General features: G+C 38.2%; 4 protein-coding genes across 7 annotated transcripts in view; all 4 read left to right on the top strand.

Moving 5' to 3' along the window:
- The window catches only part of LOC106964006 (C-type lectin domain family 18 member C-like), a 13,837-nt gene extending 12,715 nt beyond the window's left edge, over window positions 1–1,122 (top strand). Inside the window, 1 exon segment of the mRNA XM_015059218.1 lies at window positions 1–1,122. This exon segment is cut by the window's left edge and continues 270 nt beyond it. The gene's annotated coding sequence lies outside the window, so the exon portion shown is untranslated.
- Window positions 1,123–19,088: 17,966 nt separating this feature from the next.
- On the top strand, window positions 19,089–62,633 carry LOC106964008 (heterogeneous nuclear ribonucleoprotein C-like). 2 transcript variants are annotated; one of them, XM_015059224.1, is made up of 7 exons: window positions 19,089–19,173; window positions 26,649–26,724; window positions 53,213–53,263; window positions 57,554–57,729; window positions 58,479–58,592; window positions 60,669–60,802; window positions 61,094–62,633. In XM_015059224.1, exons 2-7 carry the CDS (start codon window positions 26,651–26,653, stop codon window positions 61,130–61,132), a joined length of 588 nt encoding a protein of 195 aa, XP_014914710.1. In that variant the 5' UTR covers window positions 19,089–19,173; window positions 26,649–26,650; the 3' UTR covers window positions 61,133–62,633. The 2 variants fall into 2 exon arrangements, with proteins under 2 accessions (XP_014914710.1, XP_014914709.1); XM_015059223.1 differs by lacking the exon at window positions 19,089–19,173 and adding an exon at window positions 20,493–20,691.
- A 1,088-nt stretch (window positions 62,634–63,721) lies between these two features.
- Window positions 63,722–66,509, top strand: LOC106964009 (5-hydroxyisourate hydrolase-like). Its single transcript, XM_015059225.1, has 4 exons — window positions 63,722–63,884; window positions 64,485–64,618; window positions 64,845–64,980; window positions 65,511–66,509. Exons 2-4 carry the CDS (start codon window positions 64,494–64,496, stop codon window positions 65,598–65,600), a joined length of 351 nt encoding a protein of 116 aa, XP_014914711.1. The 5' UTR covers window positions 63,722–63,884; window positions 64,485–64,493; the 3' UTR covers window positions 65,601–66,509.
- A 226-nt stretch (window positions 66,510–66,735) lies between these two features.
- Window positions 66,736–70,772, top strand: LOC106964007 (uncharacterized). 3 transcript variants are annotated; one of them, XM_015059222.1, is made up of 5 exons: window positions 66,736–67,075; window positions 67,307–67,339; window positions 69,678–70,032; window positions 70,137–70,303; window positions 70,428–70,772. In XM_015059222.1, exons 1-5 carry the CDS (start codon window positions 67,019–67,021, stop codon window positions 70,509–70,511), a joined length of 696 nt encoding a protein of 231 aa, XP_014914708.1. In that variant the 5' UTR covers window positions 66,736–67,018; the 3' UTR covers window positions 70,512–70,772. The 3 variants fall into 3 exon arrangements, with proteins under 3 accessions (XP_014914708.1, XP_014914706.1, XP_014914705.1); XM_015059220.1 differs by having other exon boundaries at window positions 66,743–67,075; window positions 67,307–67,341; window positions 69,683–70,032; window positions 70,134–70,303; XM_015059219.1 differs by having other exon boundaries at window positions 66,744–67,075; window positions 70,134–70,303.
- The last annotated feature ends 1,071 nt before the right edge of the window (window positions 70,773–71,843 follow it).

Below are 71,843 nucleotides of genomic sequence, written 5' to 3'. Positions count from 1 at the left end.
TTTTTGTGAATTGACAAAAGAAAATGTTGAGGAATATCAGTAAAGTAGTACTGAGTTTTAGCTCTGAATGCAAAAAGGGACAGTGAGTTTATAAACTAAGTCATTTCTACTTAAACCGCAGGCACATATTCATGGTGGTCTTCAACGGAACAATGAATTGTCCTCTCATATTTCTCCCCCAAACTCAGCATTGTTCTGCATTTGTGGCATCAGCTGCACTGAGGCCAAAACCCAGCAGGCTGAAACTGAGCCGTTTGCCTAAAGGGCAACATTTGGTGCTAGGAAATTACAACATCTTTTATGTAACTGATATTGACTGGACATTTTATACCCTTCTTAAAAATTATGAAAAGATTACTTTGATATTCAAGTTTATAGTCAGATCTACAACTCCCAAGCTACAAATCATAAATGACTATTACTAGCCGGAAAACCTCAGCGGAAGCTTAAAAACATGTTTTACTTTAGCTGGTTGGCTCTTTTTCTTTCAGGCGTAACACAGACTGGCCTTTTAAATTTCAGCTGTCATTCGCTTGGCCTGCTGTGCTCCTCCGTGTCCATGCAGTACCTTGTGTCTCTGGTAATCACTGAGGGTTAGGAGTAAAATGTTAATCTTCTGTGTCCAAAAAAAAAAAAAAGAAAAAACAACAAAATCCTCAGTGTGATAGTGACTACACATTTAAACCTGCTTTTCAGTTCAAATCAATCGCACTCAGTGCTTACCATCAAGAACCCCCCCAAGCGATCAATACATGTCGTTTTCACAAAGACTCCCACTGTTTGGACACACATACCACTTACATTGATCGAGAAGAATGAGATGGTGGCAGATGTTTAGTGTTGTCCATTTACGGCTGTCTTTGCTAAGTTCTGGTGTGTCATCTGGTATCGATCCGTTAAAGCTGAATCTGCTCTGAATGCAGTCAGTGTTGCTAAGACACCAGCTTTTTACAAACGGCTTTTTGGGGACCCAACTATGTCTCACTTCTTTGTGGTACAAAATTAGCACATCGTGGTCAAAACGTTGCTTGAGGGTTGCGTTTTGTCAAGAGGGCTTACTCTTTTAGTTGAACTTTTTTATTAATTATGCTAACCGCAAGAGTTTATTCTTCCCCAGTCAAAGATTTCAGCAGCTATTTTCTCTAACTAAAAACAAAAAAAAAAACTGAAGCAATTTAGAAAAAAATGCTCTACTTTGTTAATTGCTTATAAAATGATAAGTGGATATCATGCCTGAGGCAAAGTCTGAACAGTGTTCCTCCAGAGGAAGTGTGTGCTTGGCATCCTTTTTTTTGCCCCATTATGTGCATGACAAGAATTTAACGCTTCATGTCTCATTAGCAGCTTCTTCTCTCGCATCTTTTTACTGGAGTTGAAGAACAACTGAGGAACTGGCACAGACTCAGACAACTCCACACACTCATCTTCCATATTTCTGTTCAGTCTCTTTCTCAGCATGGTGGATGTGTTGCATGTACGATGCGTTCATGGGTCGTGTGTGTATTTGTGCATTTTGCAGATCCAGAGCAGATTGCACGGTGGGAGGAAGCCAGGTGACCTGGATGCTTTCGGTTGGCTTCACTGCTGCTGCTGCATGAATTACTGTTTTATTGTGAGTGGATAAGTGTGGATTAGATCTATTGTGTAAATACTGTGCATAATTGAATGTTTTATGAAGCATTTGCTCTTGTTTTGTAAAGTCCACTTTTTTGCTGTGACAACTTGAATTTCTACTTCAATACTAAGTGATAAAAGATTATCTTATCGTACTAATTAGAAAAGTCGCTGTTTATTTGCTTTTTGCAGTTTCAAAATGGGCCTCTTCTCTTTTTTGCTAAAACTTCTCATTTACTCTGCCCCCCCTGATGGGTTAGTCTTCCTGCTTTTTGATTGTACTCTTGCTCCAACAAACTTGTAGCAAATGGTTGGATTACCTGCTCAGCGTGCCATTAAGTTCTGCAAAGGCCTGTTTATGACCCTTACATAATTAAAGGTAGAAACCTGAAAAACATAAAATTTGTAAAAGTGGTAACATTAAAGTGAACAATTATTGAGATTTTATTAGCCTACTTCATGCTGTCAGACAGGCCCTACATAAAGGACTTCTTGATTCTGCAGGATGAATCGGTTTCTAACATTTTAAGCTGATGTGAGTGTTATAACATTGCCTAATGTGTAACTCCCCCTGCCACCCTTCCTCCATGAAATTGTAATGAGGGTTAGGGGGTTAGGGGTGCCGGTGGGATTGTTTGCCCAGGGTGCCTAACAAGCTAGGACCACCTCTGTCTGCAGGTCAGGTCAGGTCAGGTCAGGTATTACTCAAGTGTGCCTGAAAATTGAACCAAAAATGTGATTAGCTGGTAGTTAATTTATGAGTCAACATAAAGGCAATTTAATTTTTCGGTTCATGCAAATATATTATTTCTACTAATAAATAAATGTAATTCTTTGTCTGTCTAGTTGTCGTCTGATATTAAAACTTAGATTTAAGATTTAAGCATTTCTACAAAAAAAAAACAAAAAAAACAGCAAGAACCAGAGGAAACCTGGCTGGCTTTTGCATGGCAGTGAATGAGTCACAAAAATGCTTAACATATACTTCATAGAAATAGCTTGGAGTGCCATTAATACAGATTGTCTTGATTTGTAAATAAAACCATTTCTTTTCATGAGATTTCTTTTCTTCCCACTTCAGCAAAAACCACTGCTACTGGGTTTCGATTTTTTCTAGGAGACATTATTTATGTGCAATGAAAGAGAACTTTAATTTAAGTGTGTAAGCAAAAAGTCCTGCCTCTGTAAGCATCTTTCCAATTATCACGCAGCACTCACAGTAACAATCCAAGCCTGTTTGCATGTACAAGCAGACTGACACAGATGTCCTCTCTGTCTAATCGAACTACAGCTTCCCACTGAGCTTCTGGTCATGGAGTTCTCAGTAAACCAAGGTTTCAACATCTTATTTCCAAACTCATGGAAAACAGGGTCCAAGTTAAAGGTTTCACCTCCACATGAATGTGAGGTGGAAAATCACGCTGGACAGAGAAAGAGATGTCAGAATGACAGATGGTGCCTCATACGAAGAAACGTGTAAAAGGCTGAAAAAAGGCCATCAGACACAGTGGTGAAATGATGCAAATGAAAAACAGCAACAAGCTCACAGGTTTAAACTCTCCTAATTACGCTTGTGCTCCACTGAGTTTCAATTTCCTCAAATTTCTGTCTCTGAAAGTGTGCGTTATCTCTGATTGATGCGTCACACAAAAACATACAACCAATGTGAAATAACTCACGGTGCATTCTTGTCCCTCATTCTTCCAACAACGTAAACGGCGATTCGACAAGGACATCTCCAGAGCTGCGGGTATTAGAGTGAGGCAGAATAAGCTTGACCTCACACTGTGTCATTAAATGAGATGTGCTGTGTAATAAACTTTTTCTTTCTTTTTTTTTTCTGCTGATGTGTTAGTTCTTGGCTGTCTACAAAGATTGCGAGTGCAGAATGTTTAAGAGTCTGCCTGAGAGTGTACAGTGAATGAGCGAGTATTTGCCTCGTATGATTTGCTCGCTCGGTTTCCTGCTGCTCTCATGGTGCCCCCCGATAAGCCGGCGCTGCAGCAGAGGGTTTCAGAATGGCGCTGGTGGCAGTGGAATTAGCTTCCATTGTCATGATAATGACAGTGATACTCTTGGCCCTTCCAACTCAGTCCAGCTATTGTATGGAAACAGGAATGCAATTTCTCCTTCAGCGGCAGCCGACAATCCTCTGCGAGAGTGAAAGGTCTCTAAATGACTCTCCATTCATGCAAGGCTGAGGGGCCAGCAGCCAATTAAAGTGGGAGCAGGCGAACAGTGCCATCCTGAAGACCTGAAACTCTCTCTAAGCACACAGACAGAGCAACACACATGCACACACACACACAATTTGTTGTATTTTTGCTTCTTCAAACAACATCTAATCCTGTAAACTAGTTTTTCTTCCTCTTGCAGACCTGATTTTTACAGGGCCACCGGCAGTGTGCACTAAATAACTTAACCAGCAGTCATACAGCTTTAGGAGCACAAGTTGCCAATTTAAAAATGCTTTAATATGCGAGTAGGGGGAACTAGGTCCGGGGAAAGCCAAAAATATTTTTTCAATTCAATACATCATGGTTGCATTTTTTGGAGGCATTTAGGGAATTAGACAGTCTCCTCTGGGTATTTATCTGCCGGCTGAAGCAGAGTCCCGACAGCGGGTGAAAGGTCCACAGAGTGTTTGCTCGGTTGAGCTGTGAGTAAACTGAACATGTGCTGCCCAGCTAAGTGACCCACAAGTTTAAAAAAAGACATTCGACCAAATTAATTTGCTTTAAAAAGTGTTACTGCCAAAAAAAATCTCTACAAAGGGCAACAGTGCTCTTTAATGACACGTTTACCTCGAGCAGGGTTTATGTGAGGTCTTGGACGGTCATACTAAGCCTTAAATGTAATAATCCTATTGGCCTGAAAAAGTCTTAAATATGCCCCGGTTTTAATATCAGTCCTCAAAATACATGTAGCTACAAGATGGTGTGTGTCTCTATGTGAATATTTGACATAAATCTGTTAATTACTGAGAAATTTGAATATCTTTAAACAATAAAGATAAAAAAGGTCGGTGAAACGTAAAATCAAAAAGGGAAAGATAGGGAAATATGCATCACATGTGCATACGTCCCTGAGTTTTTACAGTCAAGCATCTTTTGCTTGATTTTAAACGTGAAAATTAATTGCGAACTACAGGGTCTGAACATAACCAAACATAAACATATTTTTTTTTCTTTGTGGGTTTTTCTTAATATTTGCTGTGGAACTGTTCAGCTTTTATCTAATATTGCACGATTCCCATGATTTTTGTAACATTACGATACATATTTTCCACAAAAGCAGCTAATTTGACCATGAAAATCTAAATTCAGTTCTATGAACAAGAGTTTCCACCTGAGATTAAATCAGGGTTTTGATCAAAACAACGCAATCTCAACGTATGTTATTATTAAGATGTTAACTTTAACACGGTGTTATTTGAGATAAAATAAGCAGGTTTCTTTTTCACATTTTTAGTGTCCTTTCCACAAATAGGAAAATAGAGCAGTAGATCTCAAGTCCTGTCCCTCAGAAATCTTCAATTCACACGTGATATTATAAAACCGGGGTTTAGATGAAAGTCCTCATCTATCTGCAATCAGCCTCCAATTATCGCTCTTTACATCTGAATGAGGAGCTCCAGCTGTACTGTGGGGATCTGATGATACAAGCGGAGGAGTAACCGTTTATTTTTATAAGAAGGGGTAAATAACAGACAGAATTACCGAGTGGGTTTCTAATCATCTTTACAAATCAAGGAGGGACCGCACTCAGCACTCATCTCATGTCTTTATTCAGCGACTGTTTACCAGAAGTGGAACAGAGCGTTCACATTTCCTATTTATTCGCTTTCTGCCCCAGCTTTTGCATTTCTTTTTCACTGCAGTACTGAAAGTAAATAACACAAGGACTTTCTATTATGAGAGCAAGATTTAATAAAGATTCTGAATTCTATCAAAAATGTTTTTTGTTTTGCTTTTAATTAAGTCTTCTCTAAATGCTTTTTAGATTTAGAAAACAAAAATCATAAGGACAAAAGCATCCACTTGTTTACAGAAAACATGAAAAATATGCATCAAAGCAGTTTAATCTCAATGTAGTCAAAGGACTGCAATGACTACGCTCATCCTCAACCACTGTTAAACAATTATTCACCCTTCTTTTATCTACACCATCCCCCCCACCCTCTCTCTCTTTTCCTCCCTCTTATTTTCTATTTTCAGAGCAGTCAGTGTTGAGCTTCCCACAGCATTTGGATGCAAGATGAACTTTGATAAGAGTTAATGAGAATACAGCATTGTGCAGGCAAATAATGGCTCGGGCTGCACTTGAGAGCCTCCTCACTAGGAAATGGACTGCAAAGAGCCACAGCCAGCCACTCCTCAAGGTTCAGCAGAGGAAAAGGAGAGAGGAAGGAGTCAGAAAGGTGCAGAGAAAGTCATGCATGTTTGAGGCATGGAGGCGCAGGGTGCAGATATAATGACTGATAATTACTGTATTTACACAACCAAGCTTTTACACCGCAGGGAAAAAAAACAAAAAACTCTGCACCCCGCACTTACTGTATGTCCTTGTAAATCCTGCGGTTTTAATGGAATGTGAATTGTACACACGTCAAAAAATAAGCGTGTATATAAGGAATAGTACATTTCTTGTGTAAAAGAAAAATCTATGTGAGATGTTAATATTATGTGGTTTTCTTACTGCTTTCGATTTAGATCAGTGCTGACTGACATGACTGTCAGTCAGCACTGATGGAAGAAAAATTCTCTGTCTTTTTGACCTTATTGTTTTTGTAAACCAGCACACTCTCATAGCACAGAAGGGACATTTTTCCTAGTTCCCCTTAGTGGTGCAGCGCACACAGATTTGACCTTTCAAAAGCTCTTTTAGATTCAGTCAGAAAACAAACTAAGTTCCACTCATTGTTTTTTCTTAGTAATGTTTTAATGCTCTTTGTAAATGCCTTCAACAAGTGAGCATCTCCTAAGACGAGACAAACGTATACTAATTTCCTCGGGGTTAAATCAATTTTGAGATCCAGAAAGTCATAATAAGCAGTACGTTTCAATGTTGCTTGGTAAAACTTTAAATGTAAATTGCTCTTTTCTTCAATGAAATGGTTAAATGCTTGAAAAGTGAAAGCAGCTCCAGTGATGAGACAGGCTGGGGGTGGAGTTGTTTGCATTTCACACTTTGCTACACCTCACCGAGTGATGTGTGGAACCAGCCGACATCCAGAACCCCAGACCCATTAGAGGCCATTACTGACTGCCAATCTCAGAACGACCTCCTGAACTCCGAGTTTCTATAAACTTTTGTCCAAACTAACACTGACAGCAAGCTGAGTTGGACTTTTCAGTCTATGACTGATAAACATTTAGCAGTTCAAACTATTGTTCATTGAGAAAAAAAAATAGGCATGTCAATCATTTTAATAGAAATGATATTTCTGAAACATCGCTCCTTCCAGTCAAATAATTGTGATATATAAATCCAGAAAAAACTTCATCATTTGTCAGATTTAATTTAGAATACAATAAAATAGAAATGAAACAGCAATATCAGAAATCCAGGTGTACCAGCAGCATAACAAAGATAAGTTAAAATACAGAAAGTTAAAGTATATATAAACCTATCGTGTCCTGCACTGCGGCTGCTGGATGGTAATACAGTGAAAGCGTAATGCTCCACTCGTGAAAGTAAATCTGTTCAGCTTCTCTTTGGCATTCAGACAACAATTCTGACTGCTACACTGCTGGACAGGACACGATAAAGAAAAATAAAACCAGAACAAGAAAAATTCTGCAAATAGCAGCAGGGATTTGTTTGCTGCTGGGAGGAACACTGCAAAAACTAAATCTTACCACGTATTTTTGGTCTAAACTGAAAATTTATCAGTACATTTGAAAAAAGTCAAAACTGACTTACAAGTAACTTTTTAGCAAAAATGATGAGCTTGTTTTAGGTAAATATCATCTTGATATTGGGAAAAAATTAAATTATTTCCACAAGCAGATTATTTCACTTTTAACAGCACATTTTTCCACATTATAAGTGAAATAATCTGTCTTCTCTTTATATTACCAATAGCCATTGTTTTGCAGCTTTAACTGGTTGTAAATAAATGAATTAGGAATAGCCCCTTTTAGAAGAGTTTTATTTTAACCAGTTTTAAAATGTTATTTTGTTGACAAAAAAGCTAAAACTATTCAGCATCAGATCAATTTTGTATAGTTTTCTTCTTAAATCTATTTTATAGGACAGCTCTTTTCTTTGATTGCGTTAATCAAGAAACAAATATGCCTCCATAGAAATTAGTCAGTCAGCCAGTGATTGGGATTCACAAATTCTGCAGTGATTGGCTCTAATCAGTGACTGGCAGTTCAAATACTAAAAAATCAGAAACTTTTTTTCCAGTTTATTACATTGTTACAGGGTAGTGGAAGAAGAAGAATGCCAACAGATTTATAGTTAACTCCTTCTGTGTGAAAATTAGTGACATGAAAAGAATGGGAAAAGAATGGCTATAGGAACTACAGGCAGGCGAAACACCATTGTAGCTCACATGGACGGCCATTGATTCCCTCTAGTTGACCCAACAGCTCAATCCAGTACCTGACAAGACAGTCAGCCCAGTCAAAAGATTTTAGTGCAGGTTTATTCAGAAGGCTGGTTTTCTTCATGTTTAAGCCTTTGGTTTTGCTAAAAGTAGTTTTCTCCAAAACACCAACAATCTTGTGTCAGACAATCCAACATGTAGCAAAATCCATTTAAATTGAAGTTCATGGTTATTTTTGGTCTGTGAAATTGAACGAGTGGTCTTTGGGACCCATCTTGTTTTGAATTTAGTAAAATTAAATTTGGGGGGCAAGGGTGATGTTTTCATGTATGAGAGACAAAGACTAGGATAACCCATATTCAAATTACTGGTGTAGCTTCTTAATAATATCAGACATAGCAACCCTTAGTGCATAAACAGAAGGCAAATTGTCTCCTTGTCTTGCTTCGCATTCAGAAGGCTTGTTTAATTATGAATTTGAGTTGGTAGAGTCAAGTTTTTAAATTGTAGGAAAGCAATCACACTAACAAGCTGTTAATGTCAGTAACAGAGCAATTAATGTCAAATAACCGAGTGAGTCAAAGACTCACGTGACTTTAAGAACCCTATCAGGGATCTTCAACGTCCTAAAAGTGTAATTGTATCGACAGTAACATTCAAGCTAAAGACACATTTTGGATAAGAGATTAAATGTCGACGCTAAATGTTTGTTACATTTAACAATCAATAAATAAATTTAGACATTTGAGTAGGGATTATCTAAAATTGTCAGACTGTAAGACCTAAAAGAAATTTGGGGTTTGGCTGTAAAAGCCACTGGGTTGCAAGAGTGAGTATAGTTTTCTGCACTGTTTAACCTATTGGATCCAGTCCGTTCTCAGTCCTAGCACACACATTCACATTATGAGTGCATCTTTTTTTGCAGTCGGGGAAAATGTTTTCTGCTTTGCATAAAAACAAAGAAAACATTTGCTGTTTTCCATTCCTAAAGCTGTAAATATGTTTTTACGAGGTCATAAATCACAACTGGCTGAGCAGGGTGAAGAGATCATGGTTGAGTGAATTAAATGTATGTGGCATTTCTGAAGCAAGCAAGAAAAAAGTGATTTACTTTAACCTTTGTGTTTTCTTAATGGCTAGTCAGTTTTAGAAGAGAAAGCAATGCCTACTGACCAGAAGGACATGTCTCCAATTATTCTATTTCTGTGTTGGCTTTGTGAAACATGCAGTCTGCAGACTGCTCTCTGCAGAAAACAACACATAAGAACATTTGTAAGAATTGCATCACAAACTAAACATTTCTCCTAATTACTTTTCTAGACTGTCTGCAAATCTCTGTTTCTCTTGTTTAAGCGATTGCTTTGTAGACAATTACATTAATGTTGCTTCAACAGGCAGTCAAACAAACCAAATCTGCTATGAATGAAGCCCTGGGCTACAATGGGATAGTAATGGGAAAAAGAGCGGGAACAGCCGCGCTGGGAAACTAGAGAATAAACTGATCAGAATAAGATAAGACTGAAAATATACCCCAAAATGAAAGCAAAAGATGTTCCTTACAACAGAAATATTGTTGCCAGCAGTGAGTTGGATCCCAGACAGCAAGAGAGTGGGAGAAAAAGAGTCAGAAGACCAGGAGGCAGAAAGGGTGGAACATTATAAGAAGACTCTTGATAAACAAATGTATGGAGGGTTGAGAATGGAGAGCGGCTTCTCAAGGATGTCATATCTTAATTAAAAATGACAGCTTCAATTAAAAATGTAATCATTCTGACTGTTTTCTAATTAAAAGCGAAAAGACTGATTGTATTGACTCATTAACTTCAAAGAGTGGTGCACCCTAACTGAGTGAGGGGTGTATCATTTGTTGAATGGCTCAGTGGATGAGAGGTGCTGAAGAGGATGAAAAGGAGCCGTGCTTTGAGAAAGGATAATCTGCCGGAGCTGCAGCTCAGCATCAGTGGAAAATCGGTTAGATGATGATAATTTGAAGGCAAAGAGGAAATATTCAGAAATGGAGGTTGTTAGGTTTAATACAAGCAGCTCATATCAATGAGGGACAATAATTTATTAATGAATAGTAGCGCTTGTGTCATTACAGTTGCTCTAAACCAAACATGATGCAAACTTTTTTTTTGATTCTTGACAAGTTGCATCATCTGATACATGATATTTGAGTAACATTTCTATGTTTATAGGTCTAAATGCATCAGATTATAAATCTAAATGAGTTCAGCCTAGCTAATATAACAGGCTTACAACAAAGTCACAGAAAGACACTTTAAGAGAACCCAGATTATATTAAGTACAATTTATTATATCATTAGAACAGTGTGATGCAGACATTAAATTGTACAGACATTATTAACATACTTCTAGAAAACAAAAGGCTCTTCTCCAAAACAGAAAAAAAAAATGCATTTTACAAAGTACAAAGTTATGAGTTTATAACCAGCATGTAGTATAATACAGGCAATCTAAAAAAACAAAAGTTTTCTCAGAAATATTGGCTAACGAGGATCTGCCATTGAACTACATTATGATGTTTTCATCATAGATAATCAGCGAGCTAATAATAGTTTTGAAAGGCAAGTAGCTGTACATCTCTTAAAGGTCTACTCATCATCGTAACTGATTACCAAGCAGCACGTGACATGTTACAAGGCAACATAGATAAAACCAAATTAACAAGATATGTCATAGCGCAGAAAAGAGCTGTTTGTGTGGTAATACAAAATGTGAAACATTCACATAATTATGATTCTCTCTGCATTCTTTTTTGTGATATTAGTGGACTGGATGTCAGCAAAATGGCCTGATTTGCACCTTGTGGAAAAACACAGAACAAGTGAGACTTTGATTCTTATGAAAAAAAAAACGCAATCACTCAAAGAAACGGTGCATATGCTGCATTTCTCTTTGTTTCTCTATTTTTGATTCTGCAAACCACAGCACTCTGAACTGCCAACTCTTTATCAGAAATAAAAGGACCACATTGATTCTGCTTTGTTCCTTAACATTCCACCTGGAACAGCAAATATGGCACAAGCCATTTCAAATAATTGTTTTTGTGTACGTTATGTTCCCCTTGCCATTTTCATGGTGTTTACTTTTAGATTGTTGTTCACCTCAGTGTGTCCCAAGGTTGATCCCAGTGTTTGCTTGCGAGCTTTAACTTGCATGATTCAGAATCGGCTTGCAAGAAGAAATCTCATCTTTTCTTCTTCAAACACCAGGCCTTTCTCTTGTGCCCTCCATTTGAGGCCTTTAGTTTGAACTCTGGCAGCTTCGTTGTTTGCTGCTTTTAATATGTAATTATGTTGCAAATGCAAAGTCGAAAACGAAAACTATTTTTCAAACCGGCAGATAAGTGAATGCTATTTCTGCCCTTAGTACCTGCATAATATATTCATAATGTAAACAAAACACCAACGCATGCTTGCACAGACACTCTTATCTTTTAAAGACATTCATGCAGGTTAGCCTCAAAAATCCTAACCTGCAACTTATCTGTAATGACTGTTATACCTACCAAAGACTTCAACTAACCTACTTGGTTCTACTAAATCTAATGAGGAGCTCAGATATGGTATTTTAATGCCTCCAAAGCTTAGGATTGTGATTGCCAATTGTTATAATAACCACTACAAGCACTAAAACAATAGCATCAGAGTTACACACTCCATTTGTAGTGTGTCTAAGCACAAATAAAACCGTGACATAATTACTGTTTTCCCTGACCTGAATTTAATCAACAGAAGGATCATAGCTTGCAAAATGTTGTTAGGTAACCTAATTACAAAGAAATGTAGTGTCAAACATTACCAGGGACCCATTCAAACCTGGCACCAAGATGATCAGACTGGTTTCCTGCAGACAGCAGGAAGCATGTGATTGCACATAAATCAATTGAAGATGCCTGAGGCACTTGTATCTGTATTAGCTTGGCTGTCTAAATGCAGTGCATCCCCAAACAAATTGAAGGATCGCTCACTGACCTGGCGTGACTCGCCGCCAGCAGCAAAAGTACTTGTACGCAATTACATAAATACATTCTGTAAACAGCTTCACCTTTCTTGATAGAAATAAGTCCACAAAAGCGCAACGCAGATGTTGATGTCTGAATAACATGTCAAGTCATTGCGAATGCATCTGAAATTTAAGAAAAATGTGGTAAAGTTCTGTTTGTTGTCCTGCCTATGACATCAAATGTTTTAATGGGCAAAAACCAGGTGTTGTGAGACGGGTCTTTATCAGGCTTGTCTACTTACATCTCAATCGGTCTGGAAAACACCAGATGTACCGTAAATGGAACGTGGTATTTATTTTATTCACAGCAGGACAGCAGAGCATTAAGCATCCAGCCAACACACAGCATAGTCTGAAACCTTTGTAGAGGATTTCAAAAGGTGAAGCCAAACATCGAGTACCACTGGATACCAGGTTTCTAACTTACAGGTAGAAACCCTCTACCTGTAAGTTAGAGGGTTAGACTTAGACAAGCTGCCTTGTCTAAGTTCATAGCAGGCAAATATGACCAAGATCAGATTTTTTGCCCTTAAGTGACTGACATCCAAGTTTTTCATGGAAATCTGAATGGCCCAATTCTAGCCTTCCCCACCCCCAAAACTGAGATTTATACATCATAGTTCTGCACCAGAAAAAGCCAGATATACATTGGACACAAACAATGGTGGAAGCATGAAAATAAAGCGATTTAGTATCGGATGAAGCTAATCAATGGAATTTAATAAATAGAAAGACAGGTTTTGTTTTAGCTTCCTTTATCTTGTTAAGATCTTGTGACAACTATTTTAAAATTGATCCATAAATGGAGGCATCCTTTGTTACTTCCGTAAACAGGGCACTGCTGTGACATCTACATTCTTCTTCTGCGAATGCGGGTCGCTTTGGAGTCGTAAACCATTTATAGAGAAGTCTGATTGCGGTTTAATTAGTACCATGAATGACCATGCAAAAAAATTGTACTTTAGCTAAATATTGTAATTGAGTATCAAGACCTGGAACTGAGTATCAAGACTTGTTAGCACATAGCACAAACATAAACATTTGTGCTATGTTTATGTTCCCCAAGTGTTTCACAAGTTTCACGGGTATGCTATGGTTTCTCACTTGCAGAGGCTGAATATCAGAATGCAACATTTGTCAGCAGTGAGTTGTGAAAAGATCTCTGGGGAATAAACTCTTGCTTTCCAGTGCATTGCATTCTGTGCATAAAGGGAAACATAAGATTCAGATTATGCATCTCTTTACAACTTATGCTAAAAGAATAATTACTGATAAGGAGCAAAAACCAAAGGACCTAATTATATCAAGTTACAAGTCTGTGGTGCCGGAGAAGGAATTAAATAACTTAGACAATCATATGTTTAAACAATCTTTGGGAAACAGAGGCAAGTAACTAAAATCCAGCGATAATTCAAGGAAAAGACAAGGTTAAAAGGGTGGAAGAGCTGGTGAGCCAATTGAAGCAAGATGAAGAGCCAAGCTAACAAAGGCAGAAGGGAAGACAGGACCATAAATACTCAGAGACACAGACGAGACACTGATGGAAACAGTGAAGACAATCATAGGACGAGACCAGCAAGTAAAATCAGATGCAGAGACACAAATCAGTCTAAACTCCAAAATATAACATCATACCACTCCAGTCCCTCAAGGGCGATTCAGTTTAGTGATCTGACGCATTCTCATTGTCTTTTACAGTCAGTTTATGTTGTGGTTTTATTCACCTTTCTGACCAATAATAAGACATTGGTTGATGCTGTGTAACTTGATTACATTAAAACAAGATCAGGGGATTGAAATTATATTCATAATACTGAATACTCCCCCTTGACTTGATTATCTACAAGTGTGCCATTCAAGTGAAATACTGTATAGTATGGATCTTATACATGTATTCAAATTTATGTTAAGTTATAAAAAATAACTTTTATCCACACAAATAATGGTTACAAACAATAAGCAATAAAGAGCCAGCAGGGGATGCTGCATTAGTTTCTCCCTGAAGAACTGCCAACTTAATGTGTTGGACGAGTTTGAGCTTCCCTGTTATTCTGGGGACTCTGGCACATTGTCAGGTCCATTACGGCAAATTGGCTTCAGGGGACGGGTCAGTTGACAATTTCAGTGAATGACAGACAGTTATCATTGACCTGTTGCAGCATGATGTCATTTTAAGTACTAAAGAGGAGCTGGACTTTGTCCCAGTCCAGAGTTGCTTGAGGAGAGAGTAATCAACTGGGTGTGAGGACGCTCACTACCCCACAGCTGAGCACCTCGATGGCGGATGTTTCTTTGTGGCTTGTTGTGAGAAGAGAGGCGATGCGTGGACCTAAAGAGATGTAACAGATGCTAATCTCAGGTTTTATCTTCTAAAATCAAAGAGCACATCTAAAGGAAGAGATCGATCCATCCAAATCAGAGAAAAGCTACTTTCTTTACTTATCTTAACCCAGAACGCTCATAAATTTATGTTTGTGACATTTCTTTTTATTGCAGCACCAATACTTCACCTAAAGGTAACATAGTTACTTGATTGTGCTACAACATGGCACAATGTGCCTGAAAAATAAAATACATAATACCCCACTTTAAATAAATAAATTGTAGCCTCTTTGTTTTTTAGCATTAAGAGACTTTTCAACACAGATACAGGTACACTATTAAGCATCCACCTTTATGCTTATGAAATGATATATGAAATTAAATTGATATTTTGATCAATCAATTTCTTATGAAAATGGTACAAAAAGCCCTCTTCATTTTGGTGCATAGCAGGATCAGTTTGGAGGAACAGTATCCTTCCTGGTACTTAATATTAAAACTTGATATCCGTGGTGTTATTTTCACTGGCTTTTATACTCTCCCTGTGGCATTTTTGTCTTCGGTGTTTTCACGTGTCTCTGTCTGTTCTTATTTCTATCACCCTTTCAGGCTCAAGTATACATGTTTGCATATTTAAGATGGATTTTTTTTCTTGTCACTGATGGGCAGCCAAAAGGCTAGCCCTGACGCGAGAAGATAGGGCTGTGGAGGATGATGAATGGGGCTGTTTGAGAATGCAACGCAGTTCACCCTCACTCGCTGCTTTGTCTGTTTCCATGCAAGATGTAATGAAAGAGCAGGCAATAAAAAAAGTTAACAGAGATTCAGATTCTCAGTTTCTCAGACAATAATTGAATGCTCTGCCTAATTACTCTTTAGAGAATATCCAACAAAAATTGGATTGCCCACTAAAAAGACCTACTGTGCTTTTCATTTTTGTTTGTTTAACACATCACACACATGTGTGTGGACTGCGTCTAAAAGACTCTGGATAGAAAAACAGACACATCCAAAGCTGGGCTCAAACCAGAAGATACTGGCACGTTTAAGTACCACAGAACCAAGATGGACTCTGAGTTCATGATTAGAAATAATCTAGAGACGCACTGATTGGAATTTACTGGCTGCCAATTTCTGTTTTTTTTTTTAGATCCAATTTGGAATTTGGTTCACTTCAAATCTTAAACATACAAAGCAATTTGTGTGATGTTAATATTACAGGTTCCCTGTTACCTGAAAATGGAAAGATCATGAGATTACCCCCACTTGTACATAAAAGCATTAAGTCTTTCTGTGAGCATCAACAGTGACCTCAGTCACAGTAATGTTGATATTAATTTAAACAACAAAGGTTCAACAACATTTTATAAAATAAGATGAAACATTAATCATTTTAAGAAACCACTATAAATAGTTTTATAGAGCCAATACACTAAAAGGTCATTTGAACTAAATCATAAAATCCAGTTGGCCAGCCGAAACGAGAAAGAGAGCAAAAAGCTTTTTTCAATCAAACGTTGTATCCAAAAACAAGTCCGGTGCGACTGTCGGTTAATTGAATAAGCAAATAAATGAGCTCATTGTGGATACCGTCACATTCACAGTGCTCTCTTTGGTTCCTTTGCAACTTTTCATACACGTATACAAACACAAACCCTATTACTGTGACGAGAGCAGGGGCTCTCTAACCTTCTGTCCGATTGAGTTTGCAGGTCCGGCAGAAGAATATAATGAGGTTTTCACTCTGAGAAACTCAAGCTTAAAAAAGCGCAGGAGGGATGGCAGAGGGGCACGTCGGTGGGTGTGACACAGAGAAAGAAGGTGAGCGAAAGAGAAAAGGCACTCAATGATAATGTATGAGCTGTCTGCTGTCCTCCATGGTGGGGGGTGGGGGGCGGAGAGTGCAGTGGTGCATTTAAAAAGAAGATTATCATGTCAGAACACAGTGATACTTCACCAAACACTGATTTTTATTCGTTATAGGTCTTCCCTGCCTGCCTTGATGTTAGCACCCAAAAAGAGAGAACGTCTATTGTAGCTTGTAGCTTCATATGAATTAACATGAGAACAAGAACTGGTCTTTTTATAGCTCTATAAACATCTTTCAGAGATATCCACACCGACTCTTAAAGAGCCTGCAATTGATATTTTTTTCTATAGTTGCTACTATTACTCAAGAACTGTAATTAACATTTCATCATGCAGTTTATTATACTATTACACATCCTGGCAATTTCATATTTAGTGCATTGAGTTATGGCCTATTCCCTCAACAAACCTATCGTGATGGAGCCTCTCAGGGTTCTGTGTCTTGCTCAGAGACACTTAAGTATTTTAGTGGTTGAGAAGCTTGAACTTGCAATTAGGCATGAACCTGCCCTAACACCTAATCTCATTTGCACACAGTGGAAAGACAAAAAGATGGGAGCTTTCAGCAGAGACCCAGTGAAGAAACTAAACCCAGAGCTGCAGTTCCTCCTTAACTTTATGGACCGCTGTAGAGAGTCTCAGCTCATTATTCAGTTATACGTGTTCAAAACTTTACTGTTTTGGCTCTCTCTCACTGCTGTAATAGCATCATTTTACACCTCAGCGGGCAGCTCTGTAACTTACAAAGAGGAAGAGGCTAAAATAACCCACCTTCTCAGCAGAAACATTCAGGAAGAGATGCAAATACTTGGTAAGTATAGTTGTGCACTTTCAAGCTAGAGTCACTTATTTCCCTCAGAAATGGAAAAGACCACAAACATCGATGCTTTACTGTGATATTGATCTTATATAAAAGAAACAAAGGTACAAACAGTTGCTATAGATTTCATTTTGCATCTAGGTTGTTTAAACGAGCAACCACATCTTATATAAAGTAAATTGCATAATAATCTTGGATAACGTATAGACCTAAGTTTAATTTAATTTCTCCTTGGGATCAATAAAGTATTTTTGAATTTGAATTGAATTTGAAAATACCTGATGTACCTGTAAATACATGTAAACCTGATGTGAGATTTATTTACTTCCTCATAGAGATGCTGAATGTTATCAATCAGAATCAATAAGTGAAACTATGAATTAAATCTGTCATTAAATGCTGCTCAGAAAGATTTGGGGTTGACATTGATGGATTAGAAAACTGGGACTGAGAAAGAAACTCAACGTTCATACTTCCGTTTCATCCACTGCTCCACTAAGGTATTATTTAAGTAAAAAAAAAAAAAAAAAAGCAAGCACTTTTTTTTGTTTTCTTCTGAAAACAAAATAATGAAAGCAACATGAGCATTCATTATGCCTAGCAAATTAGGCGTTGATAAAGATGAAAGAAACAGAGAAACCTCCCCCTCTAAGATGACTGCAGTTTGATCATTCAAAACAGTCTAGGAAAGGTAAATTATATATTGGGTATGTAGACAAACATGAAGACGCAAATTATTATGAAGTGGATCAAATTTTATACTTTCAATACTATTACTTTACTAATAAAAAATCTGAAAAGCGTGCTGTGAATTTTTAAAAGTCAGCTCAGGAAGAATTACACTGTCCAAAGACTGTCCATTTTATTATATTCAGATTTCTAATGCCCTGTCAGAAACAAACCATTTTTTCCAAATCTTTCATTGTGTCTGTAATTATACTGGTTTTAAATAGCTCTGAATCAGATACTCTGTTTTATTTACTCCCTTTAGTCTAATATGCCTATAAATAAAACCCAGTCTAACAAACTATCTGCGGAAGTCACGTGGTTAATAAATAAAGCCCACTGACCTGTCATAAAATCTCCTTTTAAATTCAGCTGTTCTATAAAGGCATCTAAAGTTTGTAAGAGAGCATTAGAGAACAAACAGGAACCACAGCAGGCCGGTCAGAAAAGAGTTGTGAAGAAAGTTAAAGCAAGGATAGCCATGTTATAAAATTATCCCAAAGCTTATCCCCAAGCATTTGGGATAATTTTATCCCAAAGCTTGGGATAAAATTCACCAATAAACAGGTGAAGTTGTTTATTCTTCACCTGAAAGTGGAAAGAATAACATGGCTAAAAACTTACCAAGACCCGGATGTCCGCTTAAACTGGCATGTGACCATTTGAAACTGAAATCCAAGTCTCAAGTAGAGAATCTGTGGATGAAACAACTATAAATATGACTCTGACCTTACTGAAGACTTAAAAGAAGAAGCTATAGCGAAATGAAAACCACAAGCTGTAGTTTCACGACCAAAAGTGGACACGGCACAGACAGTGTCCATTCTTAGACAGTATAGGCAAATGCTAAGATCGCCAGGAGTTTGGGGAGCGCCATAAAAACAGAGAAGAAAAGAAAAAACCTTTTATTATTTTTTTAAGTTAACACGTAATAATACAATTTAATAATTTAAAAAAATCTTAACTAATTTATCTGCATAGCAAAAAATATTAAATATTATATCTACAAATAATAATACTCTGCTTAAGTCCCCCCTCCTTCTCTACTAGTTGGTTTGTTCCTGCACTGCACCTCTCCCCACGCGCTGTTCAGGCAGTTGTGCTCTGGGTGGGTGAGTTTTGTAACGCAAGTAACGTCAAAAGTCATCATGTTGAAACGTCCCAAACTCCCTGGTCTGTTGCCAAATGAAGAAAAAATAAAGAAAAGAAGGCGAAGGAAAACGTGGCTGGAGCAGAGGTACTGATCCTAATGTGAGAAAATTACTTGTTGCCTTAGTTGTTTAGAAGAGTGTAGCGTAGCAGCACGGCTAACTAGCCAAACATGGAGCTACTCAATATATAGCCTAGCCAGTGTTTCCTGATGGTTTTCATTCAGCTATCAACTCAAATTCCACATTTTCACAGGCCTAAACAAAGACACATGGTTAAAGTGATGCATTTCGTTTGCATTAAGTTATAACTCTGCCAAAATATTTAAAATGCAAACATCGTCTTTAAAACATACAACTATCTTTCTAGGTTTTTTCAAGTTTTCCTTCTTGCAAAAAAAAATTGGATCCAGAATCAGAAATGCTTTGATGTATGTTATTTATCCTATTACATTTATTTTTAAAATGTAACTGAAAAACTAAATACTGCCAAAAGTACTGTAAATGTAAACTAAAAATCTATTAGAGAATAAGAAATGAAGAATAAAAACAAACTTATTTCTAATTTTGGTGGAAGAAAATGCTCTGATGACACCAAAGCTGAACATTTTGGGCTGCATGCAGCTCTTTATTTAATCATATAACCAGATCACCCTATTTTCTTACATTTTCCACGCTATCTGACGACTCCCATGAAATTCAGCTGCGTCTCACTTCTCTGAGAAGTCGGTTACTGAGGGGTTAACAGTTTAATAATGTAATTGTTTCTGGGTTAAGTGTGGTGTGAAAAGAGGTAATAATCTTTTTTTAGAGTTGACTAAGATTAAGGTTTGGCTTGCAGCCAGCCATTGCCCTGGGTTGGCTGTTTAAAAAAAGCTAATTAAACCTACATGAAAGCCCTTCCTCAGGAGAAATAAAGATTAAACATCCTAAAGAGTAGGACTAGATCAGCACACCTAAAATGAGCATAGACAATGTGATGCATGTTAAAAAAAAAGGGAATCTTGTATAATTATTTTTGAAAAAATAACTGATTAGTGTCTGTTTTGATGAATAGTTCATTGGCTTTTATCTGACATTATGATACTAGAAATAAACCACTTTTTCTGCTAAATTTATAAAGATGTGCTTAGTTAATCCCTAATTTACAAACAAATAAGAACGTTAGATGCTTTTTTAGAGTTTTAACCAGACGCTCCATTGAGATACACACATAGTCACCCATGCGGCTGCAGCGTCCTCTTCGCCAGACTGGAATTACTAAAAACTGAGGTCTTGTTGCAGAGAGGGAACCAGCTGCACCCTCATCCAAACCTCTTCCCTGTTTCTTTTATGGAGCAGCCCAGTGCACCACTGTCCACCCCTGCCACATGATGACATTTGGTACAACCCACTGGAGCTTCTCTGTCTGGTTTGTCACTGACTCGGTAGTACCACAGCAGCCAGCCAAACAGTATCTTGATCACAAACACACGCACAGACACACACACACACCAACAGCTAAAACATAAGAAGAGTTTCGAGACGGAAGCAAAGAAATTGGCTTGTTCCTCCACTCTGCTTTTCCTTGCTTTGCTTCCCTGATATGACCCTGTTCAGTCCAAGATGTGAGTATGCAGTCAGACCTCTTTATCTCTGTGCATGCGTTAGTGAATGTTTGCATGGTGCGGTGTGCTTTTTGAAATTTTCTCTACGTCTCCCTCAGCACTGTAGTCCATTTAGCTTGTAGTTTTTGTTACCCCTGTTATTTCTTCTTAAAATATTTCTGCCTTATGATTATTCTTTTTATTTTTATTATTCTTGTTGCATGTTCAGAACACGCACAGACAGATTAATTTTGGAGAAATCTGCTAGTAAAATATAAAGCCTTGCTTAACTTATTTTGCACTGAGACAGTTGTTTTATGTTCCTTTACTTTACATCATGGGTGAGAAATAGTTGAAGTGTAACTATTTCTAACACTACCAAGGTCAGATCCTGGTCTCAGACTGTGAAGACTTGTGGGATCAAAACCTCTGTCAGCCTAATTTTGTCATGCCCCCACTCTTTAGTGAAGGAACAAACCTGCATTTTTGTCTGTTGTTCTGCTGTAAAGTGAATGTCACCCTTAAAATCAACCCTTAGTAAGATTACTTTCCCCCGGCATGCAGGAGCAGCAGCTCTACTTACTTTGAAGCGAATGCAGACACCACAGTCTTCTCACAAAAGCTGTTTTTTTTGGGGGGGGGTTCAGAAGGTTGAGGCAAGTTCAGTGCAGTCTGACAGACTTAACAGTGAAACAGAGATTCATATTTGGCTGTATCAGATATTTTTCGAGATGAGCGTTGGTGGCATAGCTCAACATTGAACACCTCTGGATATCCTGCACAATATTAATGTTTTTGTTTCTATTTCTCTAAATCTGACAGCTTTTTCCTCCACATGACACATAAACCTTCTTTATCTTTTCTCTATCTTTCTTTTGTCTCAGATGAATGCCACATATTGACATTACTGCCTGTAGATGCACTGCAAAGCCATGAGTATGGAAACTTAATTTTTTATAGCTGGCTCTTGACGCAAAGCCTGATCAGGTCCGTAGCATTGCAAGAGGATATGGAGTAGCTCAAGTCAGCAAGAAGCGTGAATGCTGTGAAACCATGTTTAAATGTAGACAACCAGACTACAGAATAATAGATCGACTTTGCAGCAGTTGCAAACAATAAACAAACTATAGTCTTGCTTCTATAATCTCCAAAACAGCACACTGTATTGTTACAACAACAACAACAACAAAATAACACAATATGTTGATGAACCGATTAAATTAACATATTGGTGGAGTAAAATACATGCAAAAAAGAAAATAAGGGTTTTGCACAATCATTTAAACATATCGTCATCTACATTTAAACATATCAGAGAACACTTTGGACTTCTCTATTTGTAATTACATGTTGTTCGGATCAAGAAAATGAGCAATACTTGGAATCAGATCTTAAAAGTCCATGAAAAAATGCAGAAGAACATGAAAAAACACCAAAATGACAAAAAGTGATTGATTCAAAGAGTGGTTCTGATGGTGAGTCATATGGGTTGGCGTTTCACATGCCAGTAGGACCTTTCTGTAAAGAGTCTGAATGTCCTTCATGTGAATGCTGGGGTTCTCTCCTGGTATCAGGCATACATCTGTTGTCCAGAACCAACGATGTTAGGCTAATTGGCAGCTCCAAGCCATCCTGAGGTGTTAGTGTGTAGGTGTGTGTGCCTGCTTGTTTGTCTTGTGTTTGTTGGCCCAGTAATAGACTGGTGACCTGTCCATAGGGGTACACCGCTTCTTGTTGAGATTCTGCTGGGGGTGTCTTCATCCTCGCCTCAATCCTAAGCACGATTCAGCAGCTCTAGAGAACAGGCAGACAAAAAGTTAAAAGGATCTCAATGGGCATTAACTAAAACCACTTGATAATAAATGTACCAAGTCAACTAATTGACTTGGATGTGGGTTTTTGAAGAGATGTGGATTAAACAGAAGTACTGCTTTTTTAAATATATTTTATTTTCAATTATCTGAGTAGCTGTCATATTCTCAAACATGTGAAATATCTGCTGAAATGACATCAAAGTTGAACTAAATTAAATTGATAGAGAATTTAAGATGGGATTTTAGTTGCTGCTTAAAAATGTCAGAAATAGGAATGAGTGAGTGAAGCTACAAACTTTTTTATCTGACTGGAACATTATCCCTCCTCCAAAAAATGTCCAACTTCAAGTTCCAGATTTCTACATACATTTAGCAGCTTGCTTTAATAATAATTTATGAGAGTGGTGGAGAATTTAGCTGCTTGGTGACTGTCTTTTGGAGAAACTGCTGAGATTTTGAATAAGAAAAATCTCAGCAAAAATGTTTAGATTTTGTTTCCAGTAAGATTAGGTCAGCTTTGACTTTGTGCCTGCATGAGGGATCAGTCTGGCTCCAGGCCTGCCATAAAGCAAAGTGACAGGCTGTAAACTGTAGCAGAGGATTTATAATTCATTATGGCTGATTGAATGTGACCTCTGTGTGTCATTTAATCCAGTTTTATCAACTAAACTTAAACATCAGATTATAGTTATGTCAGTTTTATCTCTGTTTCTAAAATATTATCACCAAAGCATTGCCCTGAAGTTGTTGGTGACCTATTTTACAAAGTTCTTATGACCTGCCATAGTGATCACTACTTCCTGGAGTTTTTACATTTTGACACGTTAAAGCCACAAACTAGTATACTGACAATAGGATATTGAAAGTGGCAATTTTAATACAGAAGGAATGTGTTTTTTAATAAAAACACATTTATGTTGAGCAATAAGCAATTGAGGCTGGAATATTGCTCACCACCAATGTGTACATGAATGAATCAATCGTGCTCCAAAGTGTGAAGTGCTTTGGAGTCTACTGACTTGATAAAACACTATGTAAGCACAAGCCGTTTACCAGTTGGACTTTTGAAGGCAAGTGGTTGAACTCAACTTTATTTCAGGGTATTAGAGGTAAGAGGCTGAAAACATATGCACGGTGTACTTTTTCAGATTTTTATTTGACAAATGTCTTTCCTTTCCCCTCCACTTCATAGTAATCCACTACTGTATAAAAAAATATGCTGAAGTCTGTGGTTGTACTGAAGCAAAGGTGAAAAAGTACAAACACTTTTGATCAGGGCCATGAATAACTATCATCGTCATCAAAAGGAAGATTTTCTTTTGGAACGTTAAATCCAACCATAAAATCCATGTGTAGGATTATAAGGTTTTGATGGAGCTCTAAGGTTGTGCCATTTTTATTATAGAAAGCAATTTTATTGATCTTCCAGACATAAACTATGCGATCAATACATTTCATGATTTATACGTTTTCTGTTTCTTTGTTTACTCTGTTACCCTCAGAATTAAAGGGCCAAAAAAAGTGCATTTTTTTTTCTCTTTTCCTCTCCACTTTGTCAACATGTACTTGGTATGTTTTCTGTAAAAACATCAGTCGATCCCTGCTATCTTCCTTTTAATTCTTCTTTAAATCAACACACACTAGAAATAGTGAGAATTTAGTGTAGACTGTAAGTTCATTAATAAAAACGAGGCAACGCACATAACATCCACTGACAGAATTACATCTTTTGTGCTGTCTCTTTATTTGATTTGCAATAAAAGAGGCAAAGACCATTTAGCTTATTTATCCCTGTGTCACCAACATAAATCTGGGGAAAAACAACTTATATGTGTGTCTGTCTGTCTGTGTGTCTTATATGTGAAGTCTGCTCTGGTGATGCTAATTATGGCATGCAGGATTATGTTTACGAATAGGCACGCTGATTACCACCTGAGGTTTTGCTCCCGTTGAGAGAGACAACTGTTCTCTACAGCATCCTGGTATCTTATCCTGTTTAATGGCTTCATCATGCAGTCAATCACACCGTCTTCACGTTTCTAAGTAAATGCATCATAAAACATCAGAAAGTTTTGTTTTCCAAGCCTGATTTTTGGAGGAAGGTGATTTTCCTGTGCAGGATGAAATACACAGAGTTAAAATATGCAGGTTTATGTTTGTTTTGATTGCTCAGATATTTTGGATTTTTGTCCTCGTGTATTTGACCATATTTCAAATATTTGTTCTTTGAACAGTATTTTTAACTAACCAGAAGGATGTGCTTGAGTGTCTGGTCCTTGAAGAGGACATAGTTTAGCTGTCTGCAGTGGGGGCAAGCTGCCCACCAGCAGAGAAACTGCCGGCTGCAGAGAAGCTCTCCAACAGGTCGCTGTTGGGCCACAAACTGTCGGAGGCAAAGGCGCGTACACATGTCTAATTTTCCTTTCACACATTCAGACCCATACTTAATTAATTGTAGCTCCCAGCCATTTGACAGTCATACTGTGTGAGTGTATGTGCAGCTGGCCCAGTCACACTCCATTCAACACCCATCTGTCCGTGTCAAGCCGGACTCCTTCTTCATTTCCCCCCCCCCTTTGCCTTTCTGCCTTTTTATGCCTCTCTTTGGGCAAATCAACACCCAAAACCACAGTGCAAACACTGAACTGTTGGCAGACACTGTAATCAAGGTGATCTATGATTAATTGTCTGGTGAGAACACATGTAAAGATATGTATGCAGGAAGGATGGTGGAAACAAAGCCGTATGGTGGCTGATGTTTGAAGTCACCTTGCAAACTATAGACAAAAATAGAGCAGCAGGAGAATTTGAGACTCAGTACAACGACCCGCAGTAAAACTATAACACTATCAATTACACAACTTTAAACTTAAATTTACAACACTTTAATTATTGCTTCTTCTATTTTATAACGTTGATTATGAATTTTATGTTAACATTTTTTTTTAATTTAAAACTAATATAATTAGAGATGATTAGAGGGAGCTACGTTAGTTGTAGATATTTTACGGAATATCATTTTGCTTTGTATTTTTTAAGCTTGTTAACGGTAACCTTTACTGCATTATGGCACAATGACTGTATTTTTGTGACCATAATCCACCCCAGAAAAAAGTTCCACCAAGGAACCTTGTGACAAAAATGGGCCTTTGCAAAAAATAAAAAAATGGCGCTCAAAAGACTTTATGGAATTTATTTTCCTTTTACATTTGCAGAGCTTTATTAACTAAATATTTGTTCATTTTATTTTTTTATTTAAGCTTTTATGCATAATAACCTCCCTGATTTTATCAAGAAAAAATACCAAAAAGTAATTTATAGTGGAACGTTAGTGTGTGGTTCATCCAGACAATTTTGTGTTGCAATAATACATTTCATCACTTTGCAATGATGTATGAAAACTAAGTTGATTTTCAATTTAGAGCCATTTCAGATGTTGTGCCTACTAGTGATAAAATGTGTAATTTTGGGAAAAAAGGTCATCTTAATGCAATTTGAATAAGGTAATCACAGCAGCACCTTCAATTTTATATCGAAAAATTATTGCCTGGTCGTTAGTGGAAACCTATTTGTGCCTAGAGTCCTATGTGTGCAATGAGCCTTGATGAACATCAGTATTAAGTGTAAGATAATCCCGCACTGTTGGCTCCATATAGCCTGAGAATACTCTGATCACACAGCATCATAGAAATCAAATATTAGCTGTTTCAAAACTAACTCTTTTTAAAATTTCTGTCTCATCTGTTTTGATCTGTGGCATCTATTGTATTTGTATTTGTTTATTTTTGTAGTTAATTTTTTATTTGTTATGTGACCTATGTATATTATGTATCTTCAGTTGTTTATGTTGAATGTTTGGACCCCAGGAAGAGTAGATGCAGGGAACTGCAACTAATGGGGAGCCAAAGAAAAAAGGAAAGAAAGAAAGAAAGAAAGAAAAAGGGAAAGAAAGACAGACACCAGAAACCAGTCAATGCTGAATTGAGACCACAAGTACAATGGAACAAGTCCTTTCCTGTGCAGATAAAACCAACTTGGTGCAGAATGAATTCTTTCTCGTTAATCTGAACATTCCTCCTGTTGTTTGTTTTGTCCACTTTGTTTATTAGCTTTGTTGCTCTTGACTCCATCAGCACAAAGTTAATTGGTTGCTCTTTCATGCAGACATGAGCATGAGTGGAGAGCTGAAGTCGAGTCGCTCCAGGGCAGCTAGTAAGAGGGCCAGCAACACCACTTATGGGTGAGTATGAGCCACCTATTCACACACACACACACACACACACACACACACGCAGACTTGTGCAGACACTCTAATTCCCTCACACTCTCAAAGATAATGATGTGTTATTTGCTGCAGCCCTTTATCTGCAACTCTGCTGCATCTCAGCTTTCCAATAAATGCAGCATTATTCGTTATTAGCTTCATACCTGCTGTGTGTTTAAGCGTCTATTGATTTGTGCCAGAGGTGCGGTTTCCATCAGTCAGTGTTTTAAATTATTTGTTGATGCAACGCACACGTGTCATTGGAGCTGATTGCTGTCTATTGCCGGCAGGTCAATGCAGCACTGTGGAGCTAGGCGCGCTCTGTGCTTCGAATTAGAGGGTAGGGCGCAGGAGAGAGATGACTTTGCATTGGCTTATTGAGTTTGTTTATACTTTCTAACAAGAACAAAACATAAAGATACTACTGGTTTCAGTGTCTGCAGCATCAGTCTCAAGCTGGAGTAGATTCTCATTTATTGACTCGTGTTCTGCTACTGGCCTCATTTGTGTTTTTTGTCTGGTGTGTTTTCTGGAAGTCCATATGCTGTTTCTTATTTCTCATATTCGTTGAGTTCCTAAAAGCCCCTAAAGAAGCCACATTGAATGTTTTTCTTTTCTTTTTTGCAAAGTAAACCATTCTTCACTCAACTGTCATCCACATGCAAACACTGCCTTCCAAATTTTTGGAAGTGCTTCCTAATGTGAGATTATTAAAGACCCAGTTTGTGGTACATACCTGTAGCTTTTTGCTCAAGAAGCCAAAACAACAACTGAGTTTTTTTATTTTGTTCTATTTTGTTTGTTTGTTTGGCAAGATGTGCCCTGATCCTGAAGTCATTGCACTTTGACTGTGTGCTAAAAAGGTTAATTACTTCCATAAAATGGTAAAGGAAGTCAATGAAAGAACAAGCTACAGCTGTCTGGGGAGAAACAGCAGCACTGTTTTTTTTTTCTTTAGCTGCTGTTGCTCTGCTTCCTATCTTGGCATGTATGTTTTTGTTTTGGAAATTTTGTGATAGATGTTGCACACTGGCATAAGCGTGAGAAAATTAACACCTAAAGTGCACGGGGGATGGGCAATTGTCATATCATTTATCATTTATTGTGATAAATTTCTTATGATAAATACTTTTGATTTATCGTTGTCACGATAACTTCCAATTAATGTTTAAAAAAAATAAAAATTATCCGCAGTGTTAGGATTTTTAGCTTTTCCGTTTTCTTTTGTAATTGAGAACATCAATAAATATCAATAAATTTTAAAATATTATTAACTGCAGTGACTATGTGCAAGTGATACAAATCACACTTCGTTATGTGATTGGTGTCCTAAAGAAGCATATTAATACTTTTTTGAGAGCAATAATTCTTTGTGGAGATGGGACTGCTGTGTGAGGCAGTCACAGTCGTACCTAAAGTTATGGCCACTTTTATCAGTATCATAATAGTACCACAAAATATCGTGGTAAAACGTAAAGTCCATATCGCCCAACCCTAGTGTCCATTCATCCTTGCAAAATAGTTAAAGTACAGTTACATTAATCACAGACAATTTGTGAAGAGGAATTTTCAAGTCTTCTGCAGCCTCTAACAACGTTTCTACCGGGACTGACCCACATTTATTTATCATCCATCTTCACATCAACTCTGTTCAGGTTTTGTGTTCCCACTGAACAGAAGGATCCCCACACAATGATGATGCCACCATCACGTTTTGCAGTGGTAGTGGCTTGTTCAGGGTGATGTGTGACGTTAGCTCTCTGCCACACATGACATTATGAATGAAGGTGAAAAAGTCCATATGAAAAAAGCTCTCATATGAAAAGAACAGCTGGCACAAGAAGCAAAACTCAAGTAGCTCATAATTGAGTGAACTGAATTATGATTTAATTAATAGCTGCTTAGCTCCTTTTAATTAGCCACTTAGCTGCTTTTAAGGTAAACTGATGAGGCAAATGCCTGATCAACATTCTGCTTCTAGCTGGATGTAGCAGCATTGAAACCAAAGTAGTGGCCTAATCAGAATGCTGTGACCTGTGTGTGGATGGTGACAAGATATGACAAATTTAGCACAGGCCAGATTCTTTAGGTACTTGTTTCAAAATCAATAAAATCATAAAATTGTTATGAAATTGGAAGGGAAGCCAGTAAAAAGATGACGCATATCTTAAATCCACTGAGATGTGTGTAAGCATTTACTATGTGAAATGTTAACACCACACTCATGGTGTGAAAGTGTGAATGTGAAAAGCCTCACAGACCTGCTGGTGCTGTTTAAGACTGTTTGTTTTCCATTTGTTATCAGACTTGACAGGCTCCTTTTATCATCCCCATAAAATATCACATGGGCGATATCAAGCTGTATCAGTGGTGAGACCTCAGGTGTTTTTCTTTGTGAGCATGCATGTGTGTGGTTCTGTATGACTAACCTCATTAATGCAATGATGCATGCTGCTAAAAAAAACAACAAGGGGGACAGTGCGAATAATGTTTGAGGTTAAGGTCAGAGAGAGACGAGGAGAAAGAGAGAGAGAACTGGATTAAAGATATTCTGCACACGGACAGGGGCAACCTGGGGACACAATATATTATATATGAATCCTAACACAGCAAAGTAATATGTCCAGTGTCAGTGTGTTATGTCAGGGAGATAAACCTGGTGGATAACCTAGATTTGAAGTGACTTGAATAGAAAGAGATAGATCATTTATATAATATTTATATATCATATTTACAGTATTACTATCAATAGTGCTCTGTGAAATTATCCAAAGGAAAACTTGAATGAAAAAGAAATAGTTTTCACCTCAGATTTGTGAACTGCTCGACTGGAATCGAACAGTTCACAAACTGTGCCTTGTTCCTTGAAAATGTTTTTCTTCTTTTGTCGACTTTGTGAAGGAATCCTTGAGTCCACTCTTCGGTAACTCACTTCCTCTTAACATTGCTTTCTTTGCTTTCAGCACCACATTTTAACATTATTTGTGAACACCGTGGAATGCAGTGCTGGATAGATTGCTCTTATTTAATGTTTTTTGGGGTTTGATTTGGAGCTATAAAGAAGCTTTTTTTTCTGCTTGTTTTTGAAACAGTCTGAAGACACTTTCATATTTGCTCAGCCGTTTCTGAATTTCAATCCAGGTTTTTTATTGAAATATGTGAAGATGATGCAAATCATTGAGTCCTGCTCCTCTTTATCCCTTTATAGTCTTTGCAAAGGTTTATGGCTGTCTCTTCTGTATTTAGCAAACACACACAAATATTGCAAATCCAATATCCTGTCTTACTGCCTCTAGTCACATGTGGATAGAAAACAGCATAAATATGACTTTATTGTACAAAAGAAGTCAGTCTCCACCACCAAACCAAAATGTGATTTCAATTCCAAATAAATAGATAAGTCAAATGTGTCTTATTCCAGTTTAGGGTACATGATCAATTTTCCAGAGCCAGAAACTACAACACAGCCACAGACACAAATGTAAATCATGTGGAGACAGCTACCAAAAATTTCTCTGTCCAGACTAAAACCCCCCGCGCCGTGAGGCTGGCAGCGTAGAGCCCCGTCTGCTCCCGCCTCTCTCCATCCTCACAGAGTCGGCCAACAAACACTTCTGCCTGCGGCCCAGATAATTCAGGAAACAAAAAAAACTCAACCTCCTCCATAAGACACTAAAGTCCCGTTATCTGCTTGCCGACTCCATGCAGGTTTACAGCATTTCTGAACGGATTTAATTACTAGAGAGTTTGATTTGTTTTTACATGATTACATTTTTAAACTCAGATGGCCAGCCCAGTAAAATCTTTTCATATTGTGTATGAACAAATTATGTCATGTTTAATGGTGGCAGCCTTCCATGGAGGAAAGGTACATGCCTTCTTTCCATTGCCTTCATCTTTTTTACCCTCACATGTCTCCCCTCAGGCTGTTTCCTGTAGAGCGGCCATGACAACACATGGGTGTTATCATTTATTATTACTTTCCGACAGACACAGGTGTCCTTTAACTCAGTAAACCCCAGCTGTGTGGAGAGAGTGGCAAGCATTTCCCCACCCAGACACAGATGCTACTGCGTTGCTGCTTCTTTATGCTCTGGTGAACAACTATAGAAGCCCACTGCTCTTTGTGGCCTTCATTAAGAGGCTCAGGTGCCACACACAGGGTCTTAAAGGGTGTTTACGCTAATAGCTAACCCATAAACTGGGATTGTTTTTCTTTTATTCTTTATTTCTTTACATAATGTAGATGGTAAAAGAAAATCCTGGTCTGGGTTCATTTGACCCTACAGGGCTGGGTTACAGATTTAACGTGGCATTCAGGGTAAGATTTTCAACCCAAGAAATGTGTTAAAGCGATAAGTGTTTGACATTTAAAGCTAACAATCATCCAGGCATTTTTTTTTACACTCTTATCCCGTTGGGGTCGGGAAGGGTACTGGTGCCTATCTCCAGCTGTCAACGGGCGAGAGGCGGGGTCACCCTGGACGGGTCGCCTGTCCATCGCAGGGCAACACAGAGACAGACGGGACAAACAACCACACGCACACTCTCACTAAGGAGAAGTTAGAGAGACCAATTAACCTAATAGTCATGCATTTGGACTGTGGGAGGAAGCCGGAGTACCCGGAGAGAACCCACCATGCACAGGGAGAACATGCAAACTCCATACAGAAAGACCCGGGGCTGGGAATCGAACTCAGGACCTTTTTGCTGCAAGACAACAGTGCTACCAACTGCGTCACTGTGCAGCCCAAGCTATCAAAAATACCTTGATTACCAAGCAACTATTATTTGATAGGGGTGTAACAATACCTAAGACTCACAAGGCGAGATGAGACGCGATACCGGGACAAGATGAGGTTTTGATATTATTTATAAGAAAACTCCAATTTTTTAAAGGCATTTATCTTGTATTTTAATAGATTTTGCCACAAACTCAACAAATTGATATACCTTTTTCTGATTTATTTTGATCTTTTCAAACCTTCGGACAGTTCTTCAACTAGGCTGCAGTACAACAAGTGCATTTCCCAGTGGCTTTAGATAAAGTTTATTGTTATTGTTTAGAAGTTCAATGTACTCCAAGACGTCCATGCACTTTTTCAAACCCATAACCTTCTGTGTTGTCCAAGCAAGACAATACTGCTAATACCTTACCTAATAGTTCATGAGAAAATAATATTGATAAATGAAGACAATAGCTTTACAATGTCTAATTAGAATTTAACAATAAATGTTTGCTAATATTTTTACATTATGTCCAATTTTTGAACCAACTTAACACTTGCTTATGCCAAATACTTAGAGGGTAAAATGCTAATGTTTCTTAATACAGTAAACTTGTGCTCTAGTGAGAACTAAAGTATTGATACCACCCACTCATATTTAAATTATTATATAGAAGCATTTTACAATGCTTTTACTAGTTCATATGTCATCCTGAGGAAGAAGTTCTTCAGTGTCTGATAAGGCCGTTGTGTAGGTAAAGATGTTGCTTTTCCTTAAGATTTCCTTTCTAACCAAGCAAACAGGATCATCATTTTTAGCCTGGTATTCTTACCTTAAATGTATCTTCTCAGAATAAAGCAAGCATTTTGGTTGAAGAAATAACACAAGCGAACTTTATTTTTGTTTGGTCATAGCTTTAATCAGAGTCTGACAAATTTACCTCATCGCTAATTGCATTATCTGCTTAATTGTACCTCTCTGTGCAAAGGGAAAGGAAGGATTCACACAGGGATGATGGTGTGTGACCATCAAGCAGAGTGTGTGTGCATTTCCACCTCTTAATTTGCCATAATCAGTCATTATCACTAATTATGAGAAGGGACAGTCATCAAAGTGCTGGAAATAGGATGGAATAAATGCAGCAGCCTGATGGTTTTTCTTATACATCTAAGAAGGATGATCAGAGAACAGTGGTTCAATTGAATTTTGTGTTTATTACAAGTTTTTTTATTCACAGGAATACATCTGAAAACGTTAATCTACCCACAATTCTCACAACCAAGCCTTTACAATTTTTTTCATCCTGAAAATTATGAGTCGGGGTCAAATAACCGATAATATAAGATGACTAAAACCTCTGTCACTGTTAACATTGCTCCCATTAAAGCTTCAACCTTGTCCTACTTGTCTATAAGAGGTTTTGTCCTGTTCAGGTTAAAATATCTTCCTGTTCTTACTTTATTCTTCTGATATTGCCATGTTTCTCAATTTCATCCATGTTCTTCACTATGAAAAACAGACATTGTATACCAGAAAGATGTAATGAGAAACTTATCACACAAGGTTGTTGTTTATCTCTTTTTCTGTGCAATATTTGACACTTGGTCTGACAGATTGTATATGTGTATCCAGCCTGCAGCGCCGTTGGCTGTCATCTGTAAATGCGCCACATGCTGTGGGAAACCAAGGGGCAAAGCTGAAGTTCATTGGCTTTTATGATCAAATTCCTTCCTTTAGTTTGACTCTTGCTAGTCAAACTAAATCCCATCTACTTTCATTTCAGTTCAGAGGTTTACCATGCAACATTTTATTAGCACATCAACATGTTTAATCATGTTATTTATTTATTTTTTTGTTTTGAAAGATTTAGATATTATTTTAAAATTGTAAATTTTGTTAACATTTCAGTAGCAGCTGACTGACATTGTAACTGGACAGGAATATATAAGTTCGCAATTCTATCTACTGCTTATCAAATATGGAGAAAGGAAATGTAACATACAAAGACGTGACTTGATATTGTGAATCTGTTTCATTAGGTTTGAAATAAATCTGAACCTATCAATAATGATCATTAATAACATGATCAGTTTTGTGATTACAACTAAGTAGGAGTCAGATTAAAATTAATTCAATTCTTGAAATTACAAAAAACAGACAACTGGTAGAAGTTGAAAGAAAAAATGGGCTACCAATAGTGTGAATTCTTTCAGTGGTAACATTGAGCAAGTTGTTCATTATTTATGAGCAGGAATGTCAAGGAGATGGATTTATTTGGGATTCTGTTGCCTCCCTGAATGGAGACATAATAAACTTCATGACCTTCTTTTCCTTGCAGAACGCAAGAGTTGGTATCCTGTTATGATTGACAAAATGTCTTTCACGAATAGCTTAGGTGTGTTTTGTACAGATGAAAAACAAAAGGCAGATCATCACAGCTTTATGACTTTACGGGGATTGACGTCTTCCCATTTAATTTCACTTTGAGAATAGCTTTCATGTCTTCTTATGCTTGCACAGTGGCTAAAAGAAAAAAAATGTTATACAGAGAGTTCTTTATCTAAGAGACGGATATATTAGTGCTTTCAGTATGAATATAAATATTATGGCTGACAATAACTCCACTCAGATTTGACACAAACAGGCCAGCATTGCAGCTCAAATGTAACGTAGGAGTGGAAAACCATATAACAGCACTATGCACTAACGGTAAGGGCAGTTTCACTTAAAAGCCAATTGATTCTGAATTGTATCATGTTGCCATTATAACATTGTGACTGGTAATAAACCCAAAATATTTTCTCAAAGACAAGAGTGTTTTACTTCATTCAGAGAATGCACAAAAATAACTCCTGCAGAAAGCTGGTGTCAATTTTGTGCAGAGGAAAACAAAAAGCAAAACGGCTGTTAAAAAAACAAACATTTTGCAATCTCATGTAAAACTAGATGCAGATTGCTCCCATCACCTGGACTGGCAGTCAAAACAGCTGCAAAACAACATATGAGATTGTACCTTAATCTCTTCTCCAACTATTGTAAGCATTTACTTTAAATATTAATATCTTGATTTTAACATTTCATCCCTGCAGCAACATTTAGACATAAAGCCTCTTATTTTGGGTTTCAAAACGAGAGACTAATTCAGTGAGACGTTCTATCAGCTACTAAAATCTCTAAACGACATGGGTATCATCAACAAATACTCAAGTTTTGACTTAAGTGCCAATTTTGTATTCCACCATCAGAGGCAAACCCATTTCCTGCCAAAGTGGGACACAGGATTGTTCAAGAAAATTCTCAACTATTGTTTCAAGAGTTGTGTTCTCCTGATGTCCTGTTTGAAATATCTTCAAGGTGTCAGTAGACAGCCTATTGTTTTTATTACCATTTCTTTACCTTGTTCATCCTAGTAATACCTGAAGGACTGTTGCAATGTGCTTTCTCTCATTAGGACACATTTCATTTTTTGTGAGCAATGATGTAGTTTAAACTTATATTTGTCAAACATGCTTTACTGTTTGGACAGTAGATCCACTGTAACCATGACATTGTATGTATTCCAGCTTTATGACTCTTCCTTTGAAAATTCGTTCTTCTCTTGTCCTTGTTCTCAAGCACAATCCTCAGACAGATGCTGTCTGTGTCTTTCACATTTAACAGCTACAGTTACACTGATTAGCTCTTGGACAAAATGAATGATTTACTCTTCAGTTTCCATGCTAGACTTTACACAAAGCATACTGTTTGGCAGATTGGTGGAGGAAGATGACACTACAACTCTGATTGGTGGTATTCTGGACTGTTTTATTACTCTTGCACCTGAGTGTTAACTGATCTTTTAGTTGGCTACTCTGATATTTTCTCTGTCTGATAATCTATAATCAGATAATGCTGGGTTGTACCCATCTGCACTTTCAGTTACAAACTTGTGTAATCCAGGAAAGCAAAAGGAAACACTCAGATGCAGTAATCAAACAATTAATCTGACAAAATGACGGCAGAAACGTATGAAAGCATTATTCATATGGGAGGTTTGTGGTGGAACATTTTTTTGCAAAAGTGGCACAAGACCTCTTGCCTCTTACAGTAAGAAGGATTTGATTGATTTGATTTAGATAGCCTCTCCAAACCATCTATCCATCCTGGATAATGCCAAATCAATCAAGAGTGCAGCATTTTTATCTCTTAAGCTTCTGCTCTCATGTCACTCTTATTATGTGTGCATAGCTGCATGACTAACTGGCAGTCTGGGTGACAGACCGTCACTGGCAAAGCGTGCCACCGTGGTGGCAGTTCTCACTTGCGCTGTGGCCAAAAACAGCCCACTAACTATGCACCAAAGCCTGCTGTTCCCTCCCCTTTCCACTTTAACATCAATTTTACAGCCTAACTGCCATTTTCACTTTGCTGTCCAGCCTCCCTCTCTGTCCCCTGACAGCTTTCTCTCTGCATGGATACACAGACAATGTGCTGTTTGCAGTCCATTCCTAAGAGGTGACTGGAGCCGTACTGTAGGTAAAGGTCAGTGCAGACTGAGGTGGATGTACTGCTGGGGAAAAGGTCAATCCCCGCAGAGGAGGAAGGAAAGTGCATCAGATAGTTTCAGGGCCACCGACAAAGCCTCTGAGACGGTGGGAAACAAGAGAGAGCAGGAGACGGTGGGCAGAACATCCTGGCTGCAGACAGGATGTTACAGGGAGATAAATTGCAGAGAAAAAAATAAAAATGAGATATTTTATTACGCTACGACAACAAACTCCCATGTTTTTCATACAAGACATACTAACATAATGTAGCACATTATTGTGAAATGAAAGTAAAAGGCCACGTTTTAAAAAAAAAAGATTGTAAACATAAGAATTTGTCTTATCGTATTTTCCACACTATAAGGCGCACCTAAAAACCTTCAATTTCCTCAAAAGCCAACAGTGCGCCTTATAATCCGGTGCGCCTTATATATGGACCAATATTGAGCCACAACAGGTCTAGCAACTACGGTAAGCAGCCGCCGACTTCATTTTCGCCCGCAGAAGAAGAAGCACGCAGTGCATGCTGGGATAGTTGTCAGAACGCTGGTTCGTTAATAAAGTTTGACTGACCTATCTACCTACCAGCCGTCTATGATCAGGTCGTCTGCAGGTCATTTAGCACCACGTTCTCCAGGAACATCCTGTGCGCGAACGGAGAAGGGTGACCATCGTCCGGCCACTCCCCGGCCCAGTCGCGGAAAGCTCTCCTCGCCGACCGGAGTCGGACTGTTTTGTTGACATTCTTTATGTCAACAAAGTGGCTTTAGACATTCATCCGGGGTGCTTCGACTAGGTTTGCCAAGGGACCAGCCCCTATACATTTAAAGGTGGGGGGGAAGAGAGACAGAGACTGCGGAGAGACCACTTTATTATTACACATCCACATTTGTAGAGTACGGAACAAATCGCATCCCGGGTGGCAACCCTAACTGTACCATCTATTCTATACGCCTTATACGCCACATGTTTAGCTGACCTTATGTATGGGAACATGACTTCTTATGGCTTTCTTTTTATAATGGCTTTCTCCTTTTTACCCTCCAAAACGCCCCGCCTTGTGGAGAACACAATGCCCGTTAACTCTCCCTTCCAGTGGGGCTTTGCAGCTCCTCCAGAGATACCATGGGCCTCTTGGCTGCTTCCCTGAATAAAGGTCTTCTTTTCAGGCCCATCAGTTTATGTGGACAGCAGTTTTTTTGGCAGGTTTTCAGTTGTGGGATAATCCTTTAGTTTCCAGATGATGGATTGGACAATGCCCCATGTGTTGTTTAAAGCTTTTTAATCCAAGCCTTCTTTGAACTGTTCCACAACTTTTCCTGGAACCTGCCTGGATGTGTTCTTTGGTCCTTTTGGTGCTGCTGTTTGTTCTCTAACAAACAAATGAAATCTTCACAGATTTTTACTTATTCTGAGATTAAATTATACACAGGTTGACTTTTTTTTTTAAAATCTTGTAGGTTGCACTGAAGTTTATGTGACATAGTGGAAAAAAACTCTCTGGGTATTAAAAGTTTTCCAACATCCTCCATCCCAACCACTGCTGAAGCTCAAAGCATCACCCAGCCATGTGCAGACTTATCTGTGCAGGTCTGTCCGTCTGCTAATGAAGTCATCACCATCCTCACTCCTTACCCTCAGCTGCCAGGACAAAAGTGAGGGAAACAGAGTGCAGAAGGCATAAATGAGGATTAATGTGGAAAGGTGAGTGATAAGCAGGGTGCAACCCAAAGGAACAGTGAAGGACAAGTGTGAAACAATTGAACGAAAGAGCAGCAAAGAGGAGAGAAAAATGCAGATGGAATAGAAATAACAGCAGCTACGGAGCGTGAGGGGTGAAGAAAGCGAGGGAGAGAAAGCTAGTGAGCACTGCACTGCGTGTCATTGCCCCCCTGGCGTGAACAATCCATCTCAAATTGATCTTCCAGCTCGGCCCAGCAGGGCATTCGGAATCAATCTCAAATTGATCTCTGTGCCAGAGGTCGGGAAAACTAGCAGTGGAGCTTATCAGAAATATAGTGGTGCTGTGAGGATCTGACAGGGAAACTTATCACACCGCACAACAGGAAATGGGCTCTGAGCCCCCTGGGGCAGAAAGAGGACGATCCTGTTCCCTATACACACACACACACAGACTCAATGTCTCTGCGTGTTCCCAGCCCAGCCGTGCGCTGACACATGCTCCCCAGTGTTCAGCACAGTAAGGAGAGGGCGAGGTGCGCAGAGATGCCGGTGCTCTTACACACCTACAGGGCGCCTGGAAAAATACAAACTTTGTCCGAGCATAATACGTCGATATATTTTTAAGCCAGACGGGTGAAATTCAAGGCCCGGAGCTCTTAATGACTTATAACGCATTTAATGTGTCCTCAGCGAGGCTGTGTGAAAGGCGGTCGATCAATACCAGCCTGCATTTAGACACTCAGTCAGCTTAGGGGAGCAACTTGCCACTTCAGGCTCAGTAAAAATAACAACACTTATAAACAGATGTCCCAAAGTGACTTTCAGTGGAGTCTCAAACTTAGAAAAATTGAGTCAAGGTACTGTAGTTTACAACAGGGTGCATTAAAAAAAAAAGTCAAACCCTTTCTTCTTTTTTAAAGCGTTTTGCTCCCAGGCAACAAATCTGGTTGGTAATATTTTACAGCGGTTTTCTTAGGGTCTTTCAAAAAACAAAGACTAATATACAGAAACATTCAAACTGATCTTACAGTCAGATTTAAATGTTATTGAATACATTCTAATTCAGTCCCAGCTATAAAACAGTGCAGTCAAGTTTGACGCAACGGGTGGAAGAAAAAAGAAAAGTCTAAGGAAACCCACCTGATTGCATCTATTCTTTGATTTTGAAGCAATCCTTCATACTGAGCAGGCACTATAAAATAAAATGTCCTTTAAGAAAGATGTTTTTATCCTGAAGGATTTTTTAAGCTCTACTCGTCTTTATTTGACAGTAAATCGGCAGGAAAGTGGAGGGGGAAGACATGCAGCAAAAGTTAACAGGCCAGGATTCGAACCTGTGACGGCCGCGTAGAGAACGGAGGAATATGATACATGGGTCGCCTGCTTTAACCCTGTGCCACTCCACTTTACTATCTTACGACACAAAATAAAAATTAAAAAAGCCACATTTCTGCACATTTATTGCAGCTATAGGAAAATGCATTTCACATATTTCTAAGTGCGTAATTGCTAAAATTGAAAAAAAAAAAAAAAAGAACTGCTTTCATTACTGTCCAATGCTAAGTGCATTCATTTTGCTCCTGAGGGAATGCGAACCCTGCAGTGCTGTCTCTCTCTTTCGATGACTGCCCAGGTCACCAGAATGATGCTGAAAGTGACTTTACAGAGCGCAACCAGGGACCGAAACACATGACAAACTAACAGAGGTCATTTTAACGGCACAGCAAGCTGCTGAGCGGCACAAAGATAGAACGGGGGCCAGGGAGAGGCAATAAAAAGCAGTGAGCGACTCGGGGAGGGCAGAGGAAGGGGACGGGAGCGGTGTGTTTGAGTATGTCAGCATTTGGGAGGCAGCAGTAGAGACTTTTCTGTGGCTTGGACTGCAAAAGTTGTCTGTCAGCACAGAGAGGTAATGGGGGTTAGCAGGGGGACGGAGGGGGAGTTAAAATGAGCATCTGAGTATATAAAAATATAGTCACTTGGTGCAAGGGGGCTCCATAATTCCTTCTAGTTAACAATGTTATTACAGCAGAATAACTGCTGATGCATTTGTCAAAACAAAAGAGAAAACAGTGATAGCTGAGTTTAATAATAGTGATTACCTCACTTTAAAAAAAACATGCCTGTCAAGTTGTGGGGTATGTAAAACAAGTGATCAGTACTTCCAGTTTATATGTTGGAAGCAGAAAAAAAGGAATCAGCATTTTGGATTAACAATTATGTCTGTGGTTCTGGGTTTGTTGTATTTCTGACAGGGTTAATATTCTACTGAGACCAGGCTCCAAGCAACATAGTTAATGCACCCAAATCAGAAAGAAAAATGGATCCAAAACGCAAATTCTTTACCTATTAATATAGTCTACACCAGTGCAACAGTCCTGTTAAACACAAGTGGACTGTTAATCTACAGTTCTGGAGGCGTATTACAAAGATAAAAGAAAAAAAGTGGTTTTATTAGATGAAACTCTGGCTTTTTTTAGATGATGGTCACATGTCCCAAGGTGTAAAAGGCAAAAAAAATCTCCTGTAGAGACGAGTCAGAGCTGCAGATTAGATGTTAGAAAGATGAAATCTGAGGCCTCTTCTTCCATTTAGTGAAGGTTTTTGTCTTTAACTTAGGTGATTACTATTCAAAATGGTTCAATATATTATCGACTTTTATGACAGGTGATTCCCTCACTTAATCACCTGTCTTCCCTGTCCAAAACGTGCATGCTGCTGTCCTCAAATGAACGTTGGATATGTAAATGAACGGCTGATTCGCTCTCCTGCATTGGACCATTCATTTGTGTAGCTGCTGTTTGGTTTCTCCAATCTTCTAAACAATCCTCGCTACACTGGACTGCATAAGCACTGCTGAGCTCAAGTTTGGGTGTTTTATCCTCGGTATCAACCAGTTTCTGTGTCAGAGTGCTTTTAGGTTTAAGATTCAATGCAATATTATGTTTGGTAAGTATCTTTCTTAGTTTCTCGGGTACTCTATCAAAATAGTTCTTCTTTTATCTTTCAGTGGAATGCGTTTAGCATTTTCTTGAAATCTTGGATGGCTTAATTTAGGATATTCGCTTGTTTGAAGGGCTTTTTTGATGTGATTATGTTCCTTGTGCGGACATGTTCGCCTCATTTCTGTAGAGCTGTAATGATGGACAGTTTATGTTCCAGTGGGTGGTAAGATTTAAGAAAAAAAGTACTGAGTCAAATGTTTGGGTTTTCTGTAGACTTCACTGATGAGACGTATTGTCATTGTGAATCAGGCAGTTCAAAACAGGGAGCTTGCTGTCTTGCTGTCTTCCTCCCTTATGAACTTACTGCATGAATTATTTTTAGCATCAGCACTTATCTTCTTTAGCAAGGATTAGAAAAACATATGTTCTGTGTTCTGATTTTAAATCAGTAATTTTTTTGTGTGCAGTTAATGTTTGTCTTTTAACATTAACATATCATTTCGGTTCAGACTCCAGCCAGGAAACCACTAAAAATAGTTCAGTATTTCTACCAGAAAATGTTCTGGTAGAAATACTGCCATAAAATTGTCTCTCACTGTTCAAAACGACTCAATATATTATCTACTTTCTACCACTTAGCCTATAGGTTTCCCTTCACTCTGTTGGAGGACAACATGGCAGTCATTTTCTAACAGAAAAAGCCAAGAGGAGTGTACAGCATGCATAAAAATCCCAGTTTAAATTATGATTGAACTGAGGTTGTACTGCAATACCAATATGCTGTTAAGGCGTGAACTAATGAAGCCTCTAAAAAAAAATCTATAAAATATTGTTGATGTATAAAAGAACAAAAGTGTTGGGCTATGGATCATCTGAAAAAATAAAAAGCTTGGGAAATACAAGCAGTTAATCAATTTTAAAAGGTGTGTGTAATCAATTGTGTCATCTTTTGGAACCACCCATTGATTTATAACCCTGAAAATTTGCAGCAGTTCATACTAAAGCAATGAATGAAAAACTGCAGCGTCGAATGTTCTCAATTTCCTAAAAGAAGGAAAAAAGATCTCTAACTTTTTACATCTCTGTGTTTTTATTACTTCAGACCAAAACACAAACCACCCACAGCAATTTTATTAAAATGGAGTCCCAATAATTATCTTTAAAAAGTAAAGTGTATGCCCTGAACAATTTTATGGTGCTTCTTTATTTTATCATGCTTCACTAGTCTTGCATCATTCCATTATCCTTATAACTTATTTTAACTGAATGGTTCCTTTTTCTGAAGGCTTAGACTTGACAGATATTTGACTGCTGATCTCTCCGTCTTAACAGGAATGACTAAGATACACAGACCATATTGACAGAGCAGGGCTTGATGTTAGCTGAGGTTAAAGTTTTGTCCAGTGAGGACTGCAGACTCCAGTCGGAAGTTTACTCAACAAATGTCAGTCCTGTCAATCAAAGCTGAAAACCAAAAAATACTTCTCCTGAGAACATCTCTGAATGGCAGCATGTTGTTTGCACTGGATGTCCCTAAGCACTCACCTTCTCTTCTAATTTCCTAATTTTATTCAAGACAAAAATCACATTTTGTCCTTGGCTATTCCTCCTTTTCTATTTTACTTTACATTAAGGTGAAAGGAAATGACTGAATTAGTATAACTGTGCTGCTTTGCCCTTCATGCAGCTGAGCCAAAATTACTTTTAGCTTTTAATACTTCACTAATTTCAGGACAATAGAGTATTTCAGGACATGACAATGACACAGGGACTTGCAAGAACTTTGAAGACTGGGAGTATTATTTATTCCCGGCTGCCTCCAGTAACCTTTTAACTTGGCAGCTTAGCTGCGTTGTGACGGGGACCCTGTTAGAGAACGTCTGGGCACCGCGCACTCTCCTAGGGTGCAGACTGAGCCACGATGACTGTAACTTATCATCTCATGTTATGCTGTTAAATGGCACCAGAAATTGTGATCTGTGAAATTTCAATTACTTCTCCTCTTCATATCGACTGCTTTTGATGAACCAGTAAATTCACAGTTTCTTGGTTGGTGCACGATGGCCGTCTCAAACAGAAATACAACATGCACAGAGACTGGTTTTAATTAAAGAGCTGTTTTCAAAGTGGAGAAATAATAAAAAGATGCACCGCTTGCTCATTTTGTTACACATTTTTTTGTGCAGATGGTCCTAAGTCATGCAGAAGAATCTATTATTCTACTCATTTACGACTGAATACAGGAAAATGAGGCTGTTCTAAGAGGAGAGGGTTTTAACACCATAAACATAGAGCCACTCCTTGCTATCGTCTGATTTGAATCTGAGGAAGAGATTACGTAGATGGAAAGTGTAACTGTAACTCCTACATGTTTTATATGGGACTTGATTACCGCCTAAAAGAAGTAACAATCTGATTGATTATAGTAAGTGGGTGACCAGGAGCTGTAGGGTCTGTGCCTTGTTGAAACTTAAAACCAGAAAATTGCTGGAGAGCGAGTCACTGATCCGAGATAAACATCGGACGAGGGTGGAAAGCCTATCCAGCTGGTGCGGTTTAAAAGATGCATATAGCTGGATGTCATCTGCATAGATGTGATAGGAGATGTCGGGGGGGAAAAAAAAACCCTGCATCCTCTCTGTTGTCGGCAGTGTTCTGTCTTTTATGCGCCGCCTTTGCCATCCTTCTGGGGTCTGCTCGGTGCCTTCCTGCTGCTGCAGCACTCCGCAGCTCCTCTTTATCAATGAACTAATCTAATGTGCCTCTTTCCGATTGTGACTCTGCAATCAGACCCGAAGGACTGTCAGCTGTTTAGTAAAGAGAGGACGACTGAGTGCAGTCTGACACACCGCCTTTACCAACCTGCTGCCATTCCTCAGAGTGAATAAATTTTTCCAAGGTTGTAATTTAACCTTGATGCCTGTTGGGAATTAAATTATGAGCTCCTTGGCTTGCCATTACTCTGCAGGCTAGTGGACCAAGCAGTAATAGATATGTAGAACCAGATTATTGATTGGCTACTGCAATATGTATCATTGATTGAAGCAGCAAAGTGTGTAATCACCGCATGTTTAAGTTGTTTCCCTGGAAATATCAAAGTTGTTCAGGTGAAACCATGTCTATTTCTGTAGGTACTTCTGTGTTAGTTTATATATTTATTGTAGTAATATAAGTAAGAGAGTTTTGGTAGTATAAATGGTACATATGGTTATATAATACAATGTCATAGGTTTAGCAAATTGTATCTGCATAGCAATTTAACTTACCTAGTCATTTATGTAGAAAAGTAAAAAAAAATCCATTCCTATGGCAAACAAACCTTTTGCAACTGTAGATTCTGTTCAGTTGCAGTCCAAAGCTTTTTCAGTTTATTCCAAATGTTTTGGTTGAAATCATATTGCCAAAATATTTGCTTCACATACACTTAAACTTGAGTGACATTCCATTGCTAACCCATAAGGTCAAATATTAAGATGAACCACCTCTTGCATCTGTTTGGACCCGTGTCTGTGAGGTTTTGACCATTCTCCCAGAAGAGCATTTGTGAGGTCAGACGCTGTTGTTGGATGAGAAGAATGTGACTTGTAGTTTCTACTTAAATTCATCCCAAAGTTGTTCTCTCTGGTTGAAATCCAGACTGTATAAGCCAGTGAACTACTTCCTCAGCAGGTACTCTTCCATATTTTGATGAACTATGCTTATGAATTGTTGCACAGTCGTGTTGAAACTGGAAGGGACATTCAACAAACTGTTCGTACAAAGTTGGGAGGATTGCTTGTGCTGATTCATTAGGACTTCCTTTCAGTGGTAAAAAAAAAAACCCAGGGCTGAACCCAAAACCTTAAGAACAGTGCCACACCATAATCCTCCTTCCACCAAATGTTACACTTAGCACAATGAACTCAACTCGCTGACATGTCCATTGGAGCGTCAGACACAGCTGACACCCCAATGTGTCAGTTGCTAACAGTCTGTGAATAGCAACTTTCAACACTTATTCTAAGTTGGATTTAATTTTTGTCTTTGACTGGAGAATTCAAATACTCAACAATACTTTGATCTCTATGGAGTACCAAAACTGACAGAAGTACAAATGTGTAAAAAGCCAAACATATATATCATACACTTAAAATCCACCAGTTGCTAAGACATTGGTTACATCTATCTTTGCTGATGTAACTATAATAAATTATCCCTTGAATAGCAATGAAAATTATATTATGCCTCAAATGTACAGCAAACAAGGTCACAACAAGCACCAAACACTGCAAAATGGATCCATGTGGAAGTTATTTTCGCTTGTCATTATAACTTCTAACAGAACAAGCAGTACAGATTTTCATTAAAAGGTCCAAAAAAATCAGTAAAAAGTATTTCATATACTGCATGCATTTTCAGAGATCAGTATTCCTGAACAATCAAGACAAATTAAATATTAAAGCTGCACAAATGGCTGCAATCCATGTTTCATTGCATATAAGTGTGTTTAAAGGGCAGTTTGCTGTGCAAGGAGACTCTGATATATTTTTTACAAGAAACAAGAGCAGTTAAGAGAAATATACTGAGTGTGAGTGTAGCAGAGAGACAAATAGTGACAGTGATTAAATGAAAGCAGAAGCGGACAGAGATTAGCTCAGAGTCTGTCCTTAGAGAGTGTCTGAGAGGGCAAACAAGCTACCAGCTCGCTCTCTATCTTCCTCTCCTCCCTCATCAAAGCCTCTCTGCTCTCATTTTGATCATGGTCAAAATCCAACAGTCTCTCTTCTTTCTCTTTACGTCTCTCCACTAATTGTCAGTCCACCAACACTCCCAGTTTTCTTCTAATTTCTTTTAAAGCCAAGGGGGAAAATGGCTTTGCATAGTTTTTCAGACATAATATAATTTTCCTCTCCGCTCATGCTGTTTTCAGTTTCTCTGTGCAGGTGTGGGTTGTGCTCTTTCTTGATTGTTGTACTGCATTATGCTTTCCATACATTTTTATGTAACTGAAATTTTGCTCATCCACATTATGTAAACCACTGTGCTTTAGGAGCCGCGGTAACTAGATTCAGTATCCACCACGGCCTCGGAAAGCAGGAAACAAGTAGCGATGCATTATGGGAGACACATTTTTAACTCATGTCCAATGGACCTTACCAGATACTGGGGATTGATGATAAGAACAAAGCATACAAACCTTTTGTTGTCACAAAGGTAGAATGTGAAGTGATACGCACTTCTTAATTTTGACCATCTATCTGCAGAAACTGTTTGCCTGCCTGCCTGATTCCACGATTTATCCCAAATGAATCCCTAACTCAGCTATTAGAGCAGCCTTCTTAAATGAATAGGCTCATTTTCAAAGGAATTAGTGTTTTCTTGATCTCCTACATAATTGTTCATATAAAGAACATCATTATTGTGATAAAACTCGTTGATACTTTGCAGCTGCAACCTATTAGCTTCTTACACCAAAACCTCCTCAAAGGCTCATCAGTTGTCTGGTCTGAGAGGAGGCTTCCAGAGAGGCAAGGATCATTTGAATGAAGGACAAAATTCTCAAAACCCCCACCAAAAACTCTCCAAATCAGCGGATCAGCACCAATCAGCTTTGTTACACATGAAGGTGAGGAGGTGGCCACCAAAATCTGTATAAGATCATAAATAATGTTAGGCTCAGAAAGTCACAGCTTAGGTTTCAACAGGAATTGATTAAGAGAAAACCTGGAGAATAATAATCTGAATAATTTTACGTTCTTTCAGCTATTCACTCTGTTCCTCACTTGAAACCAAAATCACTCTATTGGTTTACTTTTCTACACATTTTCATCACTCACACTGTAACTTGATCCTGTTGGCTTATTATGTTTGCCAAATGTTAAACATTCCCAAAGCTATCGTGTGTCTTATTACATAAAGGAAGAATGCAAATTGGCCTTTCAGTTCAGCGTTTGAGACAGAAGAGGCAGTGATTATGATTTTAGACTAAACTTTGCATTACAGTCCTGTTCTCTGTGAGTGTAGCATTAATCTCAATTAAAGTTGATGATTTGAGTAAGAAAATGTTTCTGGTGTGTTATTTCTAGTCCAAGGTCAGTGTTGGTTTACTGTGTCCTCTGTATTTCTTCAAGCACAAAAGAACAGATGGCACCACATAGTTTGAGCAAAAACACAGTGGTTTGAAGTGTAAGCTGGAGGAGCATGAGGATAAAGATGTTTTGTTGCTTCTTATCTGAAGTTGAGAGTTGGGCATTATTCTCTTGAAAACATGAACCTCTGATGGAGTGAGATCTTTTCAAACTTGGCTAAACAAAAAAAGAATCAACTTTTTCTCAATTTTTTTTCTATAATTAAGTGACTTTGGGCACTTAATTATATGCTAACAAAGAGAAAAGTGAACAGTTTATTTAAATAATACAAACAAATTGTCCTTCTCCTGCTGTTACTCTCATACTAAATCAGTGTAGGAACGTTTTTTGTAACTTTGTCTACCGATTCCAGCAGGTTAGGAGGGATTTCAGTCAATATATTTTCCAATACTGTGTAGTGCATATTTAGATTGCAAAAGATAGGTAAGATATGTAAATATGTGTAATGTTAGACATTGTCATCAGGTAGAAGTGCTGAAACCTTATAAACAGTGCAAGAGAAATGTCTTTCTCAAGGAGTTATGCAGTTAGACCTACCAAGTACAACCCATAGTGAAAACGGCAAAATATAACAATATAACACATTTCTTATTTAATGTTGACCTTTATTAAAACACATTAGCCAGTGTAAGATTTATTTCTAACATGCAGTAATGAATATGCAGTATTTCTGACTGACCATCTCAAAAGATGATCTCCGCATAGCAAGTCCATTTTGGGTTTAATTTTTGAGATTGCCTCTCTGTGCGACATCTCCTGTAGAGCTGATGCTGTTGTTATTCTGTTGTAATCATGTGAATGTCCTAATGGGAAGAACGTAGGGATGGAAGATTTATTTATTTGTATTTCAGCATAAGCATCTTCTTTTTAAATATTATATATATATATATAAAAAAAGAGAAATAAAAATCATTTACCCTAGCCTGACCTTTCCTCTGAAGCCACTGGGCTTTCTGCCTTATCTTGGTCCAGTCGCTATCATCATTATGAACTATAGAAAAATGATTCAATATCCATACATTTTTAAAAATACCAATAGGTTTTTCAATAGGCACATATTTTAATTTTGCATTTATTTGGATGTCAAACTAATTATGATGCAGGGCCACATCAATATCATGCATGTCCTCAAAGTGCTGATTGTGAGAAAATGAATTAATAAAACTATCTACCGTATTTTTTGGACTATAAGTGCTACTTTTTCCCCACGCTTTGAACCATGCGGCTTATATCCCGCTGCGGCTTTTCTGTGGATTTTTCTTCAACCACCAGGGGGCTCTTTAGCAGGAAGTGAATAATTTTAAAGTCAAAATTGGAAATCAAAGAAGAAAGCACTAATTTTCATTTAGAACAAGCACATGCTAGCAGCAGGCACGACAGATAAATGTTTTCAAACTCATACCCTCTCATCATGGAAACCACACGAAGACGTTCATATGATGCAGCTTTATCGATCCGCACGTAAGCTCAGCATGAACGAATCCATGGTTCGGCGTTGGAGACTACATCCTTGTGAAAAACCGAGAGTGGCGGAGAGATCAGCGGCTTATAGCCCGGTGTGGCTTATTAATATCTACATTTCCAGAATTTAAAAAAAACTTCGTAGATGCGGCTTATACTAAGGTGCACTTTGTAGTCTGGAAAATACAGTATTAACAAACTGTTAAAATATAGCTTTTATTGAATGATGAGTTTTTGTAATGAAATTATATTGAGCATCTTTTCACGTTTATATAACGTGGCATAATAAAAATAATGTATTTATTTTGTGGTCCTCTAAAGCCTTGAGATTTGGCCTGTGGGTCTTGAGTTTGACTTTGCAGTTTGAGACTTTAAAACAAACACACAGTTTGAAGAGCTAATCTCCTATTATTGAAATGATTTTCTTTGTCTGTTGGAATATTATGACTTTTAAATTATCCCATTGATTCTAAATATCACTTAAGCCATCAAAAATAGTACAAACAATCTTCTAATCGGACAAAACCTTAATATAAAAGAATGAATGATTATTTGTCAGCAAAGATGTCGCCGTGTCCAAAAAATCAATGAGAGGAAAAAAACAGAAAAATGCGAGTCATTGATTTTCTGTCACCTACATTTTTATTGCATCTGTCAAGTTTTAAACCATTTGAACATGTCAATACTTCATCTCAAACACCTTCTGGGTATCCCCACCCTCCCCATTCCCCTTGAATCTGTAAAATACTGATGTTTTCTTGCCTTAGTTGAATTCTGCATGCTGGAAGGAATCTCTGAGATGTCCTGTTCACAAAAGCAACTTGCTGTTTTACTGGTGAGCACAAAACACACACAGAGACATGCTGTGGCCGAGATGATTTATTGCCAAGCACATCTAATGGATTGCTTTGGCACTTGAGAAATTATGAAAAGAAATTAATTAGCCTTTAGTGACCCCGCTGTCCATCTGCTGCTGTTCTCTCTCTCTGCTGGCCGAGGCGCTTGGCTGCTTTCTCTGCATGTAATTGTTGTTTAAGGTGGCTGTACTTACCTGTGGAAGATTTATCTCCACTAAATCAAGTGAAAACTCTGACAACGTGCCATTACTCCAACTCAGCGACAATACCCGGCCATCATTACAAACAATGAAGAATTAAATATTTGTTTATGATATTATGCACAGTTAAATCTATCACACTAAATATTGGTCTGTCCGCTGAGCAAACAACTAGCTGTTATGTAAGGGTGGTGCTTTCCATTGCAAAAGCTTTACGATATTTAAGCTTAACTGGTCCTGAAGTTCTTAAAGTTTTATGAAATGAAAACAGAGGTGATGGTATTTGGACCAAGCGGTCCCAGTGAGTCCACGTTTGGACTATCAAACCAAATATTGACAATTTGTATGTTTTTAAACTTAGACCAGTTTTAAAGTCCTGCTTTTACAATTTGATCAAATAGTTCTGTTCTGACTACTAATGTGGAATCTGTGGACGGTGGTGAAAATAAAATCACGAAAATTGTGGACAACCCTGAGCATCCTCTTTATGAGACTGTCATAAAAAAGCAAAGTGTCTTCAGTCAGAGGCTTCTTCAAATTTGCTGTAATGCAGACTGCTACATAACATCCTTCCTTCCCACAGCCAGAACCATCTGCAGTAAGTCTTTGAAGAACCTTAGATTAATATGAGTTACTTTTAGATTGTAACATTTAACTTCCCCTTTGGATAAATAATGTATTTTTGAATTGAATTAGAAAAAAAACAAACTTTTCTGGCAACTCTTTGAAACAGTGATTTTATTTCATTTCTGCGATAGACTTTATGTCTGGGTGAATCAGTCGTCCTCGTCTGCAGCTGCTTCAAAACGCTTTTAATTAGTACTCATAAGACCTTAATTACATTGCCTGTTAATTTTAGAGTTTATTTTACTTTTTTTTTTGAAAGTCTGAATGCTTTTGCAACACATTCACCTCCTGCAGGTACAAGGTTTAGGAGGAAGTTTAGACGGACAGGGCCTTCACTAGTGCAACTCCTCAGCAGTGGAATAAATTACCCCTCCACAGCAGTGAGCTTTATTCACTACCTGCTTTTGAAACTGGTCTTGAAACCCATTTTTATTCCTTTAACATCAGCGAAAATTTGTTTTGTTTGTGTTTAATGTTTTATCATCTTACGTCATATTTATATGTTTTAGTTTCGTATGTTTATGGTGCACATTTACATGCAGCCCTTTGTTTCTTCTGTGGTTCTTTTAAAGTTATTCATAAATAAAATTGGTTATTTTAAACATCTCATTTATTCTCAAAATAGTTGACTTTCAATCTTCTTTTTCACACCGCTTGCATTGAAGATGATTGTGTTGTTATATACGGTGTATTCACTGTTTTCACACCGTTAGTAGACATGTAACATTGGCATCCTGGTTAGATGTATTTTCAAGAGTGCCTGCTACAAAGGGACAAGCAATAAATTGATTTATTACAATAGTGACCTAATCTATGCTGCTGTGAGAGGATCAGGTCACAGGACCTGCTTAATCCCACATGAAACAATCACTGAATTAAACTATAGACGTATTTTGTGCACTTTTGAGTTCTGTTAGTAATAATTTGTAGTTCTGCCAGCAAATCGCTGATTAGAGTATAACAGTCGAACTGAGACCGTTACAAGTAGAACATCACAAAAGAGTTATTACTATTTGACGTTATTTTTTTTTTCCAAAGAGATTATTCACCGAATGACAGTTTGTCCAGCAAACACTCGATCCCAAGATAGAAATCCACAAAGCAAAAGCCCTGAACAGAAACCGAGCAGCGGTTCGGTTCCCCTTCAGTGAGGATTTCGTTGAATGACTGTTATTTTCTGTTTCTCTTCGAGATGAATCCACTCAGAAAGACAAAGGTCAGCCTAGTTGAGAAGCTGAGGATTTGCAGCTTGTCTCAGTGCTCTGTTCCTCTCCCACATGGATTTTTTTTTTTTTTACAGGAACAAGATGTAAAAGGCCAGAAATGCCTTTATAATATTGAATCCTCAAATGGAAGACAAAGATGTTTCATGTAGCTTGACAGAGAGAGCTATAAAACGCAGGGACCATTTCTGTATGAAATGGGACAACAAAAAGGCCGCCTTGAAATTGGACTGAAATTGCACATTACATTTGTAGTAAATGAGCTCTTGTTATAAATTATTTGGAGGTTTTCTGTCCCCTGAGCTCAGCAAACTAGTTGGCATGAGACAGTGGAGAGACAGTGAGAGCAGAGTTTGAGAAAATGTGATAACGATCTGATCCAAAAATGAGTCTGGAGTTCAGATTCACACAATTACACAAATAGGTTGCGAGAGTTTCCCCATTGCTGTTTTCTCATTTCTTTTGAACACTTTTGTGGCTTTAATAATGTAAAGTGCTCTCTTTAGCGCCCTCCATTTATATGACAGAGGTTGAAAAACGAGTGGAGCCACCAGTAGGATCACCCTAAAATTGATCAACGATTGTTTATTCAGTAGGAAAGATATGAGAGAAGTTTTCAAAGATCTATTTCTGTTAATATAAAAATGAGCAACATAAAATAGATCTTTATCATTTATATTTAAATGTACAAAAATAACAACATACAGCGCATTCCTCAGCATTAAATTTAGCTTATTGCTCTTCAACAAACAAAAATGTGAGCTGAATGTAAGTTTAACAGTTTAAGTACTCTAATATTTTCATTTTCATCAATATTTTCTTATATTTGTCAACAAAGGATAATCCAGTGTAGAAAATGGATAGACAAACTATATAACAATAAAACTACTTGAATAGGTTGATATTGCTGAGTAGCCATAAAACTGTGCTGCTTTTCAAGCCACTGGGTTCCATAACACTGTCCGTAATAATCTCCACAAAATCAAACAATGTATAAAATGTCAGACTTTTGTCTGCTCCTTTGTGTTTATCCCGTTTAGAAAGTACCCATGGATGGATGAAACATTTTCCACTTTTGCTGTTTCATTGGACATTTTATTAGTCATATATTCTCACTATATACCATCTTCTGAGTCAGTTATTTGATTTTTCTTCCGATGCAGCACAGCCATGGTCGGACATGTCTCCTAGATCTTATGGGTGTTCAGATGACTTTGGATTCATGACAAACCAGTAGAGAAATCTCTGTCCATTACGGCGGCTTCACTGCATCAGCTTCTGTCTTTGCTGTCAGTCACTTTGCATGCAAAAGACAGATGAATATTCCACATGTTAAGACCTTACAATGATTTTATTAAACACGTATTTAATGGCAGTTTTATAGTTTAATGCAGAGACTGACGTCAGCTTTAAAAAAAGAGGGACATAATGATGAGGACAGAGTCAGTGAGACAGAGAAGCAGACTGAGGGATGGTGAGCCACATGCAGGGATTAATAGAGACTCATTGCAGGGATTTGGGAGGAACGATGAGGTCTGACACACCAGAATGTCCTCTCGCTGGAGCTTAGTGTCACTGTTCTCTCTTCCTCGAGTCCCTTTTTTTTTTCTTTTTTCTTTTTTTTTTACAGGTATGCATCAACCATACCAGTGTTTCTAAGTTAACTGTCAGATCATTCATTTGCCTTTCGTTCTTCCCGTCTCTCTCTTGCTCATGGTTCGTGTGGCTCACCACACCGAGCTTAAACATCGATGTGTTCAGTGGGTGATACGGTTGCAGCGCGATCCAATTTTTATGGATTTTCCACCTGGATGCCGCAGCAGAAAAAGAAAACCCAATGTTTTCTTCCAGCTGGCTGGAGACCATGAGGGCAGTGTTTTTTTTTTGTTGTTTTTTTTCCAGATGAAGAGCCTGCAGCAAAAAAACAAAACAACTCTGTTCACACTCACATTTACCCACTAAATCCTCAACAAATTACAGCCTTTAACTGAAATCAATGACAGCAGCAACAAATGTGCCTCATCAAAAGTTTTGCAAGCATTTTATCCAACCATTTGATCTGACTTTGTCTCTCCCTGTTTTGCAGGTCAGAGTTTGATCTGGACTACGACAGCTACCACGAGGATTACTACGACAGGTACTGTCAGAAAGTCGGGTCTCTCACACACCTCACTGCATGTCTGTGTGTCACAGAAAGCAACGAGATTTTACGCTCTTGATTTCTGTCTGCGTTCAGGCTGTCCATCATTCTGTCTCGGTTCAGGGTTGCCTCTTAGCAGTCACAATCAAACATTAAACATTTGCAAACCTGCAAAAGATACACTTCCCTTTATAGAGACAGCTGCAAATCCACTGTCGGTACAACTCCTGGTTGTGGATTGGATGAAAACACTGTGTGCTTTAATAAAAAAGACATTTGACTGAAAGGGAAAAGACCCAGCTTCACTTGCCTAACAAAACAACAAGGTGGCTCCATGACAGTCAAATGTTTCGAAGGTTTTTAAGAACCGCTTTGTTCAGATGTTTTCATGCTCTACTGCAGGGATGTGTGTTGTTCTTTACAGCACACCCTATTCAGCATTTGGTTTTATATTTTGGTATTTGTAAGGTGTAAACCAATGGGTGGATGCAGAAACATTTATTCCACTTAAACATGCCCATTTACAAGTAGTAGCCATGAGTACTACTTGTATTATATTGAGGAGAGACACCAAAAATGTGGAAGGAGGTTCAATTTCTGGGCTAAAAACAACATGAAATTAGACTTAAGGGTTTAATAACTGTTAAGATAAACATATTCCTATCAGAAGGGCCCTTTCAAAGTCCAGATTTAAATCAGATACCCAATCTTTGTCATGTCTTACATATCAAGGTTTAATGAGGAACAAATTGTCCTGCCAAAGGGATCCCACAAGGCTCTCCTCTTAGATCAATTTGATTTAAACATAAAATGATGCCTTACAGTGTCAAACAGAAAATTTTGTAAAAAAAATACTGGAATTTTCACAAATCAGTATTATCAAATATTATTAAATCTGATCTTTAATTAGTGTTCTTGTTCAATTATGGTTCATTTGTAGTTTAACATTCACATTTTCTATAGTCATTCAAGAATTTTCAAGGGCATTATTACATCCAACACATTTAAATGGTGTAATAATAATTTTTCACATCTTGTTAATGAATAAACAAGGAAGAAAAATAAGTATCAATCTACAAGTGATGATATTCCTCCCAGTTCACAGTTCAGATCTGAACATCAGAGAAAACGGAAGTGGAAAAAATTGAAGTTTTTTTCCTTTTGATTTTCCTTCCGTCTCGCTGCCTGGACAAGTTGACAACCATAAAGACATGTCTCTGTAAAACTGTGTGAGCATTATTGTTGAGTAAGTATCATAACCTCTTGGCTGAGCGGTTAAAATGTTTGCACTGTAAGCTCGGCAGTCAGGTGGACGAGGTGGTGAGTGGCTCCATGTAATCAGTCATCTACTAAAATTGCTCTGGGAGAGCCCTCCATCCCTCAGGCCCAAACTCTAACTGCTGCACTCAGCACATCTGAATAACAGGAAACGGTCACAATGCATAAGGACACTTACACACAAACACACACAGTTAATGTGCATCTCTTTCTATCAGTTCTCTTTTTTTTTTCTAAGTTTGTTCATCAGTGGCTTAAATTAATGTCAATTTTGCTCCACTGTCGTCTTTTTTTCCTCTTTTGTTTTCTTCTTCTTTTGCATTTTCTTTCTGTTTAGGGGGAACACTCGCCACTGATTTTCAATTTGTGTCTAACACAGTGCCTGACTATTTTCTGTGCTACTGGCTAACACTACAGACAGCGCCATGTGAGTGTGTGCATGCATGTGTGTGGGAATGTGTATAGCAAAAAATGAAATATTTATTTTTATATGCATATCCCTCTAGGTTTAAATCTGTGAAGTCTATGCGTGCGTGTGAGCGTGCATGACGCATGCATTTGTGTTTCAGTGTTGTTCACAGCGTCACTTTGTGAGGATGAGAGAAATTAGTCTTTTGGTGGACTGTCCTGTTGTTCAAACACAAAAGTAAAGTGTCTTTCAGCACACTGATAACAGCTCTAGCTGACAAAGCTGCTTTACATGCACGGTCTAATCCACAGAGACAAACACTCTCTCACACACATACGCCCACACACTTTTCTGTAATCCTCACCCGTCTGCTTTCTCTCATTGTCTGAGCTTCCTTTCTCTGGGATGACACTTCAAAGCTGGTGTAACATCACGTTGTGTATCTGCCCCCTGCAAACCGCTCCGAAAGCCTTTAAACTCCAAAAAGTCTTTGGTTGCCGACTCTCCCGGTGCTCCCTGAGAACAAGACGGTGCTCAAATCATGTAAACTCACTCAGTTATGGTGTCCTGATGCACTTCATCCACGTGACGCTCCGTTATGGAGGTGCACGACGACGCAGTGTGTGCATTGGTTTCATTTACAGCTTCTCAGAAAACAACAAAACACAGAAATGAGTTCACAGCTCTGCGACTCAATGTCAACTCAATCAGCGAATCTACTTCACCATCACGATTTAAGTTCTTTTTGGATGCTCACTTCTTCTGATTAATACCCAGATTGACTTTACAAAGTGCTGTGGAAAAAAGTATTTGCACCCTTACCGAATCTTCATTTTTAAATACGTCTGATTTTTAGACGTTTCAAGATAAACTGATTTTGCATCTTTACTGCCCAATACATTTAAAGTCTGAAATGCAGCTGGGCTCCAACTTCGTCACATCATAGAGAGATGAGTAAATGTCCAGGCTTATCCAGGCTAGTGGCTCATAGAGAATTGTCACTATATCATATCGTATTTATACCCAGGAAATGTGGATTAATAATTAAAAGTCCCTAGACATTCTGATCAACTTTAAGAAGTAGAAATTATAAACAAAATGCTGCTGTTGTGTATTTTTCTGCTGGTTTTTACAACATTTTTCCGTGTGAGACTATGTTACTGCAATAAAATATTAATAAGTACTTTACGCTGCTTTTTACTGACTGTCCCTACCAAGGGTGCACTACTGAGTGCAGACGAAGCTCTAAACGGTAAACTTTGATCTTGTGGTTTGTATTTCACCTACTCAGTTGGTCAGTGAGTACTGAGTATTTTCTTTTTATTTATTTATTACTTTAAATCGCCACCATATTTCTCTCTCTACAGAAACAGCTATGCACAAAGTGTCATTTCTGTAACCACTATAGAGGTTAACTGTGATACACCCACTGTCTGCAGCACTACCAGCCTGGCGGGGCGCTATTGATTGGCCCTGACAGAACCAATTACATTCAGTGACAGATAGAGACATGGAGCGGTCCACAGAGAGGAGACCGGCGCCAGAGGAAACACTTTCACGCTCCTCCTCTGGAGACAAAAAAACAAAGGAACGGTGCAAAGATGCTTATTTGTTTTAATAGCTGCCGTCTCATTTTACCTAGTTTATTTCATCTATTTCAATGTCTACAGTCTGCTGCTTTTGGCTGAGTACAATAGAATAAATGTTATCGCATTTGACTTTGTGTTGAATATTGATTAAATAATTGAAGTGTTTAGGCCATTAATGATTTTCTACCTGCTGAACAAATCAGAAGTATTGACCTTTATTACATATAGAGTTGGGCTAAAGGCTGTGGTACCTGTGGTAGATTTAAATGTAATGTAAAATTATTTTTCTGCAATAGGTTTTTTTTTTTTTTTTTTTTGATAAGCAATAAGACAGGAATCTCTAAAAAGAACAGTAAAATAATTCAAAAAGAGCTACGGGTTTTGAAAAAATAAAAACTATTAATTTGTTGTTTTTTTTCCTACAATTTGTTATAGAGTGACATCTAAAACCACATCATTCTCAGTAATCAATGGAAAATCTTTTATGGCAAAACAGGATTAAACCCTATTAATATTTACTGATTAGCTTATTGTATATGTAGTGATGAAATTCAGGTCTTCGAGGTTGGAAGGCCTCCGTGCCATCACCCATATCTTTAGCTCTCGCCACATTTTCTCTGTCAGAACAAAGTCGGGACTTTAGGTGAGCTGTGCCAAAACATTAGGCTCTCTTACAGTCAGAAGAAACTTGTTTGTATTGATAAAAGAACAAGTTTGGTCTTAATTGTGTGTATGTGTGCACAAAACACATACACACAAAAATTTTCTAAAAATAAATCATTTTAAAATTTGAGAACAGTGAAATGAGACACATGGTCTTTTCTCCTGATCTAATGAATGTTTTAGTTCAGAATCTGTTAGATTTTCTCTTGTTTGTGGCTAAATGTGTCGCTTCCACCTCACTTGGATTAGACCGTAACAAAGCTTTACGTGCTACACAGACAAAACTGGGTGCATAGTCGCAATTAAATATAAGTTACTTTGAAAACTGTCTGTCTGCTTAATTTGCAGGGCGTGTGACTATCAGCGTGTGCCAGCCTCCCTCTCTCCTGTCCCTTCAGGACCAAGTGTGGCCAAGAGATCCCGCTCCTCCTCCTACTCCTACTCCAGTGGGCACAGACGCAGTCGAGACAGAACCCACTCTAAGAGCTCAAGAGCCCACTCCACAAGTTCAAACACAGCCAAGTGTGAGTAATATGAATGGGCCGAGGCAGATTCACTTAAGCTTTTCAAAAAACGGTGTGGAAGAAAAATACTACCTTGTAGCTGTAACAGAGGCATTTGATAGAGAAGCCAGCTTTAGGTTCCAACTCTTATAAATTAAGGACCAAAGATGAAGAAAACATGACAAAACTTTGTGCAAACATCATATAAAAATAAACAAAAACAATGAAATGCAAATATGAAATAAAATATGAAAACAACTAATTGTTAAAAAAAAAAGTATTTAAATCTTTGGAGAGGCTTCAGTAAATTTTAGTTCTGACTTAAAGGAGCCAACCGTTTCTGCAGACTTTAAGGAAGTTGGTTGCAGAGATGACTAATACAAATTGTAATAAAGCTGTAATGTAACAAAATGTGAAATGAGTGAAGCGCTGTGAAGGATGAAGGGATTAGTGATGAAGGAGGAAGGGATGAGGGAATATGGTAAAAAAAAAAAATCATACAACTCAAGTATGTGATTGATGCCTGAAAATACCTGAGCAAACTAAAATATTATATAGGTTATATGAGAAAACATACCCTGAAACATAAACATACTGATGTAAAGTGTTAATCAAATACCTGCACTGTTCCTCCTAAAACACATTATCACTGCTGAACCAAGCTGCAGCAATTTTTTAAAAATACTAGCTAGACCTGAACCTTTGCTGAAAGGTACTTCAGGTTTTGTAATTCCCATTGTCACTTACCTCCCTCTCCCTCTTTCCTTCAGTGGGGATGGAAGAGCTGCAGGTGATTAAAAAAGAGCTGACTCTGATAAAGACACAGATCGATGGGCTTCTTGACAGCCTTGACAGGATGGACACACAGAAGAACGACCACAAAGGTGAGACGCTCACTCAGAACGACGGCAGAGGCACACGGGTTTGAGATCAAACGATAGATAATCTATCGGTGCATCAAAATCGCTTTAAAACAGACTCGGTGTGATGCGCCTGCTTTCAGATTCATTCTGGTTTAGTCCTGCCAGGCACCAGTCCAGATCGTAATGACTCAGAATTGGTGCTGCAGTGGCAGAGGAGGATGGAAATGTTATGCATGAATGGAGCCACAACTCTTTCAACTAATCGGCCTGTTATTTCCATCATCCAGTAATGATATGCTTCAAATTGAATACTAGCCACAGTGGATTAGCACAGCTATAGTTTTAAGCAAAATAAGGAGTAAAATAAGGAAACTATGTGAGCGCTACCAAAAATGCTGCGTGGATTTTGCTGCCATCATGTGGATGTTTGTCATTAATTACACCAGCTTGCAAGCGTAACACTGACTGCCTCGCAATAATATTCAGAAACATTTTCAAATTTGCTATGTGACAAATGCAGTTCAAGAATTAGTTTTCGAAATCACCGGGTATGTTAGCTCCACACCTGTGTGGAATTAAATGTTAATTTTTTGGCACATTAAGGAACAATTCACCATGAAGGCCAAGGAACCAAGTTTAAAGCTAAGTTATAAAACAACATCCAGGCTTTGAACATTTTACAGCTACCCTTTAATCCATCCTTCTCAAATGGAGAGAAAACTGCATATATACCAAAGACAAGACTTTTCCCTGTAAACTGAGGAAAGGTTAGCACTAACGTGAGAAGTAGCCAAGAGCCGACCTGGAGGAGCTGCAGAGGTCTACATCAGAGGTGGAGATTTTATTTTTTAGAACGCATCTACTACCTGTGCACACAACAAATGTTTGATTCCTGGAGGAGTGGAGAAAAAAAAAATGCCTATATTAAGAGAAAGCTAAAACAGAAAACATATAAAAAGATGCTCTAGTCATACAAATTTACTTTATATGATGTTTATGATGTATTCCACTCTTACAATGTGCTACAGCAGCATCATGCTGTGGGCGTGGTTTTGTGGAGTGATGGCAGCAAAAATGATCAGACTTTAAAGGAGGACGGATGGTGTTCAATACTGAGCAGGAAGAAAACTTTTTAGAAGCTGCTTAACCCTTGAGGCTGGAGTGGAGGTTCACCTCACAGCAGGACAGCAGTACTGAGCAACCAGAACCGGGTTGAATGGTGAGGATTACAGCTAATTCTTGTGGTAGAATGGTCTAGTCAAAGTTTGTACCGACATCTAATTGCCAATATATGTCACAAGTGATGTGCGCGGACACTCGCCATCCGATATGAATGAGATTGATTTATGCAAAGAAGAATGGGTAAACATTTCAGGTTCTTGACATGAAAAACGTGGAAGAGACAAACCCCAAAAGTCATGGTGTCGTTGCAGTGAAGACGGCAGGATAAAGTGTAGTTGAATACGTTAGCATGCCTCACTTTTCCAGATTTTTAGTTGTTAAACTAAAAATTGTTTATAATTTTCCTTTAGCCTCACAGTTGTACACTTCATTGTGTTGGTGTGTCACATTTGATCTCAATAAAATAAAGTGACATTCTTGGTTTAACATGAAAAGAAATGAATTGGTTCAAGTCGAGATAAATATTTTTGCAAGGCGCTTAATATGCAAATGAAAGGACCAAAATCCTGCGATCCTGTTTGAAAACGGACTTTAAACTGTAGCTTTAAACAAACTGATAATCTACAGAAACACAAATGACACACAGTGTCCCTGTGGAGCAATCCAAGTCTTGTGTGTGTCTTGTGTCTTGTGTGATGCAGCTGAATGACCTTGATGGATTGATAGCTTTCATCATTATATTAATTTACCCCGTCATCATTTGACTTGTCTGTCCGTCACCATGCATCCTCACCTCCCTCCCACTCACTCCACATCTGTCCTTCATCCTGTCACTTCCACTCTGATGGTCTGCCTGTCATCCGCTACGAAAGCCAGCGGGTCGCAGCTCGTTTTCTACACTCCGTTTCACCAAAAAATACTTCATTTCAGTTCCTCATCTCCGAGAGATATAATCTCCTTCATCCTGTTTTCCAGAGTCTCCGCTGAGAGAGGACAGTCCGCTCAGCTTGTCCTATGTGGTGACGGCCAGCAGTCCGGAGCATTCCCTGTCCTCGCTCTCCCCACCCAGCTCCCGCCATCGGATCCACAGGGAGAGTCCCGACATGAAGGTGTGTGACGGTGACCATCATGTGTTGCTTGTATTCTTTGAAAACCCCCCAAACATTGCACCACTAAGGAGCAAGGGGCTTTTTTTTATTTTTTTCTAAAGTAGTCGTTTGGAGTGAGACATTCCAGTTTCTGTCTCACATGAACCAAGTCTGTGAAATCAAGTTACTTCCGCAGAAGAAGAAAAAATGTCCTGAGTCATTCTGAGCTGGCAGCTAATGAAGCTCCTCTTTGTCTTTCCCTCTCACTTCCCCGCCTCCACGTCTGTCTTTTTTCCTGCTTGTCTGTCACAGATGAGCAGCCACAGCTCCGACCCCGAGGAGGAAATATGAGGGACAAACATGAAGAAAACGTAGAAGACGTGGATTAGGTGCCAAACATGGACGAAGAGAAACCTGAACCTTCAAGTTAACGCCCACCAACAGAGGCTCAACGCGGCCTGGACATATCAGATCAGATAGCATATTTATTATTACCGCAGCTGCTTGGTTTTACTGGAAACAAGGACGCGACAACAAAACATGAATAGAATTAACAAGATTATTTCAGATTACCTTGAAAGAAACAGAATGACGCGCTGATTCTATATATAACGTAAATGTAAATTAAAGCTGGAAGCTGAGTAAAGATTAAAGAAAATGAATCGGTTCCGCTGAGGGCACGGATCAATAAGAACAGCAATGCTCCCCATGAATCACACTGATGGAAAATGAATTAGTTCTGGTCACAAGCCTCCCTCTGTATTTTACTTAGGTTTGTCTTTTCTTTACACAATGGAACAATTAACAGCATTAATAGATGCATTGCAGATTTCTTTTCAAAAGTCAAACAACAGTTCAAATTTAAAGGAAAGAATTAAATCAGGCTGGATGGAGAACCACTTCATACAACACAGTAATGAGATCAGCCATCTTACTGTAACTGGCTGAATGTTTAGGATCACTTATCTGTTGGAAGGCTCGTCTACCCCTATAAACGTTTCTCTTTTTTATAGCTCTATCAATTTCTCCATCAAATCTGACTGAAGCAAAGGAAACCCAAAGCATGATGCTGCCCCCACCGTGTTTTACCGTGGGGAAGGTGTGTCCACGTTGATGGACACACCTTCATGTAGTGCATGTAGTGTTGTACACTACATGCACGACACTACATGCAGTGTTAGTGTCATGCATGTAGGCCAATAGCTCACTTTTGGTTTCAACTTCTGAAGACAACAGGGATTTATTTAAGAGTAGCAGAGTGAAGGGGGCTCTATTTCCACTCTCTTCCAATTTTTACTGTTGAAAATCTTTTGAAAACGTCTCATTTTCTTTCCATTTCATAATAATTTTCTACATCGTGTTTTTCACATGAACTCTCAATAAAATTCAGTGAAGTTGGTTGTTGAAACTTGACAAAATGTGGAAAAAGGTCAAAGGTTATGAATGCTTTTGTAAGGAACTGTACTTCCTCCGCAACAGGTGTGCTGGTGAAATATTACAGGTCTCCTCTGCTACATATTTGGCACTTTGAAATGTGTAAAGGCCCCAATCATTGTGTAATATTGTGCATTATTGTATACTTTACTGTAATTGCTTAGCTCTTGGAACTAAATATTAAGTTAGGACTTCTTGTGTGGTACTTTTTTAAGGAAATTAATGATGTTATAAATAATTATCTAATTCCTATGTTGTTACATGTTTTGGTTTGCACTATCAAGATAAGATACTTGTTGTCACTGTAGTGAAAGTATTTTCATATCGAGTACGTATGCAGCACATTGTGGTATGTTTTTATCTTGACAGACCATTACAGAAATGGAAGAAGAATAAAAGACAATGGTTGAAGAAGTGACGTCAAGGTTCAAGTTTGTTTTTCCTTAGATTTGGACACTTTAAACATGAAGGAGAAAAGCAGAGTCCAGATCAAATTGTTACCAAATGACCTCAAATCTTTCTTTTCACTTCAGTCCTCAGATGTGTTTATTAAAGAGCACATCTGTAAAGAGACAGTTCTCGGTAACATTCGCACGTTGCCAGTCCTGATTTATCTCACACGCAATCTCACACGTACTCCACAAACTGTTTGCAAACTGCAGCTTTTTTTTCTTCCTCACGGAGCCATTTCTCTGAACGATGACTCTAAATAACTGCGTGATAATACATCATCCCTGGCACCGAGCACCGCAGAAGCAGATAAAGAACTCGGATACATTTTTTTTTAAAATCTGTATGCATTACAGCTCCATCCTTTTTATCAGGGGTTCACAGCATCCTACTGATTTGCTGCACAGACATAAAATCAGATTTACTTAATAAAAATCCTGGAAAAAAAAAAGCCATCAAGCACAACTGCAGCAGTTCCCCCAGCAGCTGCCTCCGTATAAGCCGAGTACGCCTGAGAGAAATCAATGAGAGGGAGAAGGACAGATCCATATAGCTGACATAATAAGTCTGCATGAAGCAATGTAATGGCCTCCACCAGCTGTGGGTTTATTATGGTCTGTCGTTTCCAACAGTTAACATACACACACCGAGAAAATGAACTTGGAGCTTTAAGATGCTTGTTGAGTTTGCCCAAAGACCACGGTCTTCAGCAACACACGCCTTTTTCAGCAAGGTTTTCTTCTCTTGCACAGATCCTCAGCCATCTAACCACAAAGGTCAACTCACAGTCACATGTTTGCATGTTTGTGGACCGTGGGAGGAAAATTACATAGGAGAAAATTAACCTTTCACACCGAGGTAATTGCCTGTATGCAATATAGATAACATTAAAAATAAAGAATTGCTCCGTTGTATTATTTTGCACGAATTCTTAACTCTCCCACCAATAAACTCCTCATACAAGTTCAGAGAGCTGAACTAAAATGTGTATCCGAAGGAAACGTTTGCACAACAGGCCTTCTGTTGACAGTTCCTGTGTGCAGAGTAGGACAGTGTGCAAGATCTCTCAGGCTTAGTGTGAGAAAAATCTGATTTTGTTCATTTAACCATAAAATTAAATTACATTTCTCAGCAGAGCTGCTGACCCACATCCGATGTTATTTATAAGTGAACATTCAGGCTGCAGCAACTGAGGAGGCACATTCTGTCTGAAAGCAAGGTGAGCAGAAAGCTTTCAATGAGTTTATATCTTATTTTTCTATAAACAAGACTAATTATTCTTGATTCACTTGATGTTGTATATAAATTGTATTTTTAAACATCTTTTTAAAAGTTCATGTAGAGACTATTTCGACTTTGGAGCCATAAAGCTTTGTGACAGTTGTTTTTAGTGGCACCATGGTGTAAATGCCTCTTTTTGTAATATTTTGATATAAAATTGAATGAATAAATGAGCTTCCCCTTTAGCAATAGATGAAATAACTGGATTTTCTGATTTATTCACAGCTTAAATTGAACCACAAAATTCAGCAAATTAATATTTTCTTTCCATTTTTCCAATTTGAATTGCGTACAAACCAAATTGAAATCAGAACAGAGCCAGCAGCACTATCGGTAATATGAAAGTATTGAATGGATTTCCTTCAGTTCAGCACGTTCCTCTGTCTCTAATTGAAGTATGGGAGTCAAAGTGGGTTTTTGTGAAAACTGAAAATGTGTACAAATTTAAGGTTCTTATATTTAACGTTGTTTAACAAATTCATAATGTGGTTGTTCCAGATTAAAGTAGCTAAACACGTCTTATTTTATGTCGCTGTAGATCACAACCATGTCTGGCTCACCTCTGACCACCCATGTGCTGAACACAGCACTGGGGGTCCCAGGATCAAACGTGACCCTCAGACTTTACCAGCAAGACCCCTCAACCGATGTCTGGCACTTAATAACCACTGGGTAATGTTCTTTGAAAATGGTAAGCTGTGAAAAAAGCATTTGCCTCCTTTGACATATTTATCAGTTTTTACTTTTTAAAGGCTTCAGATTGTCTAAAATCTCAGGAAATCTGTAAAGGGGCAAATGCTTTTCTCACAATATCTCTAAGTTTGATCCCTTTCAAATTCCGAATTATACTAAAACTTTTTTTCTTTCTGAGCTCTTAAAATGTGTACTTCCTCAACAGGACAACGAACGATGATGGGCGATGTCCAGGACTGATCACACAGCAGCAGTTTAAATCTGGTGTGTACAAACTGCATTTTGAGACTGGTCAGTACTGGGCCAGGATGGGACAGACCTCCTTCTATCCCTACGTTGAGGTAAGAAAAGGCCAACCGTGATTTTTTTTTTTCATTCTAAGCTGCATTGCTGAATTATTTACATTGTTGTTGGTGACTTAGATTTTTAATTATTAAGCAAAAGGCAATCTATGCTCTTGAATAAAAAGCAGCTGCACTTCTTGTCTTGTTTTCACCAGGCATCTAAAAGTCTCCTCCCTAAATATTCTAGAGTAGCATTTCACACTTTACATCTGGATTTTATAAGTAGAACACATCTGAAAAATGGAAAATTATCCACATTAAGTGTAAGACGAATGTCTTGGAGTCACTGATTCAAAACACCCCAGCAACCACAGTGCAATATGTTTAACTATGACAAGAACATTATTATAATAGTATGCTCCTAATTGAAGCAATTTGGATTAGAATTGAAATCTTGTGCAATCAAGAAAAGAAGCTGAAGTACTTTCTATTCAAGTCCTTGTTACATAATTATTACAAGAATGTGAGATTGTTTGTCTTTTCTATTGCTTTCTTTTATTTATTTATTTTCTGCGTTTGTTCTTCAGATTGTTTTCACTATAACTGACCCGGAGCAAAAATATCATGTCCCTCTGCTTGTGAGTCGTTTCTCGTACAGCACCTACAGGGGGAGCTAGAGAGCAACAACAAGGAACCGCCTGAACCTTCCTTCACTTTTATCACTGGCTGACTCTGAACTACAGGGACTGCTGCATTTTGTAACTGAAATAACTAATACTGTTTTCAAAATGGGGCCTAAATAACTCAAGCGTCTCCATGAAAATGTGCTGTGAATAAATAACGAGTGAAGTATTTTTTTAAGGAACAATTTTTGTTCTGTCTGTATTGTGCTTTACATTGTACCCTATTGGTATAATATTGACATTAATTTAAAAGCTAAGCCCCATTAAGATGAAGTGGGGCAAGTGATTTTATGAAATGGTCATGTAACCTCAAATGATGTATTCTCATTTATTTTCACTTCTGTTAAAAATAAATTAGTTAGTTAAATAACAATATTGGGTAAATTGGTAAATAAAGAGTTAAGTAAAATACAGCTTTACAAATACATTAGAAATATAAAGCTGTAAAGCTGAAGAGAGTAACAATAAAAAAAAGAAAAGAAGCATAATTGTTTTACAGTAAAATGATCTAAGTTGTTGAAACTGCACTGTATGGAGGGTCCTGCCTTTTAGCAAAGTTAAACATGTAAAAAAAGGGCAAATACTTCCACATTATTTAGAAAGATTGTGTACAAGATGTTGACTGCACCTTTGGATGCGCACTATGAATAATATGAATAAGCTTATGTCCAGCAGGTATTTTTTTAGAAACAGGAAAAGCACGACCCTTCAAGCCAAAGTTTCAAACACCAATCTGTTTTGATCCAAAACCTTCAGGTGTCTGCTAGAAAGTTGAAGATGAAAAGGTATATATTTTTTTCAGCATCACAGTGAGTGCATGCATACATCCACATTAATAACTGCTGAGTTGAAATATATATTTTGGCCAAATCAGTGTCCAGAAATAAAACTTTGAAGTCAGTATTTGTATGTGTTTTCCTTGATTTTCTTTTATTTTTTTTTTAAGTAAATTACATAGAATATTTGCAGGATGTATAGGATGTCTTTTGCAGTTTGGTTCCAGTGGACTGGTTGCCTTTTTGGATGTGATGACATCCTAGCTTAGATACTTTACCTGTCGAGATCCAAATTGTTTTTAGTACAGGTCATATTTTTAATTGTGTACTTACCTTTTAAGATCAGGTAAAGAGCAAAATTTGTTTTTGCTTTGCTGTTTGAGTCCATAATCATGTTTTTTTTTATATATATACATATATTTATAGTTTCTCTGTTCAGTAGAAATGAGCCGCTGGTTTGTGAGCTTCTCTCTGTGTTCCATTGCTTCCCCCTGAATGCTGGATCATTGTTTCTGGTCTTGATTACGCTCCCCGTCAGTGGGTAGGTTGTCGCCTCTGTTTTGAGAGGAACGTGAAGGATGGAAGGATGCCTTCTGTCATGTAATTATTTGTAGGTCTACATTTCTGTCGCCAAAAATGGCAGACAAATTGAGGAAGCAGAAAGCAGCGAAGCAGCAGAAGGCAGAGCTCGGGGTGAGGCAGAACTGGGTGTTGCACTAACGATTTAGCTTAATTATGATATCAATAATATCCAGCCCGTTTTGTCACATGCAACTCGCCGCTTGTAATCCTACAGATGCTTATACTGGATTTCTTAGACTCTGTAAAAAGTAATTCAAATCAAGGTTTGCCATAAGCGAACAGAAAGAACCAAATGCATGCATATTTCAGGTGACTTTTTTTTTTTGTCTTATTTCTTTTCAGGACCCTTCAAATAATCAGCAAGACGAGAAAAAAAGGTGAGGTGTCATATATTTTGGGTCCATTGGCTTTGGCAACAGAGACAATATTCAGAAGTTTGTTTTTTCACTTTTGCAATGCTGTTATTCTAGCAAATCTTCCCATAACAAAAATTAAGTCCATATTATTTAGTTCAGTGGTCCCCAACCTTTTTATTACCACGGACCGGTCAAGACTTGGAAAATTGTGCTGCGGCCCGGGGGGGGGGGGGGTGTCAGAGGGAGTGAACCATCAGATAAGGCTTCTGCATGTTGGTGTTCCCGCTAAGTCCTGAATATACCCAGTTTGGGTTGTCTTGGCCTTTTTATCGCAGCCTGTGGGGTTTTCCCTGACTGGGAACGAGAACACAACCTGTTGAATGTGACATGTAGCCAATCAGAAAGCGCGGTGACGTAAGAACAGAGGGGAATCCCAAACAGCTGACATATCACGCAACTGTGAGTCTGGTGGATATCGGAGATGATATGTGGAAATGTTTATTATTTTATGTAAAGGTCGTTATTATATGTTTATGTTTATTCAGTTAAAAATGTTAACTATGAAAAAACAGTCACCTCCAAATCATAGTGCAGCAAATAGAGCGGCTGCTCCCGTCGTCTTTTATCCACCGCCTTTTCTTTTTGTTACGTCTTTTATCTCTTAAAATGACTCCACAAACTGTCACTATTGAACTACATCGTCATCCGTGTTTGGTTATTCTAAATTCTCGCTATGTTGGGGGTTTTGTGGATTTTCTTCTGGAATCGCGATGTTCGTGACTGGAATCGGTTCGTGTTGCTTCTGCCGTGTGACTGAACACGAACCGATCGAACCTGTTGTACTTTTATCAGCTCTGTGGTCACAGAGGTTTGGAGAATCGGCCAACAATTCTCAAATCTTGCCGTCTAAACCAGACTTAAGACTCACAAGCTCTACTCATCTCATCTCGACCATTGCCCAAACGCTCTGACTCTGGTCGCTATGGTAACTTTTACATATCCCTTCAAAATAAGATACAGATGCGCCACAAAAACAAACATTTTACTTTTGAGAAAATTTTAACTCATGATAATGACTAACGGGAGCCCTGAGCTTGTTTCTCTGCAACGAAACGGTCCCATCTGGGAGTGATGGGAGACAATAACACCCGAAGTGTTGCTTATATCCACAGCCTGCTTTTCTCTACGTGGTGGTGAAGCAGTTTGAAGCTTCATTGCCTCATTAGCAGCCAGTCGCCGCATGTTACTCAGAGCGGCTTGTAATGTTTGACTCACCTACCGGTCCGGGATAAATCCATCCTCCTGTCTCTTCTCTGGGCCTTTTCCGCTTTGCAAAGAAACTTTCCAAAGACATCTGATCCGTTTCTTACTCATTTTGCTGCCTGTGTTGGCGCGCAAGTAACTGAGAGAATCCGGTTAAAGGATTTTCAAAATAAAAGATCCTCCAGACTCAAATAATACATAAAACGGAAATATTTAATTATTTCTCGCGTGGCCCGGTACCAATTGGTCCACGGACCGGTACCGGTCCACGGACCGGGGGTTGGGGACCACTGATTTAGTTTACATTTTTCCAGCAATGGTTTGGTAACACTAATGTAAAATTTAAGGTAAATTCAGGAAAATTGTGTATTTTTATTTCTGATCATACAATAAATACATCCCCAAATTCGTAAAATTCATTCTGGTGTTAGGCAGAAACCTGCAGTGTAGGATACACTGACAGAATATTACTTTTATTTAGAGGTTTTAGACCTTTTTGATATTATTGTTATTATTCTAAGCTTCTGGTCATTCTGAGAGGACTTTTTCAAAATAAATGGGATATTCTGCATACATGATCAAATATTACATATTTATGCATATGTACAGCATGTATATCTTATATATAATGTAAATCTTTGTGTAATTATTATTAAGATTTAGTTTAAGATCCTTTCAGATCACAGCTCTGCACCAGGAACATCTGCATCAGACTCTGCTGAGCAACGTATTGCTCAGACTTAATGGGGGATTATGTGTTTCCTTTGCTCTGAATGCATCGCTGAGTCATGCTGCTTTTGCAGCAATCACCTCATCTCACTTATTTTGCAATTCCACTTTACACATTACAGTTTGTACTGGGGATATATCCTGAGGTGAATCAGGAGTAAAATGTATTTCTGGCTTCAAACTTTCATTGAAACCTCTCAATTGCTTTTGATGCGTAATGAACATCTGTAAATAATGTTCATTACGCATCACAAGCAATGTTCATTTTTAAAAGAAAAACCATTTCTTTTAAAAAATAAATGGTTTTTAAAATCCAATAAAACTCATCTGCTTACAGACTCAGTTTCTCTCATTCCAACCTCTCCCACAGAATAGGTAAGACCAAAGAGCTGTCATGTGACGTCAGGGACCAGATAGTGGATCTGCACAAAGCTGGAATGGGCTACAGGGCCATCAGCAAAAAACTAGGTGTGAAGGTGCCAACTGTTGGTGCAATTATTAGAAAATGGAAGAAGTACAAAATGATCGCCAATCGTCCTCGATCTGGAGCTCCATGCAAGATCTTGCCTGAAGGGATGAGGATGATCATAAGGAAAGTGGTGGATCAGCCCACAACAACACGGGAGGAGCTTGTTAATGACCTGATGGCAGTTGGGACCACAGTCACCAAGCACACTGTTGGTAACACACTACGCCGTCTTGGCTATCAGTTTAAGAAAGGTATTCACCCAACTTTGTTTTGAGCTTAAATCTCAGGAGCGAGTTAAGGTTTATCTTTTGTGTGAAAACTGAAAGTTGTGCCTCCGTTTCATCTTATTTAGCAGACTCTCCCACGAGAGCGGACAATCCGTTCAGCTCAACGTTTGGCGTGTTAGCTAGCAGTCCGGAGAATTCCCTCTCCTCCTTCTTCCCACCCAGTTCCCGCCACTGGATCTACGAAGAGAGCCCTGACAGGAAGGTGCTTGATGATGATGATGATGAGGAGCACATAGTATGTGCATTCTTTCTCCTTTGAAAAATCATTAAAGGTGCATGTGAGAATTTCCTGAGTCATTCTGAACTGGCAGCTAATGAACCTCCTCTTTGTTTTCCTCCTCTCTACCCGTTGGTCACAGATGAGTAGTGACAGTGAGGAAGAAAGCGAGGAAAATATGAAAGATGTGAATCAAATGCCAAACATGGAGGAAGAGAAACATTAACCGTCAAGTAAAAGCCACAGCAGAAGCAGCATACAAGCTCGAGGTCAATGAAGATTCTACCTTGTTTTAGGTCTGGTGTTTTACACACATCAGGTCATAATAGAAAAATGATCTGATCTTCACCAGGTTCTGAAATAATCTAACCTGAAGTGCACAAAAACAGATTCTGCAATGTTTTGTCTATTACACAAAGATGAAGAAAAATCGGTAACACTTTATTTGAAGGGGGGTGAATAAGACTGTCATGACACTTTCATAAACATGTCATAACACATGGTATGAACATGAATAAGCCTTCATGAATATTTATGACTGTTGTCATAAAGCGTCATTCGGTAAATTATGACACTTTTAATACGAAGTCGACATTATTCAAAATGTCTTTGTTATGACAACTTGACATTAACCAGGAAATCATTACTGTTTAAACTTTACCTTTAATAACATAAAGATACCTAATTTTTAAAGTGCAATCATTAATTCTTTTATAACAAATTTATACCCCCTTCAAATAAAGTGTTACCGAAAAATCAAAAGTGTTGTGTAAAAAACTCAGCACATCCTATGATTTAATATAACCAAGTTATTTGTTCTGTATGACTTTATTAATCTCACCTTTTTGTGGAGGAATGTTGGCTGACTTTAAAAATCTTGCTTCACTTCATTATCGATGTTTGATCACGGAGCATTTATTTAAGGTACCACCACAGTATTTCAATCATATTGAGGTCTGGACTTTGAGCCATTGCAGTGGTTTGATTTTTCTCTGTTTCAGTAATAATGTTGTTGATTTGATGTTGTGTTAGGAATGTTTTGTTTCCAGGCCCACTGTGGCCGACCTCTTGGCAATCCATAGTTGTTTAACTTTTTTTTTTTTTTAAATTGCACTGTCATGCACTTTAACAATTAATAAGCCAACTGAGGTCTACAGAGTCTAAAATGAAGGTTTTATATTTCTTTTATGTTTCCTGTTTTTGAAATTTCCGCCTTAAATGTTTTCCACTGAAATTTTTTTTGTACAATATGTGACTTTAGATGATATGGAAATTGCCTTAATTTGGGAAATAGGCAAAAAAATATACATATATATTTATGATGTTAGAGTCATATCCACCTGCTGCTTATTTCCCTCTGAAATCCTGCGGTTTCCATTGGAAGGATTTACTTGCTTCTCTGCTTTGGCTTCAGTTTTGTTTCATGAAAAGTAGTGAAGCTAGTTTTAAATTGTTTTAGAATCCAAAACAACCAATTATTTTATTATGCCCTGATGGACAAAACCCCAACATAAATGAGAATGAAGGAGTGAGAGTTGTTTATCAACAATCAGCTGTT

Source organism: Poecilia latipinna, unplaced genomic scaffold (assembly GCF_001443285.1).
Source record: "Poecilia latipinna isolate Pla-1442-1.1 unplaced genomic scaffold, P_latipinna-1.0 Scaffold1614, whole genome shotgun sequence".
In the NCBI taxonomy this organism is placed as follows: Eukaryota; Metazoa; Chordata; class Actinopteri; order Cyprinodontiformes; family Poeciliidae; genus Poecilia; species Poecilia latipinna.
Note: the sequence above shows the minus strand (reverse complement) of the source record. Positions and strands in the feature narration are given on the sequence as shown.

Coding starts and splice junctions, on each gene's coding strand:
- LOC106964007 (XM_015059219.1), top strand. CDS start 67,019: ATGGCAGACAAATTGAGGAAGCAGAAAGCAGCGAAGCAGCAGAAGGCA. Junction 67,076..67,306: donor AGCAGAAGGCAGAGCTCGGG/GTGAGGCAGAAC, acceptor ATTTCTTTTCAG/GACCCTTCAAATAATCAGCA. Junction 70,033..70,133: donor TGGCTATCAGTTTAAGAAAG/GTATTCACCCAA, acceptor CATCTTATTTAG/CAGACTCTCCCACGAGAGCG.
- LOC106964009 (XM_015059225.1), top strand. CDS start 64,494: ATGTCTGGCTCACCTCTGACCACCCATGTGCTGAACACAGCACTGGGG. Junction 64,619..64,844: donor TGGCACTTAATAACCACTGG/GTAATGTTCTTT, acceptor CTTCCTCAACAG/GACAACGAACGATGATGGGC. Junction 64,981..65,510: donor CCTTCTATCCCTACGTTGAG/GTAAGAAAAGGC, acceptor TTTGTTCTTCAG/ATTGTTTTCACTATAACTGA.
- LOC106964008 (XM_015059223.1), top strand. CDS start 20,670: ATGACCCTGTTCAGTCCAAGAT. Junction 26,725..53,212: donor GCCAGCAACACCACTTATGG/GTGAGTATGAGC, acceptor CCTGTTTTGCAG/GTCAGAGTTTGATCTGGACT. Junction 53,264..57,553: donor CACGAGGATTACTACGACAG/GTACTGTCAGAA, acceptor CTTAATTTGCAG/GGCGTGTGACTATCAGCGTG.